The sequence below is a fragment of the Triticum aestivum genome, chromosome 5B, assembly GCF_018294505.1.
Source record: "Triticum aestivum cultivar Chinese Spring chromosome 5B, IWGSC CS RefSeq v2.1, whole genome shotgun sequence".
Lineage (NCBI taxonomy): Eukaryota > Viridiplantae > Streptophyta > Magnoliopsida > Poales > Poaceae > Triticum > Triticum aestivum.
In genome coordinates this window covers 352,847,796-352,919,884 of record NC_057807.1, presented here as the reverse complement: position 1 = coordinate 352,919,884, position 72,089 = coordinate 352,847,796, and the positions used below count along the sequence as shown (strand labels likewise).

Here is a 72,089-nt window from a genome sequence, read left to right as displayed (position 1 = left end):
GAGTTGTAAATCAATAAAAGTGTGATGATCATCATTATTAGAGCATTGTCCCCAAAAAGAAAAAAAAAAGAAAGGCCAAAAATAAAAAAAGGCCAAAGAAAAAAATAAAAAAGAAGAAGAAAGGCCAAAAAAAGGCCCAAAAAAGAAAAAGAAAAGAAAGAAAAAAATAAAATAAATAAAAAGGGGGCAATGTTACTATCTCTTTTCCACACTTGTGCTTCAAAGTAGCACCATGTTCTTCATATAGAGAGTCCCATATGTTGTCACTTTCATATACTAGTGGGATTTTTTTTTCATTATAGAACTTGCCTTGTATATTCCTACGATGGGCTTCCTCAAAATGCCCTAGGTCTTCGTGAGCAAGCAAGTTGGATGCACACCCACTAGTTTTATTTTGTTGAGCTTTCATACATTTATAGCTCTAGTGCATCCGTTGCATGGCAATCCCTACTCCTCATGTTGACATCAATTGATGGGCATCTCCATAGCCCGTTGATTATCCTCGTCAATGTGAGACTTTCTCCTTTTTTGTTTTCTCCACACAATCCCCATCATCATATTCTATTCCACCCATAGTGCTATATCCATGGCTCACGCAAATGTATTGCGTGAAAGTTGAAAAAGTTTGAGATTATTTAAGTACGAAACAATTGCTTGGCTTGTTATTGGGGGTGTATAATTTGGTAGCATTTTTGTGTGATGAAAATGAAGCATAGCCTAACTATATGATTTTTGTAGGGATGAACTTTCTTTAGCCATGTTATTTTGAGAAGACATGATTGCTTTGATTAGTATGCTTGAAGTTTACTATTTCTTATGTCAATATGAACTTTTATTTTGAATCATTTGGATCTGAACATTCATGCCACAATAAAGAAAATTACATTGAGAATTATGCTAGGTAGCATTCCACATCAAAAATTCTATTTTTATCATTTACCTACTGGAGGACGAGCAGGAATTAAGCTTGGGGATGCTTGATACGTCTCCTATGTATCTATAATTTTTTATTGTTCCATGCTATTATATTACCTGTTTTGGATGTTTATGGGCTTTACTTTACACATTTATATATACCAAAGGACTTGGAGTGCAAGTCAAGAAGCAGTCGAGGAGGCCACGAGGGTGGAGGGCGCGCCCACCCCTACAGGGCGCGCCCCCCTATCTTGTGGGCCCCTCGGGCGGCCACCGACCTACTTCTTCCTCCTATATATACCACATACCTCGAGAATATCAGGGGAGCTAACAAAAACTATTTCCACCATCGTAACCTTTTGTATCCGCGAGATCCCATCTTGGAGCCTTCGTCGGCGCTCCGCCGGAAGGGGAATCGACCATGGAGGGCTTCTACATCAACACCATAGCCCCTCTGATGAGTTGTGAGTAGTTTACCACAGACCTTCGGGTCCATAGTTATTAGCTAGATGGCCTCTTATCTCTTTTTGGATCTCAATACCATGTTCTCCTCGATCTTCTTGGAGATCTATTCGATGTAACTCTTTTTGCAGTGTGTTTGTCGAGATCCGATGAATTGTGGGTTTATAATCAAGTTTATCTATGAGAAATATTTGAATCTCCTCTGAATTCTTTTATGTGTGATTAAGTTATCTTTGCAAGTCTCTTCGAATTATCAGTTTGGTTTGGCCTACTAGATTGATCTTTCTTGCAATGGGAGAAGTGCTTAGCTTTGGGTTCAATCTTGCGGTGTCCTTTCCCAGTGACAGCAGGGGCAGCAAGGCACGTATTGTATTGTTGCCATCGAGTATAAAAAGATGGGGTTTATATCATATTGCATGAGTTTATCCCTCTACATCAGGTCATCTTTCTTAATGCGTTACGCTGTTCTTTATGAACTTAATACTCTAGATGCATGCTGGATAACGGTCGATGTGTGGAGTAATAGTAGTAGATACAGGCAGGAGTCGGTCTTGTTGTCGCGGACGTGATGCCTATATACATGATCATGCCTAGATAATCTCATAATTATTCGCTTTTCTATCAATTGCTCGACAGTAATTTGTTCACCCACCATAATACTTATGCTATCTTGAGAGAAGCCACTAGTGAAACCTTTGGCCCCGGGGTCTATCATTATCATATAATCTTTCAATCTAATTTTATTTGCATCTTTACTTTTCCAATCTATATTATAATACCAAAAATATATTTATCTTATCATACTATCTCTATCAGATCTCACTTTTGCAAGTGGCCGTGAAGGGATTGACAACCCCTTCATTGCGTTGGTTGCGAGTTCTTTGTTTGTTTGTGTAGGTGCATGGGATTTTTGAGGAGCCTCCTACTGGATTGATACCTTGGTTCTCACAAACTGAGGGAAATACTTACGCTACTATTGCTGCATCACCCTTTCCTCTTCAAGGAAAACCAACGCAAGCTCAAGACATAACAGCCATGCAGAGACCTCAAAAGATCTCTCATGGGCAAGCGATGGCTCCCAGGAGTGCCCTAGCCGCGGAGGCAAACATGCCGAGTTGGCAGCGCTGGAGTCGTTATCCCTTGACGGCATGCTCAATTAGCTCAATAAGCACCTCAATAAGCAGAAGGAGTTCATCCACGGCTTGGTGGAGCTACTGAAGGAGAGCCTCGATGACATGCCCGCTGAGCTCAATAGCAGAGGGAGTTGACCGCCGGCTTGGTGATGCTGCTGAAGAAGAGCATTGCCTCGGAGAAGAAGGCGACCGGCAAAATCCTGCAACTTCAAGAGGACAAGGCGAAGCTCTGCCACAAGCTCAACTTGCTGAAGGAGAAGAACGCCGGCTGGAAGAAGCTGCATGAGAATAGTAGTTCCTCGATGAAGATGCTGCAGGCCCTCGTCATGGAATAGAAGGAGGAGTTGGAGAAGCTCCTCATCGAGCACCCGGCTGCTGTCAAGGTACATAATGTGGCCGTGGAACATATGATGAAGGCTCGCGTCGAGAAATCTCGCGTCATGGACAGAATGAAGAAGGTGGCGGAGGAGACGCACAAGGAGATGGAGGTCATGGAGGCGATGAAGAAGCAGTTATGACTCCGTGGTCAGCAACCCTTCATGTAGTGAAAGCAGCGCCCCAGACTTGTGTGCGTGTCTTCCTTCTTTTTTGGGGTGATAACCTTCCTTCTTCTTTTGCTCCTGTGTTTCTTCTTTTGCTTCGGGTGTTTCACCGCACGTGTCACGTTCTCTGCGAGGCATGAATAGAACAATGCTAACAATGAGATGACTAGCAAATTAGATCATTTTTTATCGCGATATGGCACTGGGCTGCCGTGTTTCGTGCTCCTCCATCATAGTACTACTCCAGTGGAAACTTGAGTATACCGCACGGTTCTTTGCTCCTCCTCAGGTCGTCGGCACATTTATACGAGTAGTCAAATCTCAAGGCCTCGCCTTCCATCAGTAATGAGCCGTCAAATCACAAAGGCCCTCTCCTCTCATGAAACCGGCCAAGCTAGACTGCCCCGCCCTCTAGCCTTTTAAAAAATGTATACTTTTGTACAGTAGTAGTATCGATGGATTGCGCCCTGGAGCAACACTAACAAGATGAAGTTAAAGAAAAAGGTGGCACATATAGATAGTGCTCGTCGCCAAATTATGCATGTAGTACTATTAAAAAAGCTAGTACATGCTTAAATGGGGTGCTAGATTCTATTAAAGAAATTAGCATACCTATTTAATTCTTGGGTTCTTATTATTTATGCCACTAGTTCTGTATCATTACTCGGTTTTGCCATTAGAAGTTACAACTACTCAAAAATGCCATCGATCCATGAGATGCCTGCTCAAAAATGCAATTATATATCTAAAAAATGCCATCCTTAAGTTAGATGTTTGCTCAAAAATGCCATTAGACATTGTTATTTTCACGTCAAACCCGTTGACCATGTTACATGACAAAAATAAGTTGATTCTCACAATGATAAGTGTGGCCCCGCTTTTGAGGCGTAACCAAGCGAATAATCTTACAGGAAAATAAGAACGTTGTTGGGATCAAGTAGGCCCCACACTTTATTTTACTGTAGTGAGATAGAGGGAGAGCTGGCATGTTGGTCCATCAGTATTTATGTCATTATAACATGGCAAAAGAGATTTGAGTCACAATAATGGTGTCCAGCACAACACACCCGTCAAATGAAACTAAGCACCCTGAAATTATTTGACAAAACTAAGCACCCTGAAATTCTTTGACAACTAAACTGTTGGCTATATGATGTTGGCCATATATATTGTACATATATAATGTGAAGAAATGAGTGGTAGTACTATACCAACTAAAAAATGAAATGTAGGAAATACTAGTATTACGTACTGAAGAGTTAATGTAACGAGAAGAAACATAACATAGTTCTGCTAGGGGCTCAGCACAACACACCCCTCAAATAAAACCAAGCACACCTGAAATTAAACTAAGCAACTAATCCAGTAGACACTGCATTAGAACCACCGTGAGCAACGACACTGCCACCTTACTTGGAGTCCTTGTCCACGTCCTCAACTTCGTCCTTGTCCCTCTTCCTCTTGACCGATACTTCTTTGCTTGAACCACACACTTTGCTCTTGCTCTTCATCCAACCCTTGTAGATATTGAAACAAAGGTAGCCATCCATTGCAGCGTAGTGGATGTGGTCTATATCTAGTACATTCCACTCCCATGCATGACGATGAAATGTGTGCAGAGGTTTCTTCAATTTACCGTACGAAGGATGAACCATGGCTCCTGCCAGGTTCAGCATTGAAGGCTGATCACGGGAGGGCAGTAGCCCATTCTTCTGGAGGTCGAAGGGGTTTCCTACAATGAGGCCTATCCAACCCAGGACTGTTCTGTCGTTCGTAAAGTCTACAGTAATGAATTTGACTAGGCCTCCCTTGAGGAAGTTCTTAAATTCCTTGCACTCAACGCCGGCATGGCATATGTGGTAGACCAAGCATAAGTCATGCACGCAAACCTGGATCACGGCGGGCATCATCTTCTCTACCTCCTTTAGATTCTTATCTTTGTCCAGGGTTGTGGTGTACTCAACATCTAGCCCAGCGACCCACTCATCATTTGAGTTTTGAACATGCGTCTGAAGCGAGCAAGGAATCCTTTCACCACCGTGAAAGAACGGGTGTAGATGATGTCGAACTCATCGCCGGTGATGGTTCTAACTTTGTACTCACCGCTGATCATGGAGATTTGGGACGCCATGGATTTGGGAGGAGGGTTAGGATTAGTGGAACTGTCGTAATGTGAAAGGACGGGACAACTAGCTAGGAGCGAACTGCCGTAATGTTAAAGGACGTCCGGGGACGAGTAGGAGCGAACTGCGAGCGGTTTTTCGATTGTAAAAATGCTGAGTGGGGCGTGCGAATGGCAAGGTAGTGGCTTGCCAGGTGGATAAATGGATTCATGCATAGTACTATGGAGGCCCAATTAGATGTCATGTCTACTCGACACCCAATTAAATGGCTTTCGATGTCATGTCAAGCATTGGGAAAATTACAGGTGATACGAAGCTTTCCATTCTCCCATGATACGGGCTTCCGAGAGCCCTTGGATCTTAGATTGAACGGTTGCATGGCGTGATTCTAGACCTATGGGTGAATATCCTATCCTGGAGGGTTATTCTGCAAATTTTCAGCAACTTAGCATGCGACCGTTCGATCTCAGATCCAAGGGCTGCCAGCAGCCCATATCATGGTCGCACCAACCACAACCGTCGCCTCGCTCGCGCGGTCGCGCCCTTGGAGATTTAACATGGTGCGTTAGGCTATCTGATGTTGGCATGTCATCCATAGTCATCACTTAGTCACTCATACTACAACAAGGTTGGCTATAAGAGTATTTTTTACTTCTCTCTATCTCTCTCTTCGTAGTATTTATTGCATTTGCCAAGGAGTGACCTCTTCCAATGAAATGGTGCTTAGATGAGGTGCTGAGGGCATTAAATGGCATAGCACTCAAGTCCTTAATGCATAGGTGCTTAGTTTTTTGTTGCTAAGTTTGCTTTATTTAATTAGCTATAGACTCAAAATTGTCTTTTCACCAAGGTACACGCGCTTAGCACCGTTTCTTCCTTGGGTCACCAAACTAGTCTCTGTCTTTGTAATTAACTTGCCACATCAGACTTTATGCCTATGTGGCAGGCTTAGCACCTGTAGGAGCAAGTAAGTACAATAGTGGGCTATAAGCCCGCTTTACATGGAATTTTTGCATATGTGGAGGAAAGAGGCAAGGAAAAAGTGGAGGAGTGGGCTCTCATGCAAGCGCCAGCCTCTACATGGTGGAGCATTTGGAGAGGTACCTGTATGGAGGTGGTCAGGAATCGGGAGACTCACGCCGGTCGTATCGCTGCAGTTAAAATGATAATGGCAAGTCAAATGACGGAGCCCCACCTGTCCAGCAGTAACTCGCTGTCAAATCACACAGCCTACTCCCTCATCTTCTCGCGTCTCTGTAAAACCGACTAGGCGGAACTGCCCCGCCTACCGCGTAGGAAAAGCCCCGCCCTCGACTTTTAAATAGTACAATATACTAATTTTGTATCCATGGATTGCGCCATGGAGCAAAGCCTCAAGAAAACGGCGGTACCCATGTACGAAGTATACACAACGCCCGTTGTGTTCACGTCGCACCCTAGACGGTCGGAATGGAACACGCGTCATATTGCATTTGCACACACATGTGGGACCGCAATTGAGAACCGACCATAGGCACACTCCCCGGCCCTGCAAGTCGGGTGAGTTAATATAAGAGAGAGACGAGCGATAGTACTAGAGAAATGTTGTATATACGTTGGTTCCTGGATGATCCCTGCAAGACATGGAAGATCAGTTCATCCATGCATGTGACCAGACTCCAGCAGACATGCCTGGATTGGCTATTGTCTACATATCGTGCAGGCTGTGTTGTACAGGGTTGTAGTTCTGGTGAGAAATCTAGAAAAGGTTTCTTGTCATCTCGCAAAATTAGGTGTCATTTGCTTCGGATCACTGCGAGGGTTAAATAGTAACAACTGAGTTCCTCCAAGGGTCTAGTCATTGGGGGAACATGCATGAAGACTACTCGGCTACCATCTAGGTCAAGCCGGCTATGTTAATTAGGACATCTATCGATGGACCCCTTTTCTACGAGTTTATCTTTAATTTGAGCTTTGATCCTCGTCTAGTTTGTCCATCGGGATTCATGTTGTCTCCTTTGGGCAGTGAGGTTATGATTTCTTGTCATGTGGCATTTTTGTGTGTTATATGTTATAATCTGGTGCTTCACATCAAAATGACCAAAACTGTGCCTCCAGGGCACGTGCATGAAGACTTCTCAACAGTCATTGACGAGGTCAAGCCAGCTCCGCTAGACAAAAGAAAACTAGTACTCCACTACATAGGCAGGAGCCTCCACGTTGTCTCGTCCTCTCTAGATCTAAACATGACAGCGGTGGCCACACTCTCTCTTTCTCTGCTCACCGCTGGTCACAGATCCAGCCGGGTCCTCTCCGCCAGGGAAGGTGAGAAGGTGCAACATTCACGCGGTCGTCCTCGGCGACCGCTCTTACCCACTGCCGGCGCGTCCTGATCAGTGTGCCTTGCCGTTCTCTCCCAAGCACCGCTGGCTAGGGAGGGCCTTCGGCCCCTTCTTCCTTGCTGTCGTAGTGTGGGCAGATACGGCCTCCCTCCGCCCACCTAGCGACATCCCAGCGGACCTCAGGTATAACTTTCTTCGAAATCGGCCTTGCTCTACTTCCCGAGCTCCTCATGTCGCTACATTTGTATCTCTTACTATTTCTCAGCCCCCCTCATAGATAGGATCGATCGGCTGTTCGAAAGCCACCTAAATTTTTACTGTTAAGAGGTAAAACTAGTTCATGCACCTAAATCTAGTACTACTTGGTTCAAACAAGTAAGAAAGGGGGTGTGGTGTGGGACGATTTCTTACCTGAATCTAGGACTTGGTCGAAAGAGGAAATGATGGGGGTGAAAAGTAGCAGAGACTGGCTATCCAACTGGTCTCTAGGTCTAATAGGGAAATAAATGGAAACATAGTACAAACTCAATATAAACCCGATCTATTGGTTGAAAAAGGAAAGAAAGTGGGGACTAGGGGACAAGTCAACAGAGTAAGTCCAGCACTAGATTTGCTAGCCTCACACAGTATAAGGTGGCTATACCAAACAAAAATGGGACCAACCCAGATATCATGTTCTGATGTTTGTTGCCCCGAGCCACTCTTATGTAATGCCACTAGTAAAATGTAGTAGTCGCACTATTAAAAGTAAGGACGCGTTAAACGAATGTTGTTTTCAATGTAATGCCTCCAGTAATATGAATCAATGGCACTTTTTTCATGTCCTGCTAAATTCCCCATTAAGATAAGGTTCTTTTTGTTAGAAATGCAATTGTCCTGGTCCACCTACTCTCCCGTGCCAAAATACTGACTCTGTAGCAGCTGTTAATATAATTTTGCTGGTAAAATGAAGCAATGGTGCCATTAAAGTAATTTCGTATTTAACGGTTGTCATAGTTAATCCTAATGCTCACACTAATATCTAGCAATGTTGCTGCTTTAGAAATTGCTACTGTCCTTGTAGGATTACCATTCAGATAAGGAACATGCTTCTTTTCATTTGATGCATGTTTCATCACTTCTTAGTCACCCTCCTTTCCACATTTTTGTGCAAACAGAGATATACATTTCATGTTGGATCTTAGTTGAACTGCACAAATGATATCCAAATTATAGTTGAACATTCCAGGAGCTTCACAACCAACCTTGATATTGCTCAATTTTGTTGCAACTAATGAAGAAGAAGCTCTATGGGTTTCGTTTTCTGATGGAAATGGAACCGGGGCTGGAGCCCTTTTCTTAAAAAAAGAAGAAGCTGCTAGCTCATGGGACATTGCTTCATTTTAGGTGAACTGCACCAAAAGGTCCCATGAATTGAATCATCCATGTTGGTGACCTGTGTCATCCCTTCTACGATGGCGTTGACTGCTGATATGGTTCCCATCACGAGGTACGTTCCTTTTTGTTCTAACCGTTTGCCAAAGATCATGCATGTTGAGTCTGCTCTTGTGCTACTGTTTTGGCACTGCCATGATAAAGCAGTAATGTTATGATTTTGCACCTTAATCTAGTGGCACTATTAATTTGAGGCAATGTTTTGGCACCGCTAGTGCCACCGATATTTTATATATATTGAAAGAGAGGGTTTCCTCCAATTTCATTAAAGAAACCAAACCATAGAGAACCATTATCCGACAACATCTTAGTGTAAATGGGCAGTTATGCAACTACTACTAGAACAGACTGAGTACTAGCAGCAGACAAGTTCGCCACATAAGCTAGGCAGGTAGGGGGACGCAGCACCAGCTCGACCAAGTTTGGATTACAACCCAAATGCTACCACAGAAACATCAGGGGGGAAGATAGGGGCTGAAAGAGCGAGCTTCAACATCCCAATCTAAGCACCCCCGGCCTCCATCCTTGCGACGCATGGTACACCTCGGTTACCACCTGCTCGACCCTAGTGTCACTGATAAAATGAAGTAATAATACAGTTAAAATAGAGCGAGTGTCCTCTCTATCATTTCATTTCCAATGTAGATAAAGAAAGTGCTGCTCTTTGTTAGTGTATGTTTCATCAACTAGTCCCATTGTTAATGTTTAAGCATTTCTGCAAATCGGGGTGCTTAATTTTAGTTGATCTACACAAAAATAGAGATTGGAATGTCTCAAGGCCCCTCCTTGTACTTCCGTTGTACACTGATGTTCATCACTGGCAGAAGGTGTATCGGGGAGACTTGGGTCAATTTCCAGTATGAGCCGTACCGTATGAGGCATCACAGGGCCTATCTCGCCCTTGCAGCATGGCATACTATGATACTATCGCAATATTTTCTTCTATTTATTAGTGTATGTTTCATTAACTAGTGCCACTATAATGTAGTCACGCTTTTTCATTATCTGTGCAAACAGGGTTATTCAACTGCATTTTGGTAGAACTGCACAAATGTACGGATGGAACCAGGATATATGCAGAGTGCGAGGTGTGCCAAGTAAAAACTACCGACACCAACCATGCTCCATGCACGCATTGGCATCCACCACCACCAGTGGTATGTGTGGCACTCTCTGTGGACGGATCTTTCTCGGCAGCAAATCCTCTAACCAAATACTAGTAGCTTATATTGGCAGTTTTCTAGGGAGTACTCTTTTCTGAAAGAAGCACCAATCTATTTTTCTTTATTTGTACACAGTGTCACAACTTTGACCGAAAGGTCCAGAGCTATTTTAGGGTGATTGGCATAGTACTCGAAGACTGATTGTAAGCATGATTTTCATTAGATGTCACACTGATTGTAGGCATGAGTAGATGGAAGATTAGGTTAGTGCGAAGCTTACCTTAAACCTTACTGCCGTTGTTGAAATGAGGCAAGCATCGAGGGAACCATGGAGAACGGTGAGCAAGCGACATCGCGCCATCCGACCTCCTCTTGTGGTGGGAGAACGAATACTCCTGTGGCTCCGGCTGGCTCTCCACCCTCATGAACGGCACACCATACTCGATAGATTCGTTATCCTCTGGGTGCTCGACCTTTGACCTATACGCCTAGCACCTCTGCCTGACTTTCACCTCGGGCGAATTTGTATGCTCCATCGCCCAAAGGAAATACTCGATGAACTCGAAGGACTGCGGCGTGACTGCATCCGAGGAGTACATCGTTGTTGTCTCGCTCTTTCACATACATTGCCACATGGCCCTCGTCGTCCTCGAAATCTCCCACTCATTGTCAAACCAAGTAAGGATCTCCTTCAACCTGGCTAACTTTGTCTGGTCGCCGCCGGCGATCTTCCTAATTCGCTGTTGCATCCTCTCCATAGATGTCCTTTTGAGTAGTTCGGTGCTAGCTTTGGAAGATGGGAGGAGAGACGGTGGTTTTGCAATAGAGAAGAGGGAGAGGCGAGACGGTGGTTTTGAAATGGAGATGATGTAGAGGAGAGGAGGTGGTTTTGCAATGGAGAAGAGGGAGAGGCGAGACGGTGGTTTTGGAATGGAGATGATGGAGAGGAGAGGAGGTGGTTTTGCAATGGAGAAGAGGGAGAGGAGCGTGCGATAGCGATTTAGGATTGGACAAGAGGGTCGGCGTGCTGTGACTGTATCAAAATCAAAATCAATTTACCCTTCAATTAAGAAAGCGACCCCACATTAACTAGTCTCCCTTTTATTCTGGGTCATAATTGACCAAGATTTTCACAAATAAAATATATGTTATACGTTGCAAAAATAATATAATTTGAATGTACATTCAAATACGAACCAAATGATACAATTTATGGTGACATGCATTCACATTTTGCTTGTCAAATACAGTACGTGGTCAAACTTTGACCCAAAATACGCAAAGCAAAAAAAATACTTCCAACACCAGCGCCGCTCTTCTCCTCTTAAACCACCGCCGCTCCTCTCCTGTTCCAATCTAGATCCAGCGCCGTTCCTCTCCTCTTCCATTTCAAAACCACCGCCCCTCCTCTCATGTTCCAATCCAAAACCAGCGTCGCTCCTCTCCCGTTCTAATCCAAAACCAGCGCTGCTCCTCTCCTCTTCCATTCAAAAACCACCACCGGCGAGTGAAGGTGTTGTGGAGAAGTAGATCGATGGAGGAGTACAACCGATATGTGAGGATCGCAGATGGCGACCCTGTGAAGATAGCTAGGATGTTGGAGATACAGTCTTGGTTTGACAACAAGGACCAACTAGCGGCGACGGTGACATCCATGGCCAAATATCTGCAATAGAGCGAAAAGGCGGCGGTACTCCCAGAGGGAGTCGCACGGGAGTACATAGAGTTGCTCCTCTAGGCCATGGAGCAAACAGATTCACCGAATCCGATCGTGAGGGACCGGTGGTGGGAGTATCAACCCCAGATGGAGCATCCACTAGAGATTGAAGGGTCGAGCATCTACAGGGTGCCGATTGTGGAGTGGCGTGCCAGAGCGAGCCGGTGGAGTCTTCATCGACCGAACCCAACTGCAAGAGGAGAAAAGCAGTTGGCCCGACAACGCTTCCCCGCCATCCTCTCCCTCGCCGTTCACATTGTCTCACGGGGCGGCTGTCTGCCGTCGACAAATAGGAGGGGACTGCACCCCCCAGCCCAATAGTCGAGCAGGTTGTGAATTGTCAAGAGGAGCTTAGGGTTGTCAGCATTTGCAGTTGTGAAGTGTGTTTTGTGTTGTGTATTTTGAGAGTACTTTCAGATATGAATATCTTTTGAATTTCAGGTTTGCAGTATTGAGCATATGAAGTATTTTATGAATTCTAGAGATCTATTTTTAGCACTTAAAAATGTAGTTTCATAGGAGTATAAAAGTGCAGACAATGTGATTCTCAGAGAAGAAACTGCAAGTTTATGTTTCAAATAAGAAACTGCAAGTTCAGTTTCAGATAAGAAAATGTAACTTTCATAGGAAGAGCATTTATATTAACACAACCTTTTCAAACAGGGTTAACATCATGTTCGAAGTTTTATTCATGGTCGAAAATGGAACTACCAGCCAGTTAACACCATGCTGATCAATATTCATGCATAGCACATCTTCATATGATGCACAGTCAAAAAGATATGCTATTTTCAAAATGCCCACACAATGTCGAGTGTGCGAAAAACTGAGAAAACGAGGGACGAAGTTTTGGCAAGTGTTGTACGTGGTGTGTGTAGATGACAATGGGGACCCACATGTCAATAATGGCAGAGGCAAAAAATTTGGAGATATTTTCCCTGCATTAGGTGGAATCAACCCCGGGCGGAACAGCTGTCGGGTAGTGTCACTTTGCCACTGGGCTAGTTCAGTACTTTCGTTACAAATAAGGCACTTCCTCAGGTGGTTGGATCTCCTCCTGCGCCTTTGTGCGCCCGCCGCGGCGCCGCTGTCTGCCGTTGTGAACATGTTGAACAAACGAGAGGAATCTGGAGAGGACTGTACGTGGAGAGGCGGACAACCAGGACCCACCAGGTCTATGGTCGTACGCAAGCAAGTGCCTCATCGAAAAAATACTTCCTCCTAATGCTATACTGACGTTGGGGCCCACGGGTTTGTCCACATAGTTACATCTTTTTAGGTGCTTCAACGTAGTTACTATGGGAGATAAATTCACAATGAAGCCGGGGAGCTGGCATGTATCATTTATTATCACTGGGGCAGCAAGTATCAACTGGGTTTTGGGCTGCCCCGTCTCGGCTTTCTGTTTTAACATGCGCAACCCATGACATGCCGGTTTGTATTTTCTTGACGGTCATCATGTATCGACCGGCCTATGGACCTCCCATCCGAGGTTTTATTTTTCCTGAAACATTGGCAGCCCAATTTGTGTATTTTTTTTGAAGAATAGCAGAGGTCTATTCTATTTTTCTATATAAGAATAGGGACGCTTGGTCCAACTTATGTTTCCCTTCTAACTATATTATATATATTTAAATTATTTTATATGTTATTATATAATATTGTTATTGTCATCATATATTTACCATATACTTACATATGTAAGAAAACAATATCCCACATCTTATTAACTTATAAAAATAATTTCTTAACAAAAAAATCCTAGATTTTTTTGGCAACGAAAATCCTCGTGATTGTGTACAAAAGCTTGGTAAGATTTAAGGAGCAATATAATAACAAATCACTTATTATTTAAATATATTTATAACAAAATGCTCAGCCCCTATTTATTTTTTGATAACATTGTTGCGTCCAACCCAACATTATAATTAGAATCAGCCCAACAAAATCGTGTATTTAGAGAAAGTGCAAATGGCCTATAATTTTTTATGAAAAAATAAATGGGCCGCATGGACGCTAAATTATTTTTTCACCCAGCCCAACTAATGGACTGTAATTTTTTTAAAAAATCAAATTGACTGTAAATTCTACCCCGGAAAAAAAGACTGTAAATTCTATAAAAATGGGTTGAATACGTGTCACATTTTTGGAGGCTGAAATGTGGGATAATAGGTCAAAGCCAACGCAAGTCGTTGTCAACTTAGTCAACAAATGATCGGGAGGGGTGTGGCGTACCGCAAAACGGAGGAAGTGGACTTGTGTTGGAGCGCTACGGTCGAAACGGGGGTCCTGTTCATCGGGAGGGGTGTGGCGTACCGCAAAATGGGACTCCACGGGATATTGTTCATCTCCACCGTCGGCCTCCTCCAGCCTCCACGGGCTACTGTTCATCCACCATCGACCTCCTCTAGCCTCCACCTGCGAGTGTTCATCCACGGGCTCCTGTTCATCCAGCCTCCACCACGCGCTCCTCCACCGGCTACTTGGTACGTCTTGAGCTTGCGTTGGTTTTCCTCGAAGAGGAGAGGGTGATGCATCAATAGTAGCGTAAGTATTTCCCTCAGTTTTTGAGAACCAAGTTATCAATCCACTAGGAGGCTCCTCAAAAGTCCCACGCACCTACACAAACAAACTGAGAACTCGCAACCAACGTGATAAAGGGGTTGTCAATCCCTTCACGGCCACTCGCAAAAGTGAGATCTAATAAAGATAGTAAGATAAGATAAATATATTTTTGGTATTTTATAATATAGATGCAAAAAGTAAAGATGCAAATATGATAAGAGATAGACTCGGGGGCCATAGGTTTCACTAGTGGCTTCTCTCAAGATAGCATAAGTATTACGGTGGGTGAACAAATTACTATTGAGCAATTGATAGAAAAACGAATGATTATGAGATTATCTAGGCATGATCATGTATATAGGCATCACGTCCATAATAGGTAGATCGACTCCTGCCTGCATCTACTACTATTACTCCACACATCGACCGACTCCTGCCTGCATCTAGAGTATTAAGTTCATAAGAACATAGTAACGCGTTAAGCAAGATGACATCATGTAGAGTGATAAATTCAAGCAATATGATATAAACCCCATCTTGTTGTCCTCGATTGCAACAATACAATACGTGCCTTGCAACCCTTTCTGTCACTGGGTAAGGACACCGACAGATTGAACCCAAAGCTAAGCACTTCTCCCGTGGCAAGAAAGATCAATCTAGTAAGCCAAACCAAACTGATAATTCGAAGAGACTTGCAAAGATAACTCAATCATACATAAAAGAATTCAGAGAAGATTCAAATATTATTCATAGATAAACTTGATCATAAACCCACAATTCATCGGATCTCCACAAACACACCACAAAAAGAGTTTACATCGAATAGATCTCCACAAGAGAGGGGGAGAACATTGTATTGAGATCCAAAAAGAGAGAAGAAGCCATCTAGCTAATAACTATGGACCCGTAGATCTGTGGTAAACTACTCACAACTCATCGGAGGGGCAAGGATGTTGATGTAGAAGCCGTCCGTGGTCAATTCCCCCTCCGGCAGAGTGCCGACGAAGGCTCCAAGATGGGATCCCACGGATACAAAAGGTTACGGTGGTGGAAATTGTGTTTCGTCCGCCCCTCGGATGTTTTCGGGGTACGTAGGTATATACACGAGGAAGAAGTACGTCGGTGGCTACCCGAGGGGCCCACGAGACAGGGGAGCACGCCCTATAGGGGGGCGCCCTCCTATCTCGTGGGAGCCTCGACTGCTTCTTGACTTGCACTCCAAGTCCTTTGGATCACGTTTGTTCCAAAAATCACACTCCCGAAGGTTTCATTCCATTTGGACTCCGTTTGATATTCCTTTTCTTCGAAATACTGAAAAGGCAAAAAACAGCAATATGGGTTGGGCCTCCAGTTAGTAGGTTAGTCCCAAAAATGATATAAATGTGTAAAATAAAGCCCATAAACATCCAAAAGGGGTAATATAATAGCATGGAACAATAAAAAATTATAGATACGTTGGAGACGTATCAAGCATCCCCTAGCTTAATTCATGCTCGTCCTCGAGTAGGTAAATGATAAAAAAGAAATTTTTGATGTGGAATGCTACCTAGCATAATTCTCAATGTAATTTTCTTTATTGTGGCATGAATGTTCAGATCCAAATGATACAAAATAAAAGTTCATATTGACATAAAAAATAGTAATACTTCAAGCATACTAATCAAAGTAATCATGTCTTCTCAAAATAACATGGCCAAAGAAAGTTATCCCTACAAAATCATATAGTCTGGCTGTTGCTCTATCTTCATCATACAAAGTATTTAATCATGCACAACCCCGATGACAAGCCAAGCAATTGTTTCATACTTTAATAATCTCAAACTCTTTCAACTTTCACGCAATACATGAGCGTGAGCCATGGACATAGCACTATATATGGAATAGAATGGTGGTTGTGGAGAAGACAAAAAAAAGAGAAGATAGTCTCACATCAACTAGGCGTATCAACGGGCTATGGAGATGCCCATTAATAGATATCAATGTGAGTGAGTAGGGATTGCCATGCAACGGATGCACTAGAGCTATAAGTATATGAAAGCTCAACAAAAGAAACTAAGTGGGTGTGCATCCAACTCGCTTGCTCACGAAGACCTAGGGCATTTTGAGGAAGCCCATCATTGGAATATACAAGCCAAGTTCTATAATGGAAAATTCCCACTAGTATATGAAAGTGACGGTTGGGGAACGTAGCAGAAATTCAAAATTTTCCTACGAGTCACCAAGATCTATCTATGGAGATGCTAGCAACGAGGGGAAGGAGAGTGCATCTACATACCCTTGTAGATCGCTAAGCAGAAGCGTTCAAGAGAACAGGGTTGAAGGAGTCGTACTCGTCGTGATCCAAATCACCGGAGATCCTAGTGCCGAACGGACGGCACCTCCGCGTTCAACACACGTACAGCCCGGTGACGTCTCCCATGCCTTGATCCAGCAAGGAGAGAGGGAGAGGTTGAGGAAGACTCTGTCCAGCAGCAGCACAACGGCGTGGTGGTGATGGAGGAGCGTGGCAATCCTGCAGGGCTTCGCCAAGCACCGTGGGAGAGGAGAAGGGAGAGAGGTAGGGCTGCGCCAGGGAGAGGTGAAACTCATGTGTTGTCGGCCCTCAAGACCTCAACTATATATAGGGGAGAGGGAGGGGGTGCGCCCCCTCTAGGGTTTCCACCCCAAGGGGTGCGGCAGCCCCAATCCCATCTAGGGTGGCGGCCAAGGGGGGGAGAGGGGAAACTTGCCCCCCAAGTTAGGTGGGTGCGCCCCCTCCCCCAACCCTAGGCGCCTTGGGCCCTTGTGGGGGGGCGCACCAGCCCACCTGGGGCTGGTCCCCTCCCACACTTGGCCCATGCAGCCCTCCGGGGATGGTGGCCCCACTTGGTGGACCCCCAGGACCCTCCCGGTGGTCTCGATACGTTACCGATAAAACCCGAAACTTTTTCGGTGACCAAAACAGGACTTCCCATATATAAATCTTTACCTCCGGACCATTCCGGAACTCCTCGTGACGTCCGGGATCTCATCCAGGACTCCGATTAACATTCGGTAACCACATACAAACTTCCTTTATAACCCTAGCGTCATCGAACCTTAAGTGTGTAGACCCTACGGGTTCGGGAACCATGCAGACATGACCGAGACTTTCTCCGGTCAATAACCAACAGCGGGATCTGGATACCCATGTTGGATCCCACATGTTCCACGATGATCTCATCGGATGAACCATGATGTCAAGGACTCAATCGATCCCGTATACAATTCCCTTTGTCTCGCGGTATTGTACTTGCCCGAGATTCGATCGTCGGTATCCCGATACCTTGTTCAATCTCGTTACCGGCAAGTCTCTTTACTCGTTCCGTAACACATCATCCCGTGATCAACCCCTTGGTCACATTGTGCACATTATGATGATGTCCTACCGAGTGGGCCCACAGATACCTCTCCATTTACACGGAGTGACAAATCCCAGTCTCGATTCGTGCCAACCCAACAGACACTTTTGGAGATACATGTAGTGCACCTTTATAGCCACCCAGTTACGTTGTGACGTTTGGTACACCCAAAGCATTCCTACGGTATCCGGGAGTTGCACAATCTCATGGTCTAAGGAAATGATACTTGACATTAGAAAAGCTTTAGCATACGAACTACACGATCTTTGTGCTAGGCTTAGGATTGGGTCTTGTCCATCACATCATTCTGCTAATGATGTGATCCCGTTATCAACGACATCCAATGTCCATGGTCAGGAAACCGTAACCATCTATTGATCAACGAGCTAGTCAACTAGAGGCTTACTAGGGACATGGTGTTGTCTATGTACCCACACATGTATCTGAGTTTCCTATCAATACAATTATAGCATGGATAATAAACTATTATCATGAACAAGGAAATATAATAATAATAACTAATTTATTGTTGCCTCTAGGGCATATTTCCAACAGTCTCCCACTTGCACTAGAGTCAATAATCCAGTAATCCAGTTCACATCGCCATGTGATTAACACTCATAGGTCATATTGCCATGTGACCAACATCCAAAGAGTTTACTAGTGTCATTAAACTAGTTCACATCATCATGTGATTAAGACTCAATGAGTTCTGGGGTTTGATCATGTTTTGCTTGTGAGAGAGGTTTTAGTCAACGGGTCTGCAACATTCAGATCCGTATGTACTTCACAAATCTCTAGGTCATATTGTAAATGCTGCTTCCACGCTCCACTTGGAGCTATTCCAAATGGTTGCTCCACTATACGTATCCGGTTTGCTACTCAGAGTCACTCAGATAGGTGTTAAAGCTTGCATCGACGTAACCCTTTACGTCGAACTCTTTATCACCTCCATAATCGAGAAACATATCCTTATTCCTCTAAGGATAATTTTGACCGCCATCTGGTGATCCACTCCTTGATCACCTTTGTACCCACTTGCCAGATATGTAGCAAGGCACACATCAGGTGTGGTACACAGCATAGCATACTATGGAGCCTATGTCTAAGAATAGGGTACAACCTTTGTCCTTTCTCTCTATTCTGCCGTGGTCGAGCTTTAAGTCTTAACTTCATACCTTACAACTCAGGCAAGAACTCCTTCTTTGACTGATCCATCTTGAACACCTTCAAGATCATGTCAAGGTATGTGCTCATTTGAAAGTACCATTTAGCGTTTTTGATCTATCCTCATAGATCTTGATGCTCAATGCTCAAGCAGCTTAATCCAGGTTTTCTATTGAAAAACACTTTTCAAATAACCCTATATGCTTTCCAAAAATTCTACATCATTTCTGATCAACAATATATATTCATCAGAAATTCTATAGTGCTCCCACTCACTTCTTTGGAAATACAAGTTTCTCATAAACTTTGTATAAACCCAAAATCTTTGATCATCTTATCAAAGTGCATATTCCAACTCCGAGATGCTTACTCCAGTCCATGGAAGGATTGCTGGAGCTAGCATACCTTTTAGCATCCTTAGGATCGACAAAACCTTTCTGATTGTATCACATACAACCTTTCCTTACAAAAACTAACTCGTTTTGACATCCATCTGCCAGATTTCATAAATGCAGCTAATGCTAACATGATTCCGACGGACTTAAGCATCGCTACGGATGAGAAAATCTCATCGTAGTCAACTCCTTGAACTTGTGAATAACTCTTCGCCACAAGCCGAGCTTCATAGACGGTGACATTACTGTCCACGTCCGTCTTCTTCTTAAAGATCCATTTATCTCAATGACTTGCCGATCATCGGGCAAGTCCACCAAAGTCCATGCTTTGTTCTGATACATGGATCCTATCTCGGATTTCATGGCTTCTTACCATTTGTCGAAATTTGGGCCCACCATCGCTTCTCCATAGCTCGTAGGTTCATTGTTGTCTGGCAACATGACCTTCAAGACAGGATCACCGTACCACTTCGAAGCAGTACGCGTCCTTGTCGTCTTACAAGGTTCGATAGTGACTTGATCCGAAGCTTCATGATCACTATCTAAGCTTCCACTTCAATTGGTATAGGTGCCACAGGAACAACTTCCTGTGCCCTGCTACACACTGGTTGAAGTGATGGTTCAATAACCTCATCAAGTCTCCACCATCCTCCCACTCAATTCTTTCGAGAGAAACTTTTCCTCGAGAAAGGACCCGTTTCTAGAAACAATCACTTTTGCTTCCGGATCTGAATTAGGAGGTATACCCAACCATTTTGGGTATCCTATGAAGATGCATTTATCCGTTTTGGGTTCGAGCTTATCACGATGAAACTTTTTCACATAAGCATCGCAGCCCCATACTTTCAAGAAACGACATCTTAGGTTTCTCTAAACCATAGTTCTCACGGTGTCATCTCAACGGAATTACGTGGTGCCCTATTAAAGTGAGTGTGGTTGTCTCTAATGCCTAACCCATGAACGATAGTGGTAATTTGATAAGAGACATCATGGTACGCACCATATCCAATAGGGTGCAACTATGATGTTCGGACACACCATCACACTATGGTGTTCCAGGCGGTATTAATTGTGAAACAATTTCCATAGTGTCTTAATTGCGTGCCAAAGCTCGTAACTCAGATACTCATCTCTATGATCATATCATAGACATTTTATCCTCTTGTCACGATGATCTTCAACTTCACTCTAAAATTACTTGAACCATTCAATAATTCAGACTTGTGTTTCATCAAGTAAACATACTCAGTATCTACTTAAATCATCCGTGAAGTAAGAACATAACGATATTCACTGCATGCCTCAGCACTCATTGGACTGCACACATCAAAATGTGTTACTTTCAACAAGTTGATATCTTGTTCCATTTTACTGAAAACGAGGCTTTTCAGTCATCTTGCCCATGTGGTATGATTTGAATTTCTCAAGCGATTCAAAATTAAGTGAGTCCAAATGATCCATCTGCATGGCGTTTCTTCATGCGTATACACCAATAGACATGGCTCGCATGTCTCAAACTTTTCAAAAACGAGTGAGTCCAAAGATCCATCAACATGGAGCTTCTTCATGCGTTTTATACCAATATGACTTACATGGCAGTGCCACAAGTAAGTGGTACTATCATTACTATCTTATATCTTTTGGCATGAAAATTGGTATCACTACGATCGAGATTCAATGAACCATTCTTTTAGGTGCAAGACCATTGAAGGTATTATTCAAATAAATAGAGTAACCATTATTCTCCTTACATGAATAACCGTATTGCGATAGACATAATCCAATCATGTCTATGCTCAACGCAAACACCAAATAACAATTATTTAGGTTTAACACCAATCTTCATGGTAGACGGAGCAGGCGATGCTTGATCACATCAACCTTGGAAACACTTCCAACACATATCGTCAGCTCACTTTAGCTAGTCTCCGTTTATTCCGTAGCTTTTATTTCGAGTTACTAACACTTAGTAACCGAACCGGTATCTAATACCATGGTGCTACTAGGAGTACTAGTAAAGTACACATTAACTTAATGTATATCCAATATACTTCTATCGACCTTGCCAGCCTTCTCATCTACCAAGTATCTAGGGTAATTCTGCTCCAGTGGTTGTTCCCCTTATTACAGAAGCACTTAGTCTCGGGTTTGGGTTCAACCTTGGGTTTCTTCACTAGAGCAGCAACTGATTTGCCGTTTCATGAGGTATCCCTTCTTGCCCTTGCCCTTCTTGAAACTAGTGGTTTCACCAACCATCAACAATTGATGCTCCTTCTTGATTTCTACTTTCGCGGTGTCAAACATCACGAATACCTCAAGGATCATCATATCTATCCCTTATATGTTATAGTTCATCACGAAGCTCTAGCAGCTTGGTGGCAATGACTTTGGAGAAACATCACTATCTCATCTGGAAGATCAACTCCCACTCGATTCAAGTGATTGTTGCACTCAGACAATCTGAGCACAAACTCAACGATTGAGCTTTTCTCCCTTAGTTTGCAGGCTAAGAAAATCGTCGGAGGTCTTATACCTCTTGACGTGGGCACGAGCCTGAAATCCCAATTTCAGCCCTCGAAACATCTCATATGTTCCGCGATGTTTCGAAAACGTCTTTGGTGCTTCAACTCTAAACCGTTTAACTGAACTATCACGTAGTTATCAAAACGTGTATGTCCGATGTTCGCAACATCCACAGACGACGTTTGGGGTTCAGTACACTGAGCGGTGCATTAAGGACATAAGCTTTCTACTGTCCGCATAATCGCTAATGTCAACTTTCAACTATATTTTTCTCTAGGAACATATCTAAACAGTGGAACTAAAGCGCGAGCTTACGGCATAATTTGCAAAGTTCTTTTGACTATGTTCAGGATAATTAAGTTCATCTCATGAACTCCCACTCAGATAGACATCCCTCTAGTCATCTAAGTGATTACATGATCCGAGTCAACTAGGCCGTGTCCGATCATCACGTGAGACGGACTAGTCATCATCGGTGAACATCTTCATGTTGATCGTATCCTCCATACGACTCATGCTTGACCTTTCGGTCTCTTATGTTCCGAGGCCTTGTCTGTACATGCTAGGCTCATCAAGTTAACCTAAGTGTTTCGCGTGTGTAAATCTGGCTTACACCTGTTGTATGTGAACGTAAGAATCTATCACACCCGATCATCACGTGGTGCTTTGAAACGACGAACTTTTGCAACAGTGCACAGTTAGGGGAAACACTTTCTTGAAATTTTAATGAGGGATCATCTTATTTACTACCGTCGTTCTAAGCAAATAAGATGTATAAACATGATAAACATCACATGCAATCAAATAGTGACATGATATGGTCAATATCATTTTGCTCCTTTTGATCTCCATCTTCGGGGCTCCATGATCATCATCGTCACCGGCACATCGTGTCTCCATGAAGTTGTCTCGCCAACTTATTACTTCTACTACTATGGCTACCGGTTAGCAATAAAGTAAAGTAATTACATGGCGTTTGTTCAATGACACGCAGGTCATACAATAAATTAAGACAACTCATATGGCTCCTGCCAGTTGTCATACTCATCGACATGCAAGTCGTGATTCCTATTACAAGAACATGATCAATCTCATACATCACATATCATTCATCACATTCTTCTTGACCATATCACATCACATAGCATACCCTGCAAAGAGAAGTTGGACGTCCTCTAATTGTTGTTTGCATGTTTTACGTGGCTGCTATGGGTTTCTAGCAAGAACGTTTCTTACCTACGCAAAACCACAACATGATATGCCAATTGCTATTTACCCTTCATAAGGACCCTTTTCATCGAATCCGTTCCGAGTAAAGTGGGAGAGACTGGCACCCGCTAGCCACCTTATGCACCAAGTGCATGTCAGTCGGTGGAACATGTCTCACATAAGTGTACGTGTAAGGTCGGTCCGGGCCGCTTCATCCCACAATACCATCGAAACAAGATTGGACTAGTAACGGTAAGCATATTGAACAAAATCAACGCCCACAACTACTTTGTGTTCTACTCGTGCAAAGAATCTACGCAATAGACCTAGCTCATGATGCCACTGTTGGGGAACGTAGCAGAAATTCAAAGTTTTCCTACGAGTCACCAAGATCTATCTATGGAGAGACTAGCAACGACGGGAAGGAGAGTGCATCTACATACCCTTGTAGATTGCTAAGCGGAAGCGTTCAAGAGAACGGGGTTGAAGGAGTCGTACTCGTCGTGATCCAAATCACCGGAGATCCTAGTGCCGAACGGACGGCACCTCCGCGTTCAACACACGTACAGCCCGGTGACGTCTCCCACGCCTTGATCCAGCAAGGAGAGAGGGAGAGGTTGAGGAAGACTCCATCCAGCAGCAGCACAACGGCGTGGTGGTGATGGAGGAGCGTGGCAATCCTGCAGGTCTTCGCCAAGCACCACGGGAGAGGAGAAGGGAGAGAGGTAGGGTTGCGCCAGGGAGAGGTGAAACTCATGTGTTGGCAGCCCTCAAGACCTCAACTATATATAGGGGAGAGGGAGGGGGGTGCGCCCCCTCTAGGGTTTCCACCCCAAGGGGTGCGGCAGCCCCAATCCCATCTAGGGTGGCGGCCAAGGGGGGGAGAGGGGAAACTTGCCCCCCAAGTTAGGTGGGTGCGCCCCCTCCCCCAACCCTAGGCGCCTTGGGCCCTTGTGGGGGGGGGCGCACCAGCCCACCTAGGGCTGGTCCCCTCCCACACTTGGCCCATGCAGCCCTCCGGGGATGGTGGCCCCACTTGGTGGACCCCCGGGACCCTCCCGGTGGTCCCGATACGTTACCGATAAAACCCGAAACTTTTCCGGTGACCAAAACATGACTTCCCATATATAAATCTTTACCTCCGGACCATTACGGAACTCCTCGTGATGTCCGGGATCTCATCCGGGACTCCGAACAACATTCGTTAACCACATACAAACTTCCTTTATAACCCTAGCGTCATCGAACCTTAAGTGTGTAGACCCTACGGGTTCGGGAACCATGCAGACATGATCGAGACATTCTCCGGTCAATAACCAACAGCGGGATCTGGATACCCATGTTGGCTCCCACATGTTCCATGATGATCTCATCGAATGAACCACGATGTCAAGGACTCAATCGATCCCGTATACAATTCCCTTTGTCTCGCGGTATTGTACTTGCCCGAGATTCGATCGTCGTATCCCGATACCTTGTTCAATCTCGTTACCGGCAAGTCTCTTTACTCGTTCCATAACACATCATCCCATGATCAACCCCTTGGTCACATTGTGCACATTATGATGATGTCCTACCGAGTGGGCCCAGAGATACCTCTCTGTTTACACGGAGTGACAAATCCCAGTCTCGATTCGTGCCAACCCAACAGACACTTTTGGAGATACCTGTAGTGCACCTTTATAGCCACCCAGTTACGTTGTGACATTTGGTACACCCAAAGCATTCCTACGGTATCCAGGAGTTGCATAATCTCATGGTCTAAGGAAATGATACTTGACATTAGAAAAGCTTTAGCATACGAACTACACGATCTTTGTGCTAGGCTTAGGATTGGGTCTTGTCCATCACATCATTCTGCTAATGATGTGATCCCGTTATCAACGACATCCAATGTCCATGGTCAGGAAACAGTAACCATCTATTGATCAACGAGCTAGTCAACTATAGGCTTACTAGGGACATGGTGTTGTCTATGTACCCACACATGTATCTGAGTTTCCTATCAATACAATTATAGCATGGATAATAAACGATTATCATGAACAAGGAAATATAATAATAATAACTAATTTATTATTGCCTCTAGGGCATATTTCCAACAGTGACAACATATGAGACTCTCTATCATGAAGATCATGGTGCTACTTTGAAGCACAAGTGTGGAAAAAGGAGATAGTAGCATTGTCCCTTCTCTCTTTTTCTCTCATTGTATTTTTTCTTTTCTCTTTTTTTTCTTTTTTTCTTTTTTTTCTTTTTGGCTTTTCTCTTTTTTTTCTTTTTTTTTGTAAAGTCTGAAGTCTCATCCCGACTTGTGGGGGAATCATAGTCTTCATCATCCTTCCCTCACTAGGACAATGCTCTAATAATGAAAATCATCACACTTTTATGGATTTACAACTCAAGAATTACAACTCAAAGCTAGAACAAGGTATGACTCTATATGAATGCCTCCGGCGGTGTACCGGGATATGCTATGAATCAAGGCGACATGTATGAAAATTATGAAGGTGGCCTTGCCACAAATACAATGTCAACTACATGATCATGCAAAGAGCAATATGACAAAAGTAATGTGTATCATATGAACGGAACGGTGGAAAGTTACATGGCAATATATCTCGGAATGGCTATGGAAATGCCATAATAGGTAGGTATTGTGGCTGTTTTGAGAAAGATATATGGCGGGTGTATGGCACCGGCGAAAGTTGCGCGACACAAGAGAGGCTAGCAATAGTGGAAGGGTGAAAGTGTGCGTATAATCCATGGACTCAACATTAGTCAAAAGAACTCATATACTTGTTGGAAAAATTTAGAAGTCATCAAAAACCAAAGCACTACGCGCATGCTCCTAGGGGGATAGATTGGGGGGAAAGACCATCGCTCGTCCCCGACCGCCACTCATAAGGAAGACACTCAATAAATAAAATTGTGCTCCAACTTCATCACAAAGCGGTTCACCATACGTGCATGCTACGGGAATCACAACCCTTAACACAAGTATTTTTCATAATCACCTCAACTAGCATGACTCTAATATCACTACCTCCATATCTCAAAACAATTATCAACCATCAAATTGATCATAGCATCCAATTCAATTTCTATGATAGTTTTTATTATACCCAACTTGGATGCTCATCATTCTAGCTACTGTTCATCCGGCCCTCCACCGGCTACTGTTCAACCAGCCCTCCATCGGCTACTGTTCAACCTTCCCTCCACGGGGTCCTGTTCATCCATCCCTCCACGAGGTCCTGTTCATCCACACCCAACCATCTCGATTGATCGGGGTTCTGTTCATCTAGGGATAGTCCTGTTCATCCAACCACTACCGGGAACTGTTCATCCAAACCCCCAGTAACGCTCACTGTTCATCCAGAGGCAGCATGATCGGCTTCAGTTAGCAGCAGTAGCGAAGGAATCTCTCAATCGCTCGGGTTCAGTAACGTGTAGCCTGCAGTGTAATCGCTCGGGTTCAGTTAGGCGACGCCTCGCTCGGGTTCAGTTAGAGCCCAATGCCTCGCGCGTACGTGTACGAGAGAAACGCGCATCGCTCCGCCCCTGACCACCCACCATAACCGGGAACTCCCCGATATTTTCCTCACCCTCGCTTCTACCACGGTTTTTACCGTCATGGACGGCCCAAAGGATGTCATGCAGCTGCGTCTCCGGCCCGCCCAGGACGAAAAGTGCATTTTCTATCATGATTTTTTGTCATAGAATTAGGAGCCCACCACATCTATGATGATACCGGGTTTTGTCACAATTATCGTCATAGAAGTGTCATAAGTATGACAGAAAAAAATTCGTTCAACCCAAAATGTCACGGATGTGTCTTTTTTTGGTAGTGAGAGGTCTAACCTCTGCTAAAGCTTCTAACTCATCAATGACAGATGAAAGATGAAACTTCTCCCTTTTTTAGGATACCCACTGTATACCTAGCCCAGCCACCAAGCAATTTACGTAATGCACGCAATTTGTTATTCCATTTTGTGTATCAGGGTATGCCCGACAACCGGTTTATCCCACACTTCCTTGACCATATCATGGAAGCCATCCCGATGCAACTAGCCAAGTTCGAACTTGAACTTGCGTCTATGTTGTGGTCATGGAAACCAGTAGTTAGGAGGATGGGTGCATGGTCTAATATAGCCTCGATATGAGGTAGAGCACAAACAGAAACCATAGGGAATTTGGATTCCCAGTCGATATCCATTAAAATGCGATCTAGTTTCTCATATGTCGGCTCCGGAAGGCTGTTCGCCCAAGTGAATTGTCTTCCAATCATGGATACCTCTTGTAGATCTAGACTGTCGATGACATCATAGAAAAGGAAAGGCCAATCATTATCGAACCTACCACGACTTTTCTCATTTGGAAATAATAGAAAATTGAAATCCTCACCTATAAGAATGGGGTAGGGATTATCTTTCGCAAGATTAACCAATTCACGGTGAAAAAATCGGCCTTGAACTCATCCTGGACTGCCCCATACACGGTGATGATGGTCCATGTGAAGTTATTGTTGTGAATATGGAGTTTAACATGAAACTCACCATCTAAACAGGCCAAAACATCCATAGTCCTTGTGTTTACGTCAAGTAAAATGCCCCCAGAATGGTCTATGGGCATCCATGAGATCAAAGTAAAGTGTTCCCCACTAAAAAGATGGTTAAGCAGACTTACTGAGAAATCACGTCTCCCCATTTCAGAGATAGCCAAAATGTCTAAATTGTATTCCCTGTTACATTCTACAATGAACAAATATTTAGCCAAGTCACCAAGACATGTGCTACAAAAGAACATGCCATTTATGAGGAAACGGTAGATGATTTAGACAATTCCTTCCTTTTAGAGGACTTACTACCATTTTTAGAAATAGCGGCCTTTGATTTACGTCCGAGAGTTATAAGCTCAATCAAAGAACTAAGCCCGGGTTCATCTAAGCCCATGTTGCAACCGATCCTACTAAATGAAAGAGTAGCTGACCATCTAATGTAGCATGCAGCTCCTTCTCATTTATATGGGAGGCAAAATACTTGCTAGAAACACATGGAGTAACTTCTAATCGGTCACATTCCAAATGTTTCAAAGCGTTTGTCGAAATAGAAATATCCTTCTCATTATTTCCTAGACTATCACCCACATTATTCAAATTAGAAATGATGGTTGTGGTGAAAAAAGCTAAAAAGGATTTGGGTGAATACGTAATACCTTGGTTGTCTAGATTCTGCGCTGCTTTACGCTGCATAGCCTTGGCCAAGGAGTCCTCATTTGTGTCCATTGTACCGTACTCGCAACCGCATGCCGGTTACTTCGGCATGTAGGCGCCACCCCCAACGATGGATGTCACGCAGGCTTTGCTGCCGGAGGAGGGGATGATGCTGGAGTAGCAATCCCCTCCCCGGTAGTCTCAACCGCCAACACAGGTAGCAAGGCTGCCGTCTCAAGTGTGTGGGGAACAAAACCAGACGGATCAATGTGCAAGGTAGAGGTGGACGTGGTCGGCTCCACATGTGGTTGAAGAACATCCATTGGTGCAGCGGAACGTGGCTGCACACCCAAGAGTGGCCCAGCTGGTCCCACCCCGTGGGTAGCCAACATGCCCGAGTCCTCCTGGCCCACGAGTCGGGTGGCCTCCACCTGAGCTACCAACTACAGGTGCTCCAGAGACGCGGCCGAGCGCCCCACCATGCCACTGATGGCCTGCATCGGCGAGTGGACCGCGGGCAGCGATGTAGCAGTTTGTGTCGGCGATGACGACTGTGATGCAATCTGAGTCCGCGAAGTGGTAGGCGATGAAGACTCCAGCTGATGCACCTGTGGAGACGATTCAAGATATCCACGTAACATGGCGTAAAGTTGAAGTTCCTCGGCGAGCTCCAAGCCTCTCGGTGTCTGCGGCGAGGAGTTAAATAGGGCCACTGCCAAATCATAGATCTACCTCCCGGAGCACCACGAGAAAAAACGTTTGCATGAATGTCATTTGTAGGAGTAGTACTAGACGAAGGTTGGTTGGATGGGTTTCCGGAGTGCTCCGTGTCCATGTCATCGTCTTTCTCCTTCGCACCGCCCTCGTCATCAGCATCATGATTCTTGCGTCTCCAAATGAACGGTACATAGTCTGGATCCTGAATATAACCTGTTGGTTCCCTCCTAAACCTGAATGCATAGCCCTTGAGCTTAACCAACACTTCGTTGCAACAAAAGGCCCAGAACCATTCTTGGCGTTCGCCAAAATCCGAGTGTTAGTTAGCCACAAGAATACGAACCACCCCACGTCATCGCAGACTAATAAGGTCAACATCCAAAAGTCTTGCCGATCAACGTACCAACAACTCATAAGCCCCCAGAAATGGCACACAGTATGGGAAACACCACTAACATGAAGCCAAATCAGTTGAAGCTAGAGCTTATGTGAGATCTCCTGTGACTTGCATGTGGAGACAGTCACCTGGGCATTAACTGATGGCATGTTCATCTGAATACGGGCTTGGGGAGACATAGATTGATTAACTCAATCAAAACGGGGCGGTAGGGGCATCTACAAGCAAATGCTTCATTTAATCGGAATTGAACACCGCATATTCACCGGCTTCTTTTGAACTCAAATTTCCAATTGCGCTTAGAAAAACTCAAATTCTCAATTTGGGTTTCTCCTGAGAGAACTAGTCCTTTATTAAACTCGAAAGAGCGATGCTATGCTTTTTTTTGAACTTAAGAGCGATGATATTCTTATGCAATAGTTTTACGAAATTCTTGCCCACTACCTTTTCTTTCGGCGGTTATTCTCAAGTTGCTCCTGGCGGTTATTGGCTCTCTCTCACAGTAGGTACTGCCTCCGTCTAGGTGAATAAGTCATCTTAGGTTGTGCACCGTGACCAAGGAGGGGAAAACGAGAGAACTTAATGTTTACTAGCAAAAGAGCCCGTGCGTTGCAACGGGAGAAAAAAATAACACACACTCTTAACCTAATAACCATAATATGTTCATGCACTTTATTTTAGCGAGGCATCATTTTTATGTTGCCGCTTATCCTCCTTCTCACCCTCAGTGGCCTCAGTGTTCACACAAACCAAAGTGTGTTTGAATGTTGTTTTTCCTCTGCCAGTTTTTTCAGAGGTGCTCATCTGTGGTTATCGATGTTTTATTTCGTCTCTTTATGATTTTAGTGGTTGTTTATTTGCAATCCAGATCGTCGTGGTACGAAAGAAAAACGGACGTGCCCTATAGGTTACAAGTTCGCTTTTAAAATAATATTTTAAAATATTTAATAGGTAAAAATAACATCATATTCAAATTCTACATATTTTTCTATTCAAATTTCATATATAACATGTTAAAATCGGAGTTACGATTTAATAGATATGGATAATTAAGAAAAATATATTTTTGACTTAAATATCTTCCAAAATAATATTTAAAAAATATTTGACAAACAAAATAACATCATATTCAGATTCTACACATTTTTCTAATCAATTTTCATATATAACATGTTAAAATCGGAGTTACGGTTTAAAAGATATGAATAATTTAGAAAAACATTTGTTTGACTTATATATGATCGGCGGGTGAATTATCTAATACGTCAGGGGTGTTTTCGTAAAAATGTAAAATAACGGTTCGGTTATGACTTAAGTGTGTACTGCGGGTTAATTCATGAAAAATGCAGGGGGTTTTCTGCAAAAGTGCATGACAGACGACGAAAACCCAATTTGCTTTATTATTAGGTAGAGATTTGCTAATTCATAGCATTGCATGTAATGAACTAACCACTGCATGACGTGTTTGGTAGTCTTGAGTCATTGAAAACATGCACGCTCCACATCTCTTATTGGTTGATATGTCAAGAAACAAGAAATGAGGTGAAGTTAATGCACCGCGCATAAATATTTTGAGATTATTTGATTTTAGACTTATACACCTAGTCGGAGGGAGTAGCTTTTTCGTTAAGCCGTTTCGTAGGAATAGCAATTTTTAACCCAAAACGAGCGAGTAGGACCATAATCTTGGTCCGAAATCCAGAGCAAAATATTACGTACTGCATTTTTTTTTTTTGAAAAGGTAGCCTCTGACCATAGCACCACCCTACCAGACCAAGCATGCACCTGCTCCTCGTGTCTATGACACAAACAACGTTGCACAGAAAATGAAGCGGCTAGGTAGCACATGGCCGGGTCAAGCCGGGCATGATGGCTGTGCCCGGCCCAGAGCCGTCTGACACGCACTAGTGGGAGCAAAATCCTTTTAGTTTTCTCAAAAAGTTATTAACAATAAAAAAGGGTAAAATATATAGCGTTTCGTATACTAGCAGCTGCAGCAGCGAGCGGTAGAGAGACAGGTGGCGCGGACGGTCGCGTCGATGGACGTCTCTTGACCGCTCTCTGCCGGGTCCCTGCGGCGCACGCGCAGCCCGTCCGTCGTTCACTTCACCTCTCACCCGTCGTCCACTGAAGACTGAACCCATCGCCGTGTGGTTGACGCTCCGGCTCCTGTCCGATTCGGCAGGGCAAGCAAACCAAAGAGCCGAGGTACACCATGGGCATGTCAAGTCACCATCGGCCCGGTGGTCTTGGCTGCCTCGTAGACCGCGAACCGTGATACAATCGTCGCGTCACCCTCGTTTATCCCCGCCTGCAGGTTGCGTCATCACGCGCGGCGTACACCGTGTAGTCGCGCACACATCCCTATACGTACCCGTACGGGGCGTGCGCGGGTGCGCCGATGCCGGCATGGGCAGGCCGGGAAGTCATCGTCCAGTCAGTCGTCCGGGCGCAGCACCCTGTTCGCTCGCCGGTGGCGGTGCCTCATGGGGTTTGAGTTCATTCCGGCACGGGCCTCCCTGTTTGTCCCCTGCGCAGGGTGGGCCGGTCGTACGCTGCGGCTGCGGTGGATCGATCGCACGCACGGAACTGCGTAGGTGGGCAGCCACTGTTGACCGTGACGCATGCGCTAGCTGGTCTGGCTGGCAGCATAAACACGATCCATCCGTGGGCCGGATCCAGGATACGGCTTGAATCGAATAGCTCGCCCGTTCCTCCGTCCCCGAGCTAGAGAGCAGATAGATATAGATGTTCGGCGCCGTCCACCATCCATCTGTGACTATATCTATATCTATAACTATATCGGAGTACGTAGGATCCGATCAGCCACGGCTAAATCTGCGGAGCATTCAATAAAATCTCCGAGACAAGGCCGATTTGGCGCTCGAGAGCAGCATGGCTACAATTGGAATGAATCTGCGCGGTGTCAGGAGAGCTCATCATCGGCACCACGTAAACAGCGAAACCCGACAAAGCGAACCCGGGCTGAACCCTGAACTTCTGCCACCCACCCTGCCTCATCCCCTCCCTCCTCTCCTCTCTCGCAAAACGGTGCAGGAGTACTATAGCGACGGAGTAAATGGCCCCTACCCCTGCCCCTGCCGGCATTTATTTGGCGCGGAAAACTATGAGAGCGATCGACCAGAGCCATGAAGAAAGGAACGAGGACGAGACTCGAGAGGTATACTTATGCACGAGAGGGCAAATTTGACAAATTTAACTTATAAACGAAATTAAATCACAAAATGAACTATCCGTGAAACTATTTCACGCAGCTGACCCGTGGCGCCTAGCTCTCAGGCGCTGCACTAGTGCAACGCCTGGGAGCTAGGCGCTGCACCAGTGCAACGCCTAGGAACTAGGCGCTACACTGTATAGTGTGGCGCCTAGCTCTCAGGCGTTGCACACGACTTAGTAATTTTCTGATTACACGTGTGCGATGCTGGCCGTGTAGCGCCTAGCTGTGAGGCGTTGCACAGTGTAGTATGGCGTCTTCGTGTCGGGCGTCACACAAAAAGATCAGCCACGTGAAATAGTTTCATGGATAGTTTATTCTATGATTTGATTCCGTCTATAGGTCAAATTTGCCACGAGAGAGGGAGGCGCCGCCCCGTGCCGGCCCCGGCCAGGCTTTTCTCGCCTCTCGGCACTGGAAAGCCCCTTAACTTTTGGGCTGGGTACGTTACGTTCGGGTCGAAATTATACGCGTCCGTCCAGGATCAGGGCCCTCTGAGCTTGTGCTTGTGCTGTGCTGCGCGAGGGGAGGGATCATCATCATAGCCCAGCCCCAGCCCCAGCGAGAGGAGAGAGCAACTTGGGCGAGAAAGAGAGAGGACGGGAGCGAGAGGGGGCATCATTGCATTGCAGTGGAACAGAGTTATTCCCTGCCAAGCCATGGCCGAACATGATTCCAGCCAAGCCAAGAGAGACCTCGTCCCAACCTCACTCGCTCACATGTTGCTACTCCCCCGCTCCCCTACTCCTAATCTACGGTGAGGTGTGGAAGCAATCATCCATCCCTGCCTGCCTGCTTGCTTGCTTAAGCCCCCGCTGTGTCAAATCAGCTTAATTCCCTAGCTTAGCTAGCAGAGGAAAGAGTGGAGGGAGATTCATGGATTTGAAAACTGGATAATCTCAACTTTGCATCTGGCTTTCGGTTCACCGGCCTAGCCAGGCCTATGATTAGATGGATTGTAATCACTGTCATCGCGTCAACCGATGTGGAAGCTAATCATTCCTAGGGTAAGCAGCGCTATTATCCTTCTCAACAAAAGTTGCATCCTTATGGCAGATCTTCCTTTTTAGTAGTATCAACAACGCTTGTCATGTGGAATTATGATGATCACAAATTGTTTCTTTCAGAGTAATATATGCAGCTAATCGAGCTCTGCCTCTCTCTCTCTCTCTCTTAGCCACGCAATAATTCCACAATAATCACATCATTTTTTTTCGATTGTACGGCTAGGGATAATCACATCATTTTTAGTCTGAGCGAGGCCCAGGCTATACATACTAGTACTAGCTTCAAGACCACAAGCTGCTAATGAACAACACGTGAAGTGTGTATTATTGCCCGTTGATTGGCCCGGATGGATCCTGTAGAGGCAATTGTAGTAGGCCGGGGACGGGGACGAGGTCATAATAAGTTCAGGTACATGTACCCAGAAGGGAGGACGGAGCCCAAGCATGGAGCCTACCCCCTTGTTAATTGCCAAGCTTGACACTAATGACATCGCACGTACGTATCCGAACCAAAATCCCTGGCTCCATCAAGTGCAGAGATCAAATCCGGCGCCCCACTTGGGCCGGATTCAATACAAACCCATGGACAGAAGCAAGAGAAAGTACCCGCCCCGCCCTTCTACGGCCGCAATCAAGTGTAGGCACGGAGGGGACACATGCAACAACTTGTCACTGCCAGTGCCACTGCCAATCCTTCTCTCTCTCTCAATCTACCTCTACATCGTCGTCGTCCTCGTCGACACCTAGCAACAAAAAGAAAGATCTCCTTCTCGCTAACCCCCCCCCCCCCCCCCCCTCTCTCTCTCTGCCTTCGTTTCATCAGTAACGAAGAAGATCGCGGCGGATTAAGACGACGACGACGGTGGATCACATCACATGCCGTGATCTTTCTTTAATGCCTAGCCGAGCCTAGTCTACGACGGTCAGCTCCGGGGAGGTACGGTTGTTGGTCTCCTCCTCCTCCTCCTCGCGATTAATCAAATCGGGTTTTATTCTCGGCCTCGCCTTGCATCATGTGGAGTGGTTAGCGTAGCTACAAATCCAAAGCCAAGCTACTACTGCTACGAGAGCTAGAAAGAGAAAGAGCGGCCTTTCTCCCCCTAGGATATGAGCTTTCTCATCTTGTCTCCGTCTTTTTGGAGGCTTTTCGCTGGTTTTTGTACCAGAAAATGACTTCTTTGGCAGTTTGATGAGTTACGGTTGGGGCCGCTGCAACTACGCCTTCTCTCCTTCCTCCTTTCTTTATGACACACTGCCGGACAACTTCCTCGCCGGAGCCCGGCCGGCCGGTGGCCTCTCGCGCAACCGCAATGCGCGCATTCGGCCGGAGCGGAGAACAGATAAGCCAGCTTTACTGATGCCACTCGATCGCACACTGTGCCGATCAACACACATAGAGAGAGGACAAGAAATCAATGTCTGTAATTGCACCATTACTCTATCTCTCCTTGCACATGTGTAGTAGTAATATCTAAGAGAGAAGCGAACCAAAGATGATGTTTTAAATGTACAAGGCCGATCGATGGTGACGGAGATAGAAGCGATAATAAGTAACAAACAAAAGGTATAATACTAAATAAAGATGATTAACCAGACCTTGGTTGTTTGTGATGCATGGAGGCGGGGAGCAAATTAATCAGAGAGCGGCTAACATCACATGCACCTTTCTCTTTCTCTTCACTACTCGGATGTACAAAGCCATGGGTCTAGGCCCTCGCCGCGGCTGCTCCGGGAGGCTCCGTCCGGTGGCATGTCGGTGCTGGCTGCCGCGGATGACGATGGCGCCCCGGTGTAGGGCGGGTAGTTCAGCTTGCAGCCGCCGCCGCCGCTCCCGGACGCGCCGGCCCGGACCACGCCCGACAGCTCGTCGCCGCCCTGGTGGACGTCGCTTCTTTGTTGTTGGTGCATGTGCATCCCCTCGGAGACCATCATCCCGCCGTGGGTGAGCCCCATGCTGCCGCTGCCGGCGCCTGGCATGAACTCCGACGGCGATTGGTCGTGCAGCCTCGATGCTCCATGCGACATGGCGCCGAACATGTGCTGCGACGAAGGCTGCGTGGAGCCGAGGAGGTTCTGGAAGGACAGGTAGTTGCTGCTGTGGTCCTGCATCCGCAGAAGCGCCGAGGACGTCAGCTGGAAGTCATCGCCGGCGACGCCGCGCTGATTGGCAGACGCTGTTGTGGTGGCGGCGGCCGTGGCCGCCGCCCTGGCATTGGCATTGGCGATGCCCATGTTCGACGACGGAGGTGTTGACGAGGACGGGGACGTGAAGGGCGCGAAAGGCGAAGGTGCCGTCTGGAGCTTCTGCGCAAAAGGACGGAGGAGGTACGGCGGCAGCGAGGAGACTGGATCGCCGGTCGCACCGGCGGCGGAGCGGAGGGCGGAGGACGAGAAGATGTGGTCGAAGCGGGAGTTGAAAGACGCACCGGGGCCTCCAGCGCCGGCAGCGAAGGGCGGGTTAGGGATGCCGGTGAACTCCTGCACCATGGCGCGGAAGTTTGAGGTGTCGGTGGTGAGCACCGTCGTGGGGGCACGCCGCGACGCGCGCGCCCGCTTCCGCGACCCCCTCGGCGGCGCCGTCGCGGCCGCAGCTGACGGATCAGGCGCCTGATGCGCGCTCGCGCCGCCCATGCCCGCGTCGGTCGGCCCGACACGCGTCGACGAGGAAGCCGGCCCCGCCATGAACTGCGCCGACCAGGACGCCTGCTGCTGCTGGTGTTGCTGGTGGTGCTGTTGCTGTTGCTGCTGCTGCGGCGGGGCGGAGGTGAAATCCTGAAGGCCATAGAGCGATCCGTGCATCGAGAAGGCCCCGACCGCCGAGGGCGAGGGCGTCGGCTGGAGCAGCGCGGAGAGCGGCGAGGAGTCGACGCCGCCTCCCCGCGAGTCGAAATCGTCGTCGCCGCCGCTGGACGACTGGAGGCTGCCGCTATTGCCGGAGTCCATGGCGGCCGACAAAAGCAGCAACTCCTTGGCCCTTCTCCCCTCGCACGCGCTGGTGCAACCCTCCAACTAAGCGAGGCCAACTACCACCACCAAACCGCTCACTGACCACAAGTGGCTAAAAAGAGCGGATCTTCCATTCCACAAGCGCCCGGCCCTGACTGCGCGCGTGATCCAGCCGGGAGACGAAGGGGGAGGGAGGAAGAGAAGCTTTGGTGTGAACTGGCGGCGTGGTATAAAAGGGGGGAGCGGGCGGGGGCGGGGGCTGCCGCTGCTGGTTCGGCGCACGTTCCACCCACCCCCGACGCGAGGAAGGGGACGGAGGGAGGTTTGTTGTTGCGGCGTGTGTGCGAGTGCGACTCGGCTGGCTCTGCGCGTCTGTGCGGTGTTGGTTTGGTGAGCTACATTGTTCCGCGTCCATAATTAGTCACCGGGAAAAAGGAAAAGCTGCGTGCGTCGCAGCTGACGCTGGCTGGACCTGGACCCTGCCGCAGCGATCTGGAGGTTTTGTCTCCAGGAAACCAATACTCCCTTCATGATTTATGATTTATTTATGGCCTCTGAAAACGTAGTAATTAGAAAAACGTAGGAATAGAGTATCATGTCCTATGTAAGATTACAAAACTACAAGAATTTTGATGGAAGAGTGTTCATGTGAATTTTGGGTTTGCTGACCATATGTCCCATGCGGTTCGATGGAAAAGTGTTTGATAAAAGGGGAAAAACAAAGAAATTTTGTCAAGAAATTTGAGTGCATGAAAAGTTTTCCTCTAAAATGTAGTATAAGGGCATTTCCAACGCTGATCCTCAAATCGGACACCGCATCCGTCTACGGACCAGGAGGGGACCAGTGTGCGGTGTCACAACCAGGCTCCGGTGGAGTCTCGCTGGCGACGAACTGCAGCGAACATGATTCAAATTGGAGGAGGAAGAGGAGTCGGAGGTAGAGAGAGAGAGAGAGAGAGAAGGGGGGGGGAGAGAGAGAAGGATAGGCTAGATCGAATGAGATGCCAGAATTTTATTACAAGCTTTTCGATAACGTTTCTCTTCCCCGCTCCCCTGCTTATAACACGCATGTTACATGGCTCACCCGCACCCGGCCCATTGGCCCACTACACCCTCACTTACAGCCACCCTGGCCCAAGCATCGTTTGAATCTTCCCGCTACTGTTTTACGCCTTCGCCCTGTCTCCTTTACACCTTCCTTGCCGCGAACCCACCAACGCCATCGCCTGAGGATTGACAATACCTCCCCGTGAAGAACCAGCGTGTCCCCATGCTGGTGGATCTGGATAACGATCCTTGAGTGCTTGGTAATCCTCCCAAGTCGCCGAAGATGCAGGCATAAACGTCCATTTGACCAATATTTGGAGATGAGAGGCATTTCCTTTTTTAACCAGTCGGCGATCCAGAATCTCTTCAAGTAGTACTCCCGGCACAGACAGATCAAGAGGAACAGGCAACATAGTAAACACTAGAGTATGATTTGGAACGTGAGTCTTGAGCTGAGAGACATGGAACACCAGATGAACCATACTGCCGCGCGGCAACTCCAGACGGTAGACCGCAATGCCTATTTTGTCCAGCACTTTAAATGACCCAAAATACTTGAGAGCTAATTTGGGACAAGGGCGATTGACCACTAACGACCGGGCATAGGGTTGGAAGCACAAGTAAACCATCTCCCCAACTGCAAACTGGCGATCAAACCTTTTTCTGTTAGCAAAATGCTTATACTTGCATTGAGCTCTGGCCAGATGATCCTTTAACACAACTATAAGTTGAGTATTAGAGGACAACCAAGTTTGCACATCAGGATTCATAGAAGTGGAATGTCCTTCCAGCTGCCCCATGTTTGGGTTCTGTCCATATAAAGCTTTGTAAGGGGTACATCCCAAGGAAGAGTGGTATGTAGAATTATACCAGAACTCTGCTTGAGGAAGCCACGCCGCCCACTTAGCTGGAGAATCGTGTACTGCACAGCACAAATCCATCTCAAGGCACTGATTAACTCACTTCGTCTGGCCATCCGTTTGAGGGTGATATGTTGTACTCATTTGTAGTTTTGTGCCCCACACACGAACAATTCCTTCCAGAATGCACTTGTAAAAAAATTACCCCTGTCTGATACAATGGAGAAGGGCAGCCCATGTAGTCTGACAATGTTATTGAGGAATACCTCAGCCACTGATGCTGCTGTAAATGGATGCTTGAGTGGAAGAAAATGATTGACTTTAGTGAAACGATCCACGACCACAAGAATAACATTAAAACCTTCGGATTTTGGCCATCCTTCAATAAAGTCCATGCTAATAGCCTGCCAAGGACGATCTTGCAAAGGAAGAGGTTGTAACAGTCCTGATGTTTTGCACAACTCATGTTTAGCTTGCTAACAAGTGTTGCACTGCTTCACAAAGTTCTCAACATCTGTTTTCATCCTAGTCCAACTAAAATGTTGCTTAACTTGGTGATAAGTAGGTAGTATACTAGAGTGCCCCCCGTAGGTGTGGAGTGGAAAGCCTGAATGAGCTTGGTTTGCAAACCTGCATTAGCTCCAATCCAAATCTTGTCTTCATGCTTGATCAGTCCATCTTGCAACATAAATCTAGTACAAGCACTGTTATCTACTGCCAATTTTTGCAGCATCAGCTGTGCAACAGGATCTACTGTATAGGAGTTCAATACTTCTTGGATCTAAAGTGGTCTGCTGGAAGATATTGCCTGGATAGGAAACAAGTGGGCCACTCTAGAAAGTGCATCCGCAATAGTATTTTCTACCCCTTTCTTATATTGGATGGAAAATTGTAATCCCACAAGCTTTGTCATAACCTTCCTCTGTAAATCTGAAGTCAGAAGCTGATCTTTGGAATGACACAAGCTTTGGTGATATGTTTTAATCACAAAAGGTGCTCTGGCCAAATAAGATCGCCACCTATCAAGGGCCATCATAATTGCGAGAAACTTCTTCTCATAAATACACAGTTTCTGACTAGCTACTCCAAGGGCCTTACTGTAGTAAGCAATGGGATGTCCTTCTTGAGATAGAATAGCTCCCACACCAGTGTTACATGCATCTGCTTCCACAGTGAAAGTTTTTTCGAAATTTGGTAGGGCCAACACAGGAGTGGTAGCCATAACTTGTTTCAGTTGTTGAAAAGCTAACGGAGCTGTTTCAGACCATTGAAAGGCTTGTTTATTTAGTAAGATAGTCAGGGGCCTAGCCAGCAGACCATAGTTCCTCACAAACTTCCTGTAGTAGCCTATCAGTCCAAGGAAACCTCTCAACTCAGTAACATTAGTAGGTACAGGCCAATTAACCATAACTTCTGTTTTTGCAGGATCAGTAGTTACCCCTTATCAAAAATAATGTGGCCCAAGTATTCCATGGACTGTTGTGCAAAAACACTATTGGTGCAATAATTTGCCTCCTTATGTTTTGGAGTTTGTTGACATAAATAGTATGGGACTTCTATGTTTGCTAGTGCACACAGAGTAACAGGTCCCTGAAGTCACGAGGAGTTTCATTCAAACAACGAAGATAATCCCCTGCGTAGCAATGAAGGTTATCATCAAAGATTATGATAACAAGAGTGACCCCTCAAAAAAATTTGACGTGAAGCAATTGGTTCGGTGCTCGTCCGAAGGAGGTGACTGCGACCAAGAAGATTGAAGACGAAGTGAAGATGTTGCATTTATTTCATTGTTTCTCTCCACTTTATTGAGTCACAGGACCACCGTACTACTAAGATGGGTGTAGCGTTCGAAGCTTTGATTCTTTGATGCTAAACCCAAGTCTTATGAAAGTTGCGAGAGAAATATCTTTGTGTTCCAAGAAAATACTTGCCAGCAAGAGACTGTGTTCTTCTTCGTTATGAGAGATTTGTCTCTGACCGAGGAGTTAGCATTAGTTGGTCCTCAAGTAATGTTACCATTGCTCTTGAAATCTGACTGTTCTGAACGTGTCGGTTGGCCATTGGCTGGACCGCTGTCCAAAATGGTCATTTCCCACCAGGGAATGTTGTGGCTATAAATAGCCACCCCGCACCGGTGTTGTCCGGTGGCTGCTCCATTTGATTGTGAGAAGAGTGTTGAGCAACCCCCTCTCCAGAGTAACTTGAGTTTAAAATCCATCGAGAGAAAACCCCTAGAGACGAAAAATAGATAGTGGTTCAGCATCACTCGAATCTAAGTCTAGTACGCTCCACCTATTACTCTTGAGAGCTGCCAACTCTCTAGACGGTTAGGTGTCAATTTCTTCAGAGACCAAGAGTAATTGTGGTTCTCGAAGAAGAAGTCTGCAAAGGTTCGGAGATCGCCCCAAGTATCTACCATGAGTGATCGACATTGGTTGACGAACCAATTGTCGAGGAGAATAGGGCGAAGAGAGTTTATCTTCTGTGCTAACTCACAACCCCTCCAACCAGACGTAGTCCTTTTGTAGAAGGGTGAACTGGTCTACCAGATTCCTTGTCGCCATCGAGCATCACTGGTTTCCTCTGCTTCTCCTCTTAACGTTCGAACTGTTTCAATCATGTGATTTGTGTCGATGCATGCTTTTAGTTTCCATTCGTTAGTTTGGATTCGCTCCTTGTACACTATTCTTATTCGCTCCACTACTGGGTTCCGAGAGTTTTGATATTTATGAAGAAATTTTAGAACTCCCATTTACCCCCCCCTATGGTAGACATACTTCGTTCCTACAATTGGTATCAAAGCAAGGTACTCCTTGACTCTACTCATTTTGGTCCAACCACCTTGGAGTTTAAGTATGTCTTCAGTGAGCTACAAGTCGCATCTCAAGATTCCCATCTTCGATGGGACGAACTCTCCCTTCTGAAAAGAGAAAACGAAGATCTGTCTCCGAGCTATTGATGATGATGTGTGGACCATGGTGCAGAATAGAATCGCGGTTGAAGTGCCCCAGGTCCCCACTGACCGCGAGCAGAAACTCATTCAGATGGGCGCTTAAGCTAAAGATGAAATTGGTGGCCATCTCTCTCGTGCTCAATTTCTTCGTTGTCGTCTGTGTGATACTTCAAAGGAATTGTGGGACATTCTCGAAAAGATAAATGAGGGTGTTTCAACTCAGAAAGAGGCCTGCATTGATACTCTTCGGGCAAAGTTCAATCGGTTCGAGCGAATCAGAAATGAAAGTTGTCAGCAAACTTTCGATCGTCTAAGTGACATTGAAAACAAGCTACAAGGTCTCGGTGCCAAAGACATCACTGATCACAAACTTGTGAAGAAACTGCTCTGATCTCTTGACAGCTCATTCGACCAAGGATGGCAATTTTACCCATAGGTACGGGTACCTATCGGATTACGGGATCCGCAAACCCTTGAAAGGTTCAAACTCTGCGGTGCGTGCGGGGATCTCAACCTACCCAGCCTGCCTACTCGCGATTCTCCTTAGCCCAGCGTGACGAGCTCGGAGAGACAAAGAGACACAATAGTTTATCTTGGTTCGGGCCACCTTGCGGTGTAATACCCTACTCCAGTGTTTTGGTGGATTGCCTCGAAGGGCTGAGGATGAACTAATACAGTGGATGATCTGTCCACAGGAGGTGAGGTGTTCTTGAGCTCAAGGGAGCTGGTGAGGTGGTCGGGTGAGAATGGATCGGTCCCCTCTATGGTGGTGGCTAAGTCCTATTTATAGTGACCTTGGTCCTCTTCCCAAATGTTGGCGAGAAGGGATCCCACAACATCCGGATTTGAAAGGGGACAAGTAGTACAATTTATCTTGACAAAAGTGGTCTTCGCTTGTGAAAAGCCCCTGGTTGTGACGCTGCGGTGGGCTCGGTGATGACCTCCGTCCTACCGTCCTGGTAGTCTTGGTCTTGTTGCACCAGAATGGAAACCTTTGGCTGATTCCTCGGGACTCCACGCCTGTGGCTTGCCTTCCTTGCACCGAAGAGGAAACTGCCGCTCTGCGCCCGCTGGCGCCCGCCTGGCCTTGGTCGCCATGGCTCACGTCAGCTGAGCCTCGTGAGGTGCACCCTGCATAGAACTCTCTGCCCCTCGAGAGCCAGCCTGAAGAGGCTGATCCCCTCGGGGGTCTTGGCGTCGTCCGCCTCGTGAGGCTTGGCCCCTCGCGAAGGTCTTGAGTTGTTGAAGTTGAAGCTGGGCCATATCAGGCCGTCGATGGAGCCACGTGGTGGGCCGCAGGCATGCAAGTCTAGATACCCCCATATCCAGAACGCCGACAGTAGCCCCTGGGCCCAAGGCACGCTCAGACTTGGCTTCCAGGCGAAGCCAAAGGGCAAGTGCGGAGCACCGCGGGCCCTAACCTCCTGCGGCCTTGATGACGCGTGGCGATTGATGGGACGTGGGCGTCTCCACTTCCCCATGCTGCCTCGGCAACTGTTTGACTTGACAAAACAATGCGGCATGCGGAAGATCATCATGGCGCGAGGTCGTGGAGGCTGGCGGTTGGCCTTCCTTGGCTATAAATGTTGGGGAGGGGCAGAGCCCCCCACTCATCTCTCCTTCGTCTTCCTGCTGCCCACTTCTTCTCCTTCTTCGTCTTGCTTCCATGGCGTCGCCGATGAGATTTTTGGTGGCGGAGAAGGGGAAAGCTTTCAAGGAGGGACCAGCCTCCCCGCCTACTAAGAGAGGCCACGACCATCCCCGCAAGCATCCCGCGGCCCCTGAGGCGGCCCCTAGGTGGAGAGGGCACGCACCCCCCAGAGCCGGCGCTTCTCCTTGTGCCCGCGATGTCACCTCATCTCGCGGCAGGGGCCACCGGCATCGGAGCAGCCCCCATGACGATGGGAGGCGCGCCGTGATCGTGCGTCCGCCTCGACCACGCTTATCCTTGCTGGACGTGCTCCCTGAATTTGTGGTGTGGTTGGAGAGCCCGGCCGGCACCTCGCTCCGGCTTCCTCGTTTCTTCTCCGGCAAGCTTCCATCCTCTGGGCTTGATGGTCTTTGGCTGCAGGGCGACGGCTGCTGCAGCAGAGTTTCATGGGTCGGGGCTGAGGTCACCGCCTCCGGCAGCGTGGTCCTGACCCACGGCTGGCAGACGTTCGCCCGCGTGGGAGGTCTGGGTGGAAGGTGCACCGTCCACTTCAAGTACGACGACCTGGCGACTCTCTACATGAAGGTGTTCAGGGAGGACGGCCGTTGTGTGGGGTGCTGCCTATAGTATGGCAGCAATGACGAGGGTGGCGAAGGTGAGCTTGGCCTTGGCGGTGCATGCTCCTCTTCCCGCGACGGCAGCTCTTCCTCGGATGAGAGCTCGAGCAGTGGTGGCTACGACCGGCCCCCACGTCGTCGCGCTCGGGTCGAGGAAGTCGGTGGTTCGTCCCGCCGCAGCACTCCAGTGATCTGGAGTGGAGCCTGGCGTGAGTCTGGGGGCCGCCAAACTTGGACTCAAGACCGGCTACAGCCCCAGGTCACCTATGGGGGAACTGGTGGAGCGCCGGGCCACCTTGAGGCGCTGCTTGAGGATGCGGCGCTAGTGCCGGGTTCGTACGCCCTCGGGTCTTCTTTGTTTAGCCTTTCCTTTCTCTTGTAATTCGAAAAAGATGGTGTACGCCGCGGGGGCATGTAATGAACTATGGCAGTTATGCCCTTTATGCTATGCTTGCTATCTTGATGCTGTGCTGTAACGTTTGCACTATGAGTAAGTCAAGATAGGAAAACTTAGCTTGATATGTGCGCAGTAGCTTTCCGCCTCGCGAAGACCTTGCTTCAGGTACTCAATGAGCCCCTTCCTGGGGAGCTGAAGGTCACAGACCTCGAGAGACACCTCGGGGTCTCAGGAGCCGCCGTGGAACCGCTGCAGGGCTGCTTTTAAGGGAAAAGAAAAATTGACGAGCACCTCACTCCTCCTTATGTGAGCCCCCTGTCATAGATTATCTCTGACTTAATGCACCGCGTCGCGCTGCCCGGGTGGCACGTATATGAGGAGTGCTGATGAATGTGAGCTTGATCGAGGGCTCCTCGCGAGGACAAGGACGTAGCACTAGGGGCAACGGGGTTCAACATGGTGCGCGTGCGAGGGTAGGCCCAAGGCGCACACACCTGCCTAGCCCCCACACACGAGGCGGGCGCGAGAGAGTGATGGGCAACTGCCACCTCTCTCCTGTCCTTAGGCCAAAAACAACCGAGCGGGAGGAGAAGAAATTAACTCGGCGAACCAAAACACGAAAGTACCAAATCCATTGAAAGATTACTAAAAACTGCAAGCAACTTCGGAAAGCAAATGAACAGGCGCGTCCGGCACCTAATCTAGTCTTCTCACCAACGCGAAGCTAAGTGCTGCCACTAAGACGTGGGAGGGAGCCCCCATGAGGCCCCAGGGCGACTCTCAGGAGACTCTGGGGCATGTACAACCCCACTCATTATTATGTGAGAGTGTCACGAGCGGAGACCTTCACAGGCCGGAGCCTTGCTTCACAAGCTGGAGCCTTTCTTCAGGGGTAGAACTTCCGGAGGTGCTGGATGTTTCAGGCATTCTGGATGGGGCCCCCGTCCTGTGTATCCAGGCGTGCGGCCCCGGGCCTGGAGACACGGGAAATCCTAAACGGACCCTCCCACATGGGAGAGAGCTTGTGCAACCCTTCCCTGGAGAGCACCCGCCTCAGGACGAGGTCGCCCACCTCTAACGTCCTGGAGCGGACGCTGCGACAGTGATACCGCCGCAGCGCCTGTTGGTACCTTGCCGCCCGGAGCGAGGCTTGACGGCGGAATTCCTCCCCCAGCACGAGATCCATCCCTCGCGTGGCGTTCTGATGCGCCTTGTCGAACGTCAGGACCCGCGTGGAGTGATGCCTGACCTCGTGTGGGTGAACCGCCTCTGCTCCGTAGACGAGGAAGAATGGCGCCTCTCCCGTTGGCTTGGTCGCGGTGGTGCGGATGGACCACAACATGAACTGTAGCTCGTGGAGCCAGCCCCTGCTGCAGGCTCGAGCTTCTTCTTGAAGGTTCTTGTCTTGAGGCCCCTCAGGACTTCCGCATTGGCCCACTCGTCCTGGACGTTGCTCCAGGGGTGTGCCACTGAGGCGTAGCAATCTGCATTCCAAGGTTAGCACAATATGTTTTGAAAAGGTTGCTAGTGAACTGCGAGCCGTTGTCGGTGATGATGCGGTTAGGAACCCCAAATCGGCTCACGATGCCCTTGATGAACTTGACGACCGATCCAGCTGGGATGGTGCGCACGACTTCTACCTCCGCCCACTTGGTGAATTTGTCGATGGCGACATAGAGGTATCGGTAGCCCCCTGGCGCTCTAGGGAACGGCCCCAAGATGTCCAATCCCTAGACCGCGAACAGCCATGTGAGCAGGATTGTCTGGAGGCCCTGCGCAGGCTGGTGAATTTTCTTGGCGTGGAACTGGCATGCTTCGCAGGAACGCACCAGCTCTGTGGCATCATTGAGCACAGTGGGCCAGTAGAAGCCGCTGCGGAACGCCTTGCCCACCAGAGTGCGTGACGAGGAATGATGTCCGCAGTCCCCACCATGTATGTCTGCTAGTAGCTCAAGTCCCTGCTCCCTGGAGATGCATCGCAACGAAACGTCATTGGGCCTCTTGCGATATAACTCACCATCTTGGATGCAGTACATGGTGGCTTGACGAGCCACGTGCTCGGCACCCTCCTCCTTCTCTGGCAGGGTCCCCTGAAGCAGGTACGCCTTGAACTCTTCGGTCCAGCACCCCTCCTAAGGCTCGAGCGCCAGCAGTAGGCAGGCCCCTGTGGGATGGCCGCATGCTGGGGCGCCAGTCACAGGGGCCTGAGGCAGGTCCTCCTGAGGCGGTGCTGGAGCCGCGGTGGGGGGAGCCACGGACGGCTTGAAGAGCCGCTCCGCAAACACCCCCGACTTCTGGGGGAGCCTTTGGGAGGCTTTCTTAGCGATATCGTTCGCCTCCTTGTTCATCCCTCGTGGAACGTGTTGCAGCTCCAAGCCCAAGAACTGCTTCTCCATCTTGCATACCTCTTCTAAGTATGCCTCCATGTGCTCGTCGTCCTTGGGTGTGTACTCCTTGTTGGACAAGTTGACGAGGAGCTGAGAATCACCCTTGATGGTGAGGCGCTTCACCCCCAGCGCTGCCGCGGCCCTAAGACCGGCAAGCAAGCCCTCGAATGTCGTGATGTTGTTGGAGACCTTCTCGCCTTGCTGGAAGCAGAGTTGTACCGCGTAGCATAGCTTGTCCTTGGTGGGTGAGATGACGACGGTCCCTGCTCCTGCGCCTTTTCGTGCGAACACTCCGTCAAAGTACATGATCCACCCATCTGGTTCCTCATGCCCAGGTAAGAGGGAGCGGTCCTCGCTCACCCTGTGGTCGGGGAGGTCAGTCCACTCATCCATGAAGTCAGCGAGGGACGCACCCTTTATGACGCTGGTGGTGCTGAACTCAAGATGGAATGCCTGGAGCTCGATGTTCCATTTTGCAACTCGCCTGGTGGTCTTTGGGCTCCGGAGCACCCTCTCCAGTGGGTATGCCGAAACGACCTTGATGGGTGTGATACGTCTTCGTCATATCTACTTTTCCAAACACTTTTCCCTTGTATTGGACTCTAAATTGCATGATTTGAATGGAACTAACTCGGACTGATGTTGTTTTCAGCATAACTACCATGGTGTTATTTTTGTGAAGAAATATAAGTTCTCAGAATGACCTAAAAATCCACGGAGCAACTTTTTGGAATTAATAAAAAAATATCGGTGAAAGAATTAACGTCAGGGGGCCCACACCCTGTCCACGAGGGTGGGGGTGCCCCCCTAGGGCGCGCCCCCTGCCTCATGGGCCCTGAGGGAGTCCAGGATTAGGGGGTCCTCGGACAACCGGACTATATACTTTGGCCGGACTGTTGGACTATGAAGATACAAGATTGAAGACTTCGTCCCGTGTCCGGGCGGGACTCTCCTTTGCGTGGAAGGCAAGCTTGGCAATTCGGATATGTAGATCTCCTTCTCTATAACCGACTCTGTGTAACCCTAGCCCCCTCCGGTGTCTATATAAACCGGAGGTTCACCCTCGTCTTCACTTGGTGTTTCCCTTCCCTTGTGTTCGGCATTTAATTTGCCGGCCTGCTTGAAGACCCAGCACTCTCTGTGCGTGTGGTTCGCAGGTTTGTCAGGGGTGCCATGAATTTGGCACAGTCTGTCTAGGACTCTATTTAGACCAGACGGTCCCTCTTTACTGCCTTTAAATGGCTTCTTTTGCTGATCAGGTCGAGAGCCCCTGAATCCGGCATTAACCGTTGTGTTATCCGGGCTCTCTTCCTTGGTTTGGCGTTTATTTTTATTACGCCGTGGCTTCCCGTTGCAATCCCTTATTTCGGATGTGCTGGGGTCGTTGGTGCCTTTACGGGCTAGCCAGCTATCTTCACCCGCGCAAAAGCGGGTCATAAGGCTTGTTAGGGCTACCATTGTCCTTGGCTTTTCTTGGCCGAGGTGTCTGGCGAGCCACTCGTCGCGGATGCTGTGTTTGAATGCCACTAAGGCTTCGGCGTCCGGACAATCGACAATTTGATTCTTCTTAGTGAGGAATCTGTTCCAAAGCATGCGGGCGGACTCTCCGGACTGTTGGATTATGTGGCTTAAATCTTCCTCATCCGGAGGACGGACATAAGTCCCTTGAAAATTGGCCCTGAAAGCGTCCTCGAGTTCCTCCCAACTCCCAATTGAATTTTCAGGGAGGCTTTTCAACCAGTGTCGAGCTAGTCCCTTTAACTTTAGGGGAAGGTATTTGATGGCGTGGAGGTCATCCCCATGAGCCATGTGAATATGTAGGATAAAATCCTCGATCCAGACCCCTGGGTCCGTCGTTCCGTTGTATGCCTCTATGTTCATAGTTTTAAATCCTTGTGGGAATTCATGGTCCAGTACTTCTTCGGTGAAGCACAGGGGGTGAGCAGCCCCTCTATATCTGGACACACTTTGGCATGCAGTCGGCTGTTGTTGTGTCCGGTGTTTATTCCGAACTGGTATTTGGCTTGTATCATCATTTTGGTGACCATAGTCCCTCGCCGGGGTGTGTCCTTTAGATCCGTAGATGGACCTGGCCGTGCCGACTTTCTTATCAGATGCTCATGTATATTGTGCGCGATGTCGGTAGCCGTTCTATCGTGGTTAGGGAGCGGTACATTGGACCTCCTGGTCGTATTAGTCTTTGGTGGAACGGCCTCGTCATCGAATTCTGGCAGTAGCTTGTGTTTTGGATAGCTCTTTGTATGGCGATCGTCGCCATATCTTTCTTCAGTGTCTAGCACCTTATTCCATCTGCGACTGAGCATTTTCTGTGCGGCTTTGAGCCGTTGCTTCTTCTTCTTTAGACTTCTCGCTGTAGCCATAAGTTTTCTGTGGAGGTTATCTCGTTCCACGCGTTCTTCCAGAATGATGAATGCATCATCGTCCGGATTGTGTTCTTGTCCTGGGGCGGTTTGATGAACTCGTCCCTCTGGATCATTGTGATCGGGCATCTGCTCCGAACTTGGTTCGTCGTGACCTGGTTCGTCCTGCTCCATCGCTGGGTCCTCATGGTCGTTATTGCCTTCGGAGTTTACTGGTATGTCGATCCTTCTTGTGCTCTTGTCGCTATTTTTACTGTTCCTGGACTTTGAGCGGCGTCTGCGTCGCCGTTTTGGCTTTTGCCCGGGGGTTTTATCTCCCGGATTGCCGCCGTCGTCCTCCTTGGGTGTATCCATCATGTATATATCGTGTGACGAGGTAGTAGTCCAGCGCCCTAGAGATTCTGAATCTTCTCCTGCATTGTCGTCCATACCGTCGATGCCTTCGGAGTCGAAGTCAAGCACGTCGGTTAAATCATCAACCGTGGCGATGAAGTGGGTGGTGTGTGGATTTTCGTCCATACCGTCGATGCATGCGGGGCGGAGACCATCCCTTCGTCCTCAGGCGATGTAGCCTGCTCCGGATTTAGGTCCGGGGCCATTGCGGGGGTGATAACCCGAGCTTCGTCCGACAGCAGGTCTAAGCCGTGCTCGTCGCGACTATTCGGTGCTCCTGGCGCAGGCCTAAATCCATCAAAGGTCAAGTCTCCACGAATATCCGCTATGTAGTTCAAGTTTCCGAACCTGACCTGGTGGCCGGGGGCGTAGCCATCGATCTTCTCCAGATGGCCAAGTGAATTGGCCCGCAGTGCGAAGCCGCCGAACACGAAGATCTGTCCAGGGAGAAAAGTCTCCCCCTGGACCGTGCTGTTGACGATTCTAGGCCCCATCAAACCTTGCAGCAACGACACAGAGGAACTCTCAACGAAAGCACTAATGTCGGTGTCAAAACCGGCAGATCTCGGGTAGGGGGTCCCGATCTGTGCGTCTTAGGATGATGGTAACAGGAAGCGAGGGACACAATGTTTACCCAGGTTCGGGCCCTCTCGATGGAGGTAAATCCCTACTTCCTGCTTGATTAATATTGAAGATATGAGTAGTACAAGAGTAGATCTACCACGAGATCGTAGAGGCTAAACCCTAAGAGCTAGCCTATGATGGTATGATTGTAATTGTGATCGGCCTTCTAAGGACCAACCTCTCCGGTTTATATAGACACCGGAGAGGGCTAGGGTTTACATGGAGTCGGTTACAAGGAAGGAAACACAATATCCGGATCGCCAAGATTGCCTTCCACGCAAAGGAGAGTCCCATCCGGACACGGGACAAAGTCTTGAGTCTTGTATCTTCACGCTTCAATAGTCCGGACGATGTATACAGTCTGGCTGTCCGGATACCCCCTAATCTAGGACTCCCTCAGCGGGGTTATGTCCAAGAATATGCATTTTCATCTTATGCTTCCAACTAGCAAAATTAGTACCATCAAAGTAAGGACCTCTACGGTGATAATTTCCCACGCTAGACGCCATACTCTCCTAGGTTGTGAAGCCAAGGCCATGACCACCAAAAGTTATGGAAATCAAAGCAAATGGAGACCAAAGCTCTGATACCACTTGTAGGATCGAAAGTATGTCTAGAGGGGGGGGGGTGATTAGACTACTTGACCAAATAAAAACTTATCCTTTTCCCAATTTTAGTCTTTGGCAGATTTTAACTAACTTAGCACAAGTCAAGCAATCTTAATACAATTCAAGCAAGCATGCAAAGAGTATATGAGCAACAGAAAGTAAAGCATGCAACTTGCAAGAATGTAAAGGGAAGGGTTTGGAGAATTCAAACGCAATTGGAGACACGGATGTTTTTGTCGTGGTTCCGATAGGTGGTGCTATCGTACATCCACGTTGATGGAGACTTTAACCCACGAAGGGTAACGGTTGCGCGAGTCCACGGAGGGCTCCACCCACGAAGGGTCCATGAAGAAGCAACCTTGTCTATCCCACCATGGCCGTCGCCCACGAAGGACTTGCCTCACTAGCGGTAGACCTTCACGAGGTAGGCGATCTCCTTGCCCTTACAAACTCCTTGATTCAACTCCACAATCTTGTCGGAGGCTCCCAAGTGACACCTAGCCAATCTAGGAGACACCACTCTCCAAGAAGTAACAAATGGTGTGTTGATGATGAACTCCTTGCTCTTGTGCTTCAAATGATAGTCTCCCCAACACTCAACTCTCTCTCACAGGATTTGGATTTGGTGGAAAGAAGATTTGAGTGGAAAGCAACTTGGGGAAGGCTAGAGATCAAGATTCATATGGTAGGAATGGAATATCTTGGCCTCAACACAAGTGTAGGTGGTTCTCTCTCAGAAAATGTATGCTGGAAGTGTAGGTTCGTTCTGATGGCTCTCTCCACAAATGAAGAGGAGGTGGAGGGGTATATATAGCCTCCACACAAAATCTAACCGTTACACACAACTTACCAAACTCGGTGGGACCGAATTGAGAAACTCGGTCGGACCGATTCAACAAATCTAGTGACCGTTAGGAGTTTTGGTAGGACCGACATGCAACTCGGTAGGACCGATATGATTAGGGTTAGGGCATAACGTAATCTCGGTGAGACCGATTACACAAACTCGGTGGGACCGATTTTGGTAATAAGCTAACCAGAGAGTTGGTCAGGTAAACTCGGTGGGACCGAGGTTTGCTCATTTCGGTGAGACCAAAATGTTACGAAAAGGAAATAGAGAGTTTACATTGCAATCTCAATGGGACCGATCGCTCATCTCGGTGGTAACGACACGCTACGAAGGGAAACAGAGAAATTACAATCCCATCTCGGTGAGACCGAGCACTACAAAAAAAGACACATCCGTGACATTTTGGGCCGAACGAATTTTTTTCCTGTCATACATATGACACTTCTATGACGATAATTGTGACAAAACCCGGTATCATCATAGATGTGGTGGGCTCCTACTTCTATGAAAAAAATCATGATAGAAAATGGGCTTTTTGTCCTGGGTGGGCCGGAGACGCAGCTGCATGACATTCTTTCGGCCATCCATGACGGAAAAAACCATGGTAGAAGCGAGGGGGAGGAAAATTTCGGGGAGTTGCCGGTTACGGTGGGAGGTCGGGGGCCGAGCGATGCGCGTTTCTCTCGTACAGGTGCGAGGCATTGGCTCTAACTAAACCCGAGCGAGGCGTTGGGCTCTAACTGAACCCGAGCGATTGCACTGCAGGCTACGCGTTACTGAACCCGAGCTATCGATCGATGGCTGTTAACTGAACCCGATGGAGCGATTCCTTCACTACTGCTGCTAACTGAAGCCGATCGATTGGATGAACAGTGAGCGTTGCGGGGGAAGGGGGGGGGTTGGATAAAAAGTGAGCGGTGGCGTTGCCTCTGGATGAACAGGAACCCATGGTGTGGAGGGCTAGATGAACAATAGATGGTGGAGGGGTGGCCGTGGAGGGGTGGTTGAACAGGCCCCCGTGGTGTGGAGGGCTGGATGAACAGTAGACGGTGGAGGGGTGGCCGTGGAGGGGTGGTTGAACAGGACCTCGTGGTGTGGAGGGCTGGATGAACAGTAGACGGTGCAGGGGTGCCCGTGGAGGGGTGGTTGAACAGTAGCCGGTGGAGTAGCGCGCGGTGGAGGCTGGATGAATAGGAGCCCGTGGAGGCTGGAGGAGGTCGACGGTAGCCCGTGGAGGCTGGAGGAGGTCAACGGTGGAGATGAACAGTATCCCGTGGAGTCCCGTTTTGCGGTACGCCACACCCCTCCCGATGAATAGGACCCCCGTTTCGACTGTAGGAGGTCCGTTTTGTCCGTTTTGCGGTACGCCACACCCCTCCCGATCAACAGGACCCCCATTTCGATCGTAGGAGGTCCATTTCCTCCGTTTTGCGGTACTTCACACCCCTCCCAATCAACAGGACCCCGTTCTGAACGTGGCCGGTCGAACACAAGGTCGTTTCCTCCGTTCTGCAGTACGCCAGGCCTCGTTTCCATCGCCTGTTCTGTCCAAGCCGGTTGGCTCCCACGCGTTCCGTTGCCTCCCGATGAACACGACGCATTCCGTTGCCTCCCCATGAACACGATGCATTCCGTTGCCTCCCCATGAACACGACGACGACGCTGTTTCTCCGTTCCGACCCATCCATGTACGTATGCGCGAGTAGGCATTCAAGACCCTGCCCGTATGTATGTACGTGGCCGTATTTTCTTTCTTGCACCCTCGCCGCTGTACGTATGTGTACATGCTACGTGTGCGCCTCTACATGGACACGTGCGCGCCTCTACATCGACCAGTATATATGTACGTACACGTTCGCGACCAGAATGACAACGCTACGTACGCTTCGACCAGGTAGGTCCCGACTGTCAGGCACTTCCTTGCCTGCGAAGATGTAGCTGGTGGGTCCTAGCAGTCAGGGGGGCGAATCGTTTTTGTTGCCCGGACGCACTTCCTTGCGTGCGAAGATGTAGCTGGTGGGTCCCAACACTCAGGGGGGCGAATCATTTTTTTACTCGGACGCACTTCCTTGCGTGCGAAGATGTAGCTGGTGGGTCCCAACAGTCAGGGGGCGAATCGTTTTTTTTGCCCGGATGCACTTCCTTGCGTGCGAAGATGTAGCTCGTGGGTCCCAGCAGTCAGGGGGAAAACGTTTTTTCGCGAAATATGGTGGCCCGTCTGGTGGGTCCCCGCTGTCAGGTGGAGGAATAATTATTTTGCGCGTAATAAGGAGGCACTTCCTTGCTGCGGCCGTGGACCCAGCTGTCAGCCTCTCCACGTACAGTCCACGTCCGATGGAAGCCGTTCCTTGACCACGTTGACCACGCCACGCCGAGAGCACCAGGTCGGTGGACGACGGCGAGGCCTAGGAAGGGGACGACGCGGAGCCGGGGAAGAGCGGCAGTGGATGCCCACGCGTAGAGGAGTATGAGGGTTCACTGGTTCACTGCGGTGTGAGGCTGCTGTCGCCGCAGAATAACAGGGGGTGTGGGTGAGTAGAGGGATGGCCTGGCCAGCGGTGGGAGTAGTAGGGGGCAGTGAGGCCTCCGCCGCATCGTAGCTGGCCACGGGAGGCAGGAGCACGAGGCACGACCGGCACTGGTTTGGGCGGCTGGAGTAAGAAGACCAGAGGTTGAAGAAGCACTACGGCCGTTGGATGGACATCGTACGGTCACTGGAGCTAGAATCGTGCATATTGACTAAGTTGACAAAGCCCTCCGTCCCCGTCAACTTAGTAGGCCCACAAGTCAGCCTGCCACTATACTGGGTCCCAGCTAATAGGGGGAGTATTCATTTTTTTGTGCGTAATAAAGAGGCACTTCCTTGCGTACGAAGATATAGCTGGTGGGTCCAAGCTGTCAGAGCCGGCCGCGGGGAGGAGGGAGCAGGCAGTCCCGCCGGCGCTTGTTTGAGCGGCTGGAGCAGGAAGAGCAGAGATTGAAGAAGCACGACGGCCGTTGGATGGCCATCCAATAGTCACTGCTTGTGCGTTAACCTTTTTTTAGGAAAACCTCAAATCTGTGGAAAATAGCATACAGCCCATCTTCCATTATTTTTAATAATTTACAGCCCATTTGCTAATTCTTAAGGTTTTTTTGGAGCCCATATTCTTTTTTGTTAGCATTACAGCCCATATTGTGGCCACGGTTAAAAACTTATACGAAATTTTGCATATTTCGGTGCGGTCCGAACTGTTTTTAATCCCGAAATTTTGACTCACATTCAAACTGATTTTAAAAATAAATGTATATCAATATAAAATCCAACAAATTCTCCACACATAAAAATAAATGTAATTTAAAATCTCGAAATGAAAAAAAAGATATTTGAAACTAATTGCCGGTTTGATGTGTTTTAAAAATGTACAACCCATTTCTCATTAGTGATGGGTCATTTTCTCGGCCAGCCGAATGAAAGCTCTCCTCGTGTTGAAAGATTTGCAGCACAACAGGCCTGACAAAGCGACTTACTTGGCCAATAAAAAAAACTGGGTTGTGGCCGTGGACCCAGCTGTCAGCCTCTACACGTACAGTACTCTCCCGATGGAATGTTGTTGACCACATTGACCACGTCGCGCTGAGAGCACCAAGGCGGTGGACGATGGCGAGGCCTAGGAAGGGGACGACGCGGAGCCGGGGAAGACGCGGCAGTGGATGCCCACGCGGAGAGGAGTGTGAGGGTTCACTGGTTCGGCTACGGTGTGAGGCTGCCGTCACCGCATGGCCTGGCTAGCGGTGGGAGTAGTAGGGGGCGATGAGGCCTCAACGGCAGCACAGCCGGCCACTGGAGGCAGGAGCAGCCGGTCTCCCCGGCGCTGGTTTGGGCCGCTGGTGCAAGAAGAGTAGCGATTGAAGAAGCAACAGGACCGTTCGATTCAAATCCAACGGTTACTGCTGCTAGAATCGTTTGTTGACTAAGTTGACAAGTCCTGCGTATGCGTCAACGTAGTAGGCCCACAGGTCAGCCTCCCAACCGGTGCACCCCAGATGTCAGTGGGAGGAATCATTTTTTTCGCGTAATAAGGAGGCAGTTGATTGCGTGCGGCCAGGCCAACGGAGAGAGTAGGGTGGGCCGGGGAAGCCTGCGCAACATCACAACGGGCCACAAGAGGAGGGAGCAGGCAGTCCCGCCGGCGCTAGTTTAGGTGGCTGGAGCAGGAAGATCAAAGATTGAAGAAGCACGATGGCTAGAATCGTGTGTTCACTGACAAAGCCTTGCGTAAACAAGTCAGCCTCGAAATCAGTGGCATGTACAACCCATTTGCTATTATTTTTATAATTTTTACTCATTTTGTAATTCATATGGAATTTATTGCAGCCCGTTTTCCATTTTTAGAATTGCCGGCCATTTTCTGGTCAGTACTAGGGTGAAAAAATTAACTAAATATGTGGGAAATTTTTGCCGGGGAACGAAATATTCTTAATCCAAAAGTTAATAGCCATACTAAAACAAATTTAAAATTAAGTTAGTACTATGTCATGTTAAATCCAATGAAATACGTATAAGATATCAGTGAAGAACAAATTCAAAAAAACCTAATATCCCATTTGCTCGTCTTGAAAGATTTGCAGCCCAGTAATTCAGAGAAAACAAATAGGCCTAGATTGGGTATTCTTCAAAAAGAAATACTGGGCTACCTATTTTCCCAAAGAACTGGTGCATGAGCATTTAGCTTTATTTATTTATTTACTTATTTATGTTTAGGGGACCATGAGCATGTACTTGGGACGGATTCATGTGAGAGCGTCCCTTCCAGTTAATTATGGGCTTCTCTATTGGGCCTTCATCAGTGGGCTGCATGTTATCAACAAGTGGAAAATGTGTTCTGTACGAAAAATAGTATGAGCTACATACGGTACTGGGCACTAAAGGATCGAACCGTGCAACGACTTCCAAAACATTGTGTTTGTTGTTCTAACAACACATTTATATTCAACCAACAGATGAAATATACTACTGATTGTACATTGAAAACAGCAGCAGCAGCAACCAGGGCTGGGGGTGCAACAAAAGCAGTAAGCAGGCCAGAAGAGTGAATACGCAGCTCTCTCTTCCAAACCAAACATCAACCATCATTATAAAAGGGCTACCAAAAAAGAACAAGTGTATGCATCAAACTAAATAAAGATCCTACTGCACCAAGTGTACGCATCCAACTAACTGGCTCAGTTAGACGTTACTATTTATTAAGCTATGGAGATTGGCTGATGGCTTGATACAGATGGGTTCCTAACGGGGGAAACTCCAGCCAGCAGGTCGAAGTCTGATACTTGCAACCCTCTCTCCTACTTTGGGCTGCAGAGCGTGGAGGCACATATCAGGGTATGGTGCATGCAGAGACGCATGGTATGTTGTGTACACACATTTTTGCCTGATGAACGAAATCGCGCTGCCATCATGATCCTTGCCGTCAGTTATCTCCTGGTTAATCGGATAATTCAGTCCGACAAACAAAGAGCGTGTACCAAGGCTACTTACCAGCCTCCAGTCAAAAATCCCTGAAGGCCCAGAGAAGCTGGGATCCTGCTCAAAGACATTGCAGTGACTGTGATTGTATTCCGCGAAACAACACTTCTGGTACGTGCGAAGGATCATCAATCTTTCGCCGTCGTCTGATCGAGCCAGGAACCACCTGCAACTGCCATGCCGCTTTTCTTCGAAAGGTTCTGGGATTAGGAAGGGTAGGGACACCAGGCGGCCTACAACATCATATCAAGTTGGAGTCAAATAAAAAAGGGCTCTTGATTTAGTCAATCTTAAGAACAACATGTTATGAGCATGAATATTTTTTCAGTAAATTTAGGACAGTATAACCGCACCTAAACCGATCACTCTCACGCCTCCAGCGATTTTGACCCTTGGATTTCCCGTGTGGGCAGTTTTTGGCCGTCAGATTGTTGTTCCAGCATCAATTTACCGCGACTGGGCTACCTGTCCTAATGGGCCGCTACTCTGGAGACTATTTTGAAGGCCTATCGTTGAATGGGCTTTATTGGCCCATTTATCTATCTATAACTCACGAAGGTACATAGTGCTTCATTGGCCCACTCTACATCCAGCGATGCTGCCCTCGACGTGACGCACGCGTGGGAACCGGCGGTGAAGGGGATCCAGCGCTCGAGACGGAGCAGGACGCGACGCATGCGAGTGAGCCGGCGGCCCAGGGAATCCAGCCAATGTGAGTCGCGAGGCGCGCGAGAGATCCACCGCTAGAGGGCCGCCTGCGCTGGATGCGGCTGAATCCGACGCCGGTCGATCCAGCCGCTCCGGGCGATCTTCCTATGACAAATAAAGGTGGGGATGCTGGTGATAATGGCCGACGCCACATCTACTGGAAACTGCTCCACTCAGACTTCAAGCAGCCAATTATACTTTGGTTTCTAAGCGCGCATTCATGGCGGGTGATGTGTCGACCCTTTCCTCTGCCGAGTGGTACGTGTACATATGCCTCGGTACGCCACCGCCCCCTTCCGTTCCTTTCGCTTATTGTTGGTCGGTCCAGCTCCTCGGCTCATCTACTTCATGCTATTTATTCTATGATCTTTGAATCTTTCCTCGTACCAATTTCCTTCACATCTCGCTTTCATGGACCGCATAGGTGCTGATTCCTGTTGTTCTTGTGTGATTCAGGTTCCACGACAGCCGATATAACCATGGTGACAGCACGACAATAGATGAGGAGGATGAGGCAGCATCACCGGCTCGATGATGCAGAGCAGGGTAAGGAAGGAGGCAACATATGTGGCTCACTTGCGCAAGAGGATGTGGCTTCATTTAGTTATTGGTCTAAGTCGACCAGGTAAACCTTAATGCTAGATCTGCTCCTTCCTTTATCTCTGACCATGATGCCCTTTGTAATTCGCCCTTCTCATGTTCATCTTGTCGGCCACGTGTTTTCAAGGTTCAGGGCTAGGATCCGCATGGTGTGCGTAGCTGCTGCTTGTTGAATTTGTGGTATAGTTGTCGTTTTTATAAGTACCATTTTAATCTGCTCCGCAGTCACCGGATGATTATTATAAGACCTCTATTTTACAATTCTGCTTCTTTGTAGTAGTATTACTTGGTGAACACTTACTTTTTGTGAAAGGAGAAGAGCAAAGCTAATGAGAATGCAGAAACCGGCTCATATGCTGCAGGAATCGCAGACATAAAAACACAATGTTGTCATATGGTAATTTTATTTCCACCTTTTCAACATTATGAATATCAGTTCTAGCACAAGGTTCATTGTAAGTGTGGATGTACTGTAAATTTGTAATATTGTGACCTCTCGTGGAACTTGTATTGCCTTCACCTTTGATTCCTTCCTTGATGATATACCCACTGTATTTTAATATTCTGACCATGGAAATTGTATTGCCTTTGCCTTGATACCTTCCTCGATGCTATATATATATATCCTCTTTTCTTTTTAGATCCAGTCTTTCAGTTTTTGTCTGTTGCATTTGCAACTTCATGGATCTGGAAGTATTGATTTTGATGGTTCCATGGGATGAAAAAGTGCTAATTTTTTTCTCTGTATCGTCCGAGCTAATGCCAACTGATTGTTGAACAGTGCTTTGAAAAAAAACCCAATTTAGGGAACTTTGCATACCCTTTCTAACTGAGTTACTAATCTGTGAAAACCAAGTGCAACCTCTTATGAATCTTGGAAGAAATGATATTCACTGAATTTGTATATTTTTAGATTTTTGGTCTCGTAAATATTTGTTATTTAATTGGACATCCAATTGTATGTTTTGTTGTTTACATTTTTTGTGTATTCTCTTCTGTTGAACTGTAATATAGAGAAAATGTAAAAAATATATTTATATCAGTACATATATCAGTTCTACCCATTCTTAAAATATTCCTAATGTTTCTCTGAATATTGCTATTTTTTGGGATGCCATTATGCCTTTGCAAACGAGTAGACCTATAAGAAAAAGCTGAACACAGTACATTGGAAACCAATGAGATTCCTCTCTTCAGTTGCATACCATTATTTTGGAAAATGGAGCGTACAAGCACAAGCTGTAAGAAAGCGTAATAGTTGAAAGCACTTGAAACAAATGTATATTATAAGAGCCAACACACTTCATATGCGTAACAATCACAAGAGCTGAAAACGCTGAAAATGTATAAAAACTATTTCATATCTCTAACAATTATACGAGCCAAAATAGACGGGCGCGGCAACGCGCGCCATCAACAATCTAGTGTTGACAGTAATATAAGCAAGCCATCATGATATCATAGGAAAGTAACATACTGCTGTAACAGCCTTTTGTAGCGATGACTGGAGTAGGCCAGCAATACGTCCAGCCATAGAAGGAGTCGACAGCGTAAATGAAGCCCATGTGTTCAATGGCATCAGAGAACCATGGAGGATGTATGATCCTGCGATGGACGTGCAGATTTATCCACTTACCGCAGTGACCTGTCAGATAGGTGAGACCGCGGTTGAAGAACGCAATTAGCCTGAAATCTTTATAATTCCCAGATCTTGTGGGCACTTGGAAGATTACAACCTTGAGAAAATCAAACTTGGTATCATGTTGGCTACTGTAAGATTCCGAGTATTCTGGGCCGCGGTGCCAAAGCAGTGCAGTGTTAATCGAAGGAAGGGGGATCAATCGCCGGGTGTAGACCTCCACGAGCATCCAGCTGTCGTGACCGTCGACGAGCACCATCCAAGACGTGTTCATGCCGACCCAGTACATACCGTTAATGTAGCTGAGGCTAACGGGGATCGGATCATAGTGAAGGGGGTTGATGCTCGCCACCCTATGATCGTTATGCTGCATGACACGCCGTTTCTGAAGATCAGGCGGCATCAGCAAGCAAGGAGCTGGCTTAAAAAGCTCTGGTCTGAGGGCTTTGAGTAAACGGTACAGCCCCGACGAGCGCGCGGCGAGCGGCATGGTACTGAGATTGTCCACACGTGAAACAATGAGCTTGATTACCTCTGTGGGGAGCGAATTCCAGCCACTCTTTCGGCGGACGCTGCTCGGTTCTGCCATTGTTAGTTCTTGGGTTTCGAACAATGGGGGGAGGCGCCTTAGCGGGGATGGAATCTTGGACGAGAGAGATTATGTGCGGACAAAGATGGAGAAGCGAATATGTGCTGCGGGAAGTGGACAGGTGATGATGACTACAGCATGCCGCTTGACTTACGAGACACATACCAGCAGCGTAGGGTCATATCGATGCCAGACAACTTGCTTGAGTGATCACAGTACTGGTACTCCCTACAGTACCTACTACAGTACTATGCCCTAGCTTGCTAGAGTAGAGTAGTAGAGTAGGACTCTGCTCTACTACTAGCACCGAAGGAGTAGTATATTCTAATCTAAAATAGTTACAAACTTCGATGCCCGATCGTGGAACGGCTACGAACCGTGCTCAAAGACCGTGTCTACATGGTGTTTGGACTTATATGCAAAAAAATAGCAAGATGCCAGTGCATTGCACGGCACACCATGATCACCAACTTGGTTTTTTCTCTACTCCTACTCCTATAAAAGACTCAGTTGGTGATGATGGAGGCGAGGAGGCATGTTCAGCCGGGCATGCAGCGGACGGCGCAACACTATTCGATTTGTTATAAAAAAGTACTTGTAGAGATAGATACATAGCGAGGAGCACGAGGTAAGGCCTTATCTGTAAATGTGGAGAGAGGTGCGGGTATCTTTTGTAAAATTGTCATAGTTGGCTTTATATCCGTCAGATATAGATCGGACGGTCTATATTACAAGATGGCAGGCAAAACATCATCACCAACTCGGTTTTCTACAAGAGTAAGATATATATAGATATAGATAGATAGAGACTAGGGAGTACTAGTAAGGACACAATCTACTGCTTCATGCGCTACTCCTGCGCTCCATTCAGCGGCCGCAACGTCCCCTACAGCCACTCCCTCCCGCGCTCCATTCATCGGGCGCTGTTGAAATCTGGGGAGCGCACTCTCGCGACTGCTGGCAGCCACGAGTTCACTGGCGACGACTTCTTCCCCGACCTCGGCAACCTCTTCCTCAACAACATGGGTGACAATCTCAATGCCAACGGTGCTGCTCCCGTTGCACCGTATGTGTTTCTGTCCTTCCTGTTCATAATCGTGGTAGAATTCATGTTTCTACTATGTATCCTACTACTATGCTAGTCCACATGATTAGTTTCATCTCTGTTATAGCCATCATGATTTATTTTGTGCTTATTCGCATTAAATCTCGTAGTAACTTGCTCACATATTCAACTGGTGCAACGTCCCCTACAGCCACTCCCGTTTCATGGACGGCCTGGTCGATGCCTCCAAGGAGCCCTTCGTCCACTGCTATGAGTGCCCGATGCCATTTTCTGGCTCGCTGGCGGACATGGTGCATCACCTCACGGATGCGTGCAGCGGTCACTGCTGGCCCTTGGCGGAGAACATCAAGTATGACACGTGCTACCGATTCACCATGCCGGAGTCGCTGGAGGATCACCGTCGCCTGCTAGTCTCGGAGAAGGACGGCAGCGTCTTCCTCTTGATCGTGGGCACCGGTGAGGCCCGTGCAGGCCGCCACCCCGTCTCTGTAATGTGCGACAGGGGCGTTGCCGCTGACGCTGACACTGACACGAGGCAGATGTATGGGTGCGTGGTCAATGTTACTACCCCTCCGGGCACGTGCGGTGAAACCGGCCTCATCGGACAGACTTGGACTCTGAGGAGCTTGGACTATCCCGCCAATGTGGACTTGGAAAACCCATGGCATTCGTTCCATCCTTTACCCGCCGACTTGGTGCACGGGGACTCCAAGGAGGTTCACCTGGACATACGCATTATCAAGTGCACTTAGAAAACATGTAGTGTGTGTGTGGGCGCTTATGGCCCGTGTCTTTGCTGCTTTTGATTCCGTAAGCTTGTCGTTAAACTTGAGTGGTGTCGGAGTAATGGGCCATGGGTAGGCTAACCCGAGCCCCAGGACATTTCAAGACATCGGGGCAGGCCGCGCTCCTTAGGCCGAGTCCCAGAAGCGACTCCAAGATATGCCGAGTCCAAGCTGGCGACTCCCAGATAAGCGGACTCCGAGCTGGCGACTCCCAGGGAGGCCGACTGTGGAGAGTCGGCCCAAGACTCCTCTCTTATCCAGAAGTACGATGCGGGGTATGGCGGCGGCATGGCCGTTTCCCCCCTGCCTACGAAGGGCCGGCGTGGCTACAGTAAGCCTTACTGCTGGAAGATCTCCGGTGAGATACGACACTGTTGCCATGCCTGCCCTGATCTCAGCCACAGTACGCAGTGCACTGTGCCCACGACGCCGGCCTGTACGACCCGAAGGCGGCAGGACCGCCTGTCAGTGAGAGGGCCGAAGCCGGCCTGGGCAACCCAAAGATGGGCCCGTGGGAGTCGGCCTCCCTGGAGTCGGCTGACTCCTCCGGGGCCCCACGAGCCATTAATCAGATAAGATGGGGAATGGCGACAGTGATCGCCCGATAGACGGCGGCACTGTTGCCACGACCCGATGACCGAGCCTGCGTCATCGGAGGTGCTGCCACAGTATCAAGCCTGTCTGTGGGACCCGCTAGTCGGCGGGAAGGACGGCGGCCTGAGAGACAGACGGCTGGGACCCGCGCCCAGCCGGATTACCATTGTACCCCCGGGGGGTAGGCCTATATAAACCCCCCGGGCACCCATGCAAAGGGTTCGGACCCAGAGAGGAAGATAGACCAGATAGTCTAGGGAGGAGAGAGCTAGCCTTGCCCTCTCCTACCTCCCGAAACTGCTCCAGGAGCACCATTGTAGTTACCTTGCTTTAGTGATCATGTGGAGACCCCGCAGAGCAGCAGTAGGGGTGTTATCTCCTAGGAGAGCCCTGAAGCTAGGTAAGTTCCGCCGGCGTGCATGTCTTCGCCTCATCCCGCTTCCAGGCACCGGCGACGTTCTACTCGCTCCCACCACGATAAGCCATCCTTTGGCATATGTCGTATCCAACCCCCAACATTTGGCGCCCACCATGGGGCGAGGTGCGCCGTCGTCCGGAGATCTGCTCTGGACGGGAACCCTGTTCCTTCCCGGCGAGCGCAGCCAGCCCGGCACGCCGGACGGCGTCTGTGCCGACGCGCTGTGCGGCGCTGAGATCGCCTGTGCATCGAGCTGCCTCGCCGATCTTATCGGCGAGGTTTGCCTCTCCGACGAGCCTGCGCCCGACGCAGGCACGGGTGGCCCCGAGGTCCCCCTCGTGGGCCTCCTCGACCAACTCCACGTCGCCGGCGAGCCTGCCGCGGACCTGGAGTCCATAGTATCCACCGACCCGATGCTGGTCGACTCCGACACCGCGTCGCTCGACGTGTTCCCCACCAATGTGGTGGTCTACGACGAGCCGCTCTCATACGCGGGGAGAGGCGGAAGCGCCGTCACTGAGGTCCTCGTCCTCGAGCACGGCGTGTGCTCCGGCGAAGGAGCGCATGACCCGTTTGACGCGGCCCCGCGAGACCTCGCAGCACCAATTCCGGAAGACGCCGATGCCGGGACGCTGGAGGCGCTCCGCCTTCAGCTCATCGAGGGCATGAAGAAGCTAGCAAGCATGAGACGCTTGTCAGAAGCTTACCAACGAGAGATGGATCGCGCCGTAGGCGGCTCGCCGGCTCCAACCGGGCCTAGCCGCCTAGGCGCGGTCCGACAGCGCGGCGCGGCCATCGCCAACCTCTTCGGGGCTGATCGCCCTGTGTATGCCACGCCCGCAGAGAATATCCGTGCTGCCCAGGCGGCAGCAGACGAGCTCTACAACTTCGAAGGCGAAGAGCGCCGCATAATGACGGAGCGAGTTCAGCAGCTCCTCGACGCAGCTGCCATGCAGAATAATACCGGCTGCCGCACCGAGGCGCCGCAGCACCAAAACGACAACCCACCACCTCGCCGAGACCAAGGTGCGACGTCTCGAACACCGACTGGCGGGGCCCGTGGGAAGAAGGACAAGGAGCCGGCTGCCAGCCGCAGTCGGAGTCACATCACTATCGAGCGCGACCAAGACGGCCGCCCTAGAGCGATGGAACGGCGGGACGACTATTTACCTCCCCCTCCTCGCAGAGAAAGACAAGTCTCCCCGCCGCCCGTGGAACATCCGACTCTTGGCGACCGCCTTGGCCGCCGAGAGGGAGTCGGAGAGAACGATGCCCGCCACCGGATCGACCGACTCCACCGATCCCTGGCGCTGGAAGAAGAAGACGAGTTGGGTCCCCCTTGCTTTGGACCCCGCATCCGGGACGAGCCCTTTCCCAAAGGGTTCACGCTCCCCCGAGACACGCCCAAATATACCGGCAGCGTGAAGCCGGAAGATTGGCTGATCGACTACTCTACAGCCGTCAACATAGCGAACGGCAACAAGCGTGTCGCCGTAAGATACGTCCCGCTCATGCTTCAGGGCTCGGCCCGGACGTGGTTAAACAGTCTGAAGCCTCGCAGCATCAATAGCTGTGTCGACTTCACCGAGGCTTTCGTCCGCAACTTCACGAGCACATACAAGCGACCTCCCAAGCCACGCCAGCTCTCCTTGTGCGTGCAAGGCCCTGACGAGTCTACTCGCGACTACCTCACGCGATGGGGCGAACTCCGGAACTCCTGCGAGGGCGTGCAAGAGGTGCAGGCCATCGAGTACTTTACTGCCTGGTGCAGAGAAGGCACCCTCCTCAAGCACAAGCTCCTCTACGACGAGCCGGAGACCCTCGACGAGCTGCTGATCACAGCATACAAGTACACCACGGCCGACTCCTCCATGAAGGCGGAGATTCGGGTCAGCACAACTGGCAAAGTCACCCCTCAGGCTCCAAGAACTCCGGCTGGAGACACTAGTCGGCGACAACAGCAGAATGACCAGAAGCGCAAAGCCTCGCAGCCGACTTCCAGCAGTCGGCAAGTGGCAGCGGCAGAGGACCAGCAGCTGGAAGGACCGCCTCCGGCGAAGCGACAGAAGGGCGGCAAGTCCAACTGGCTGCCGGCTTTCTCCTACGAGCAGACTCTAGATGGTCCCTGCAAGTTCCACAGCGGCGCGAAGCCGTCAAACCACACCACCAGGAAATGCCACTGGCTGACCAGAATTGCCAAGGGGGACGGCCTGCTCCCTCCCGCTCCTGCTGGGCCGCCTCCACCACCCCCGCCCCAGCAGCCTGCTGTCAGGCCAGTCGGCGCGATACAAGACGAGTTCCTAGATGAGCACGGGGCCTATGTGGTGTTCACCAGTGTAGCGGATGACCGGCGCAGCAGGCGCCAACAGCAGCAAGAAGTGAACGCGGTGGCATCAAGCACTCCAGAGTTCATGCATTGGTCCGAGAAGCCTATCAGTTGGAGCAGAGCTGATCACCCAGAAGTGATGCCGAGTCCAGGCTCCTACGCCTTGGTCTTAAGCGCCACGCTCTCCACGGATAGGCGGGCCGCTCGCTTCTCGCGAGTATTGATAGACAGAGGCAGCAGTATCAACATCCTGTACAAGGATACAATGGAGAAATTAGGAATCAAGCGAAGACAGCTTCAGAGTAGCCGGACTGTGTTCCACGGAATCGTCCCTAGCCTTTCCTGCTCACCAATCGGCAAGATCCTGATAGATGTCCTCTTCGGAGACAAAAATCATTTCCGCCGAGAGCCAATTTGGTTTGAGGTGGTGGACCATGAGAGCCCATATCATGCACTGCTAGGCCGACCCCCACTACGCCTACCTCAAGATGAAGATGCCGAGTTCCAAGGGAATCCTAACCGTGTCCGGCGACTATAGGAAGTCGTCCGCTTGCGCGGCCGAAAGCAGTCGGCTGGCCGAGTCCTTGGTGATCACAGCTGAGAAACGGCTCCTTGATCGGGTCGTGGCCATGTCCGGCAAGCAACCTGAGTTATCGCCCGACCCCAAGGAGTCGGAAGCAGAAGGATCATTCAAGCCGGCCAGAGAAACAAAGAAGATACCGTTGGACCCGGAGCACCCGGAGAGGTACGCTGTCATGGGCACAGGCCTTGACAGCAAATAGGAAGGCGAGCTCGTCGATTTCCTCCATGAGAATCGTGACATCTTCGCGTGGTCCCCCAAGGACATGCCTGGTATCCCGACGGAATTCGCCGAGCACAAATTACATGTCCAATCTGATGTGAAGCCCGTCGGGCAGCCCTTGCGCCGCCTATCAGAAGAAAAAAGAAGAGTTGTTGGAGAAGAAATAGCCCGGCTCCTTGCAGCCGGCTTCATCATGGAAGTGTTTTTTCCGGAGTGGCTGGCAAACCTAGTACTGGTGCTGAAGAAGAACAAGCAGTGGCGGATGTGCATTGATTACACGAGCCTCAACAAAGCCTGCCCCAAGGACCCATTTGCTCTGCCAAGGATTGATCAGGTGATAGACTCCACAGCCGGATGCGAGCTGTTGAGTTTCCTAGATGCATATTCAGGATATCAGATCAAGCTGAACCCGGCAGACAGACTGAAGACCGCCTTCATCACGCCGTTTGGAGCCTTCTGCTACCTGACCATGACGTTCGGCTTGAGAAACGCCAGCGCCACCTTTCAGCGTTGCATGCAGAAGTGCCTCCTGAAGCAACTCGGCAGAAATGCCCACGTCTATGTGGATGATGTGGTGGTGAAGACAGAGAAGTGCGGAACCTTGCTGGAGGACCTCAAGGAAACATTTGAGAATCTGCGCCGATTCCAGATCAAGCTCAACCCGGAGAAGTGCGTTTTCGGAGTACCAGCCGGCCAGCTCCTCGGTTTCCTAGTCTCCGAACGCGGCATAGAGTGCAATCTAGTAAAGATCAAGGCCATCGAGAGGATGAAGGCACCCAGACGACTGTTAGATGTGCAGAAGTTCACCGGCTGTTTGGCATCCATCAGCCGATTCATCAGTCGACTGGGCGAGAAGGCTCTCCCCTTGTATCAGCTCATGAAGAAGACGACCTTCTTTGAGTGGACTCCCAAGGCGGACGAGGCTTTTCTCCAACTAAAGAAGATGTTGACTACTCCCCCTGTGCTGGCGGCTCCGACTCCCAAAGAGCCCATGCTCCTGTACATTGCCGCCACCAGCCGAGTAGTCAGCATGGTCATTGTAGTCGAGCGCAAGGAGGAAGGCAAGGCGCTACCCGTCCAGAGACCGGTATATTACTTGAGCGAGGTGCTGTCGACCTCCAAGCAGAACTAACCCCATTACCAGAAGAGGTGCTACGGCGTGCATTTTGCCGCCAAGAAATTGAAGCCTTACTTCCAGGAGCATCCAATCACCGTGGTCTGCACAGCTCCACTGGCCGAGATCATTGGAAGCCGAGATGCTTCTGGCCGGGTGGCCAAATGGGCCATCGACCTGGCTCCCTACACCATCTACTATGAGCCCCGCACCGCCATCAAGTCACAAGCACTGGCCGACTTCCTCGTCGACTGGCAGAGACCCAGTATCTGCCGCCAGCGCCCGACTCCACCCATTGGCAGATGCACTTCGACGGCTCCAAGATGCGCACCGGCTTGGGAGCCGGCGTCGTCCTCACTCCCCCCAAGGGCGACAAGCTCAGATATGCGCTACAAATCCACTTCTCCGCCTCCAACAACGTGGCCGAGTACGAGGCGCTCATCCACGGGCTTCGGCTTGCCAAAGAACTCGGCATTCACCGGATCCTGTGTTATGGCGACTCTGACTTGGTGGTCCAGCAATCATCTGGCGATTGGGACGCCAAGGACGCAAATATGGCGAGCTACCGTTTCCTCGTCCAGCAACTCAGCGGATATTTCGAGGGGTGCGAGTTCCTCCACGTGCCAAGGAACGACAACGACCAAGCAGATGCCTTGGCACGAATCGGCTCCACCCGCCAGGCAACACCATCTGGTGTCGCCCTCCGGTGCCTCCTCAAGCCTTCTATCAAGCCATCACCAGAATCAGATTCAATCTATGTGCCGGCTCCGCCTGAGGAGGACGAATCCAACACCAAGAAACATATAGTCGAAGCCGGCCCGGGGACTTCAGAACCCGACCCGGGGACTGCAGTAGCAAGATCGAAGACTCCAGAGCTCGGCCCGGGGACTGCTCCAGTCGGCCCCGGTACTTTGTCAAATCAGCAAGCGGCTGTGGAGTCCAACCCACCGCCCCCCAGCCCGGCCGCCCTTATCCAAATTGCGCTGGTGGCAGTTGAAGAAATAGCAGCACCATCATGGGACCAGCCCATCCTTAGATTTTTAGTAAACAAAGAGCTGCCAACCAACGAAATCTTGGCTCGGCAAGTGCAACGCCGAGAAGCAGCCTACACCATAGTCAATAGAGAGCTGGTCAGGCGCAGCGTTACCGGCGTCTTCCAACGCTGCGTCGAAGTAGAACAAGGTCGGGCAATCCTCAGAGACATCCACGCGGCCTCAAGGGCACTCGTCGCCAAAGCCTTCCGGCACGGTTTTTTCTGGCCAACCGCTCTGGAAGAGGCCAAAGAGTTAGTCCAAAAGTGCAAGGGGTGCCAGGTTTTTCGTTCCAAGCCGCTTCAGCCGGCTTCCGCACTCAAGACTATCCCCATCGCCTGGCCCTTTGCAGTCTGGGGCCTGGACATGGTGGGACCATTCAAGACGGCACGAGGTGGCTTGACTTACCTACTTGTCGCAATGGACAAGTTCACCAAGTGGGTGGAGGTGAAGCCCATCAAGAAATTGAATGGTCCGACTGCAGTGAACTTCATCGCTGACATCACAACTCGGTACGACATCCCACACAGCACCATCACCGACAATGGCATGAATTTTGCCAAAGGCGCCTTGGCCCGTTTGTGCGCGACATAGGGCATCCGACTGGACTTAGCGTCCGTTGCCCACCCGCAGTCAAATGGCCAGGTGGAGCGAGCAAACGGTCTCATCTTATCCGGCATCAAGCCTCGACTCGTTATACCGCTGGAGCGATCTACCGGCTCTTGGCTTGAGGAGCTGCCAGCCGTCCTCTGGAGTCTGCGCACGACTCCAAACAAGTCAACCGGCTTCACACCATTCTTCCTCGTCTATGGCGCCGAAGCCGTCATCCCAACGGACATAGAGTTCGACTCCCCGCGAGTCACCATGTACACTGAGGAAGAAGCAGAAGAAGCACGTCAAGACGGCGTCGATCTGCTGGAAGAGGGCCGGCTGTTGGCACTCAGCCGGTCCAGCATCTACCAGCAGAGTCTGCGTCGATACTACAACAGGAAGGTCAGGCCAAGATCCTTTCAAGAGGGCGACCTTGTGCTCCGGCTGATCCGATGAACGGCCGGCCAGCACAAGCTGTCGGCACCTTGGGAAGGCCCCTTCATCATCAGCAAGGTGCTAGGGAATGGCGCCTACTATTTGATCGACGCCCAGAAGCCCCGAGCGCGCAAGAGGGATGATTCCGACAAAGAGACAGAGCGCCCGTGGAATGCAAATCTTCTTCAAAGATTTTACAGTTGATGCAGTATGTATCACACTACCCCTTTGTATTAAAGTACTAAGACTTTGGGGCCCCCGAGACGAGCTCGGGGACTTCCCCTTTTTCTATCTGTACGATAAGAGTTATGCCTCCAAGTACATTACTTTCATTACAAGCCGCTTGGCACCGGGCTTGACTAGTCGGCCCGGGGACTCGCCACCTTGCGCTATGAGAAGCTTCCCGCAGTCAGACAAGTAGTGTGCGGTGCCCAATCCGCCTCCTAGCAAAGCCGCAGCTCGCAGAGCGACTGTGAGGCAGGCAGGAGTGAGGAAGAACGGGCACCCACACGAAAAATGGCTAAGGACCCAAAGCACGAACATAGCATAAGACGGCCTCTAGCATTTCTGAAGCGGAAGGCCGACTCATGAATAGCCGGCTCGCCGTCTTCATTAGCCTCTATTAAGGACGGCCGACTCTTGGGTAGTCGGCATGTCGCTTCCTATCCGACTTGCTAAAGAAACTCTAAACGGCCAAGTCCTTGCCTTCCCAAAGTAGCCAAGCACTTGACCCAGCGACAGTCCGCAGAGCGGCTGTTCGACTGACAAGGCAACGACTAAAGGAAGGCGGCGAAGGGAAAAAGCCTAAAGAGCAATAAGCAAGGAAAGACGGAAAGCAGATTAATATTTACATAGGCCCTTGGCCGAATCTTCGAATAGAAGTTCAAGATACACCCCGCGGGTGGAATTGTTCGAATCTAACAAAGTTTTCAAAAGATTACTAAGACAGACAAACAGTGGCGAAAAGGCAGCCTAGGAGGCGGCATCTGGGAGTGGAGGATCAGAGGAGACGCTGGTGTCAGGCGCCGGGGTAGTCGGCTGGGCGGTCTCAGTTTGATCGCCTCCGGCGGCAGTCGCTTTCTCCTGACGCGGCTCGTTGCTGGAGGCGCAGTCGAGCTAAGGCTGGCCGCCTGCTCCGTCTTCTGGCACCACCGCTTCGCCTTCGGCCTCCGCCTCGTCCTCCTCCTCAGTGCTGGAGTCGATCACCTCCGCCGAGTCCACGCCATACTCCGGGTTCATCCCGAACCACTCTGCCGGCACTTCCTCGCCGCCTTCAGCCCGCTCGGGCACAAAGACGCTAGTGTCCGTGTACACAGCAATAGCCGCCGCACGCTCGACAAGGGCACCCTCCACGGCCTCCAGCTCGGCCTGGGCCTCTGACCGGAACGCGGCTAGGCGGTCCAGGTCCAGCCCTGAATACCACGCCTTGACGAACTCCAAGGCCCGACGCGCTCCGGCCCGGGCCGAGGAGCCCTTCCAGGCCTCAAGACAGCCGGCAGCGACTTCTAGCCAGTCGGCGGTTCGACTGGCGGTGCGCAGAGCCGGCATATCCGGCCACAAAGCGGCAACCGCCTGGGCGCCGGCACGCTGAAGCCGGCGCATCTGCCGGTGGACCAGACGAAGACGGGCTTAAATGCTCAGGAGCTGTTCATCAACGGTTCGGGGGGCATTAGCGGCGATCTCCTCACCGTTCGCCCTTCGCGCCTCACGAGCAGCCTCGATGGCCAGAGGGACCGCCTGCGAGTGACCAGGGAAGAAGTCTGCCAAGACAAAAAACAAGAAAGTCGAAAAATCAGAAGTCGGCCCGACACATAGTCGGAAGCGCGAAGAAGCGAAAGAAACGTACCATCCACAATATCCTCAATCTCGTGGAAGCCGGAGGTCAACATTGCCTCCCTATCAGTCCAGGAGGAACACTCGCTCTCGAACTCGGCCAGGAGAGCGGCTTCCTTCTTCTCGGCCTCGTCCTGCGCCTTCTTGAGCATCTCCTTTTGCTCGGCCAGCTGCGCCGCCAGAAGGTCGCGCTCCGTGGCGAGCCTGCCACACTCCTCCTCCTTGGCGCGACGGGCGGTATTGGCCTCGCCCAGCTGCTCCTGAAGAGCGGTGTTGGCTCCTGAAAATCGAAAGAGAAAACAAATTAGTCGTCAGCAAAGAAGATCGCCGGGAAGATCCGGCCCGACTACTCAGCAGTCGGCCCGAATCTCGGGGACTACAGCCCGCGGGTGCGCCAGCGCGCCCCCGAGAAGAAGAGTAACTCACTCCGGCTTTCCGACAAGTCGGCAGCCCGCTTGCTCAACTCCTCAACATTGTGGTTGAAGGCAGTGGCGCGGAGATTGTGATACTCCTGCAATAAGTCATTTAAGATGAAGTTAGTGTTTGGAACTCGCCAGAGGGAGTTCCGAACCACCTGCTCAGCAGCCGGCCCGGAACTCGGGGACTACACCCAGTGGGTGCGCTGGCGCGCCCCCACAGAGAGAAACAGGAATCAACAAGGAGAAGAAAGTTACTCGAATGGCCGTTCGCGCGGCCAGGTGCGCTCTGGTGCAGGCCT

At 49.2% G+C, this 72,089-nt stretch overlaps 1 protein-coding gene across 1 annotated transcript; it reads right to left on the bottom strand.

The window, feature by feature from the left end:
* Positions 1-35,022: 35,022 nt before the first annotated feature.
* LOC123111824 (coiled-coil domain-containing protein CG32809) lies at positions 35,023-36,944 on the bottom strand. Its single transcript, XM_044532699.1, has one exon. It carries the CDS (start codon positions 36,561-36,563, stop codon positions 35,301-35,303), a length of 1,263 nt encoding a protein of 420 aa, XP_044388634.1. The 5' UTR covers positions 36,564-36,944; the 3' UTR covers positions 35,023-35,300.
* Between the last annotated feature and the right edge of the window lie 35,145 nt (positions 36,945-72,089).

What these genes read in the sequence shown, in the direction of transcription:
- LOC123111824 (XM_044532699.1), bottom strand. Translation starts at nt 36,563, where the DNA reads ATGGACTCCGGCAATAGCGGCAGCCTCCAGTCGTCCAGCGGCGGCGAC.